Raw genomic sequence first — 71,101 nt, forward strand, 5'->3', positions numbered from 1 at the left:
AATCTTGGAATATGATTGATCGGAAAAGGTATGGTTGTCAAGACATGAGGGGAATGGACAAAAAACATGGTGTGAACATTAAGGCGGTGGAAGTTCAAATCGGGTGGCTTTGGGTGTGGTCAAGGAAGAGGTCGTTGATCCAGGAAAAGTCAAGATGGTAATGAACATGTCCAAAGAGATGTCATGGTATATGTTACATGTGTTGTTAACAATCAAATGGATTGAGAGAAGACTTTTGATGTGACCGAGGTGAAGGTTGGGTGTCCGGGAAAAGTCGAGAATTGAAATGAAAGACGAGATGAAGAAGTTGCTAGGAATGAAGATGTACGAGATTCTGAATTAAGCGGGAGAATGTTGGATAATTCAGAATCCTAGGACAAAATCTCATCTAAGGGTAAAATAGGAAAGCTCATTTTTATTAAGTTTATTCCTAGTTTTTGTGTTTAGTCAAACACCTTATCTTTTAGTATAAATATAGGACATGTGTTTTTTCTTATTTGTATGAAAAAAACCTTTCTTTGTTTTGCTTATTAAGGAAGAGCCTTTGGCACCAAGTAATTGTCCTCTGTTCTGTTTTTTTCCTTTCCTTTTCTGTTTTCTGTGTTTGAAGCAGAACCAACAAAATAATTATATGTGAAGTGAGAAATAAATCTTAACTTCAAAATAAAAAGTTAGATTAAAGGAACTAAAAGTGTCAATTAGCCCAACTAACTTTGACTTTGTATTGGAAGCACTTTGCTAGAATATTTTTAGACAGGGAGGAATTGAATGGAGAAGAGATAGAAAGAAAGAAGATTATTGGTGGATAGATGGAGAGAAAAAAAACTTAGAAGGTTTTTGGGATTCGTTTTTAATCAACTTTTTGACTTTTAACTTTTTTAAAAAGTTAAAAATTACCAAAAGTTGTTTGGTAAATTGAAAAGTTCTTTTCAAATCAACTTTTAGCTAAGAATGAAAAGTTGGTCGGACAAAAAACAGGAAGGGAAATCTCCACAAAAGTCCTAAAATTTTACCCTAATTTACGAAAAAGTCTCAAACTAAAATTTGTTTACGAAAAAGCATGAATTACCGGTAAAAATGTCGATTTGACCCCTTTTTTCCGGTTTACCGGTTTTATTACTTACATGTTTCACTAAAGTCTCATTATTTTACCCTAATTTACGAACAAGTCCCAAAATAAAATTTACTAATGATTTGGACCTTTTCTTAATGTAACATACATTTTTATCAGTTTCATTGCTGACTTAGACACCTAGTCATTAAATTAGCTGATAAGATGAATACGATGAGTTATATAATACCACATTTACTGTAAAATTTGATACCCATCTCATTGGCTCATTTATGACTATGTACCAACAAAATGTGTTTCCAATAAAAAAGGGCAGAAAACGAGTTGATGTCTGATGAGATGAATATATTGGGTTACATAAGATTAGATAGACAATTTGATATTTCTTATAAACGTAAAAAAATAACGCCGTTGTTGTTAGTTTATGTAATTATTGTAGTCTTCGTTGGATGCATTTTATGTTCCAAAAAGATATCCAATACATCAGGATATCAAGTTTTATGCTAAACATAGCATTACTCCGTATGCGAGCATAAATCTCAGCTTCGTTATCGGCCGCTATTTCGGCTCTCTCGGAGTTCCGGATATAGGGTTTTTCCTTGCTCTTTTCCCTTGCATCGAAGCTATATAACTCAACATATCCATCACGTCATCTCATTTAATGACTAGGCGTCTGGGTCAGCAAATGAAACCGGTAAAATGTATGTTACATAGACAAAATGGTCAAATCATCAGTAAATTTTATTTTGGGACTAATTCGCAAATTAGGGTAAAATAATGGAACTTTAGTAAAACAGGTAAGTAATAAAACCAGTAAACCGGAAAAAATGGATCAATTCGTCGTTTTTACCGGTAATTCATGCTTTTTCGTAAACAAAATTTAGTTTGGAACTTTTTCTTAAAATAAGGTAAAATTTTAAGACTTTTTTGGAGATTTTCCAAACAGAAATTCTTATCTTTTTGTGAATTTTAGCTTTTTGTTATTTAATCCCAAACATACCCCTATTGGCATGTAGGTGACACAACAACATGACACGAAAATACACCACCCTGCATTATCGGTACCATAGGGATGAAGGGGTGACCCCTCCCACCACCCTTGTAGATAAAAAGCATATTAAATATAATTAAAAGCCCATATTATTAATATAAGCAAATTGTTTTAATGCTAACACTAGAAAGTTCCCCCCCACGTTGCGGGGGCGGAAGGTGATGCTTTTGCGTCAAAGTAAAGTACATTGCCCAAGTTGTTAGCCACAATAAAATACGTTGCCATTGTAGGAGATTTGTCCATTTACAAACGTGTAAATGTTATAATAAGAAAATACAATCCAATAATTGGATAGAATTTCCACAGGACAATGTGTTAATAAGAAAATATATCAAAGTGTTGCAGTATGCTATAAAAATAAGAATAAAAAATAAAAATGTACATTCGCACAACAATCTCCCTATACGGAGATTTAATGACCAGATTCACACTATTAGAATTATAACAAATTTTCTTACCTTGAAAAGCTTAGGAGCATAATATTTAGATCGGTAACATTCTTCTCTTCTCGGAAGATTGCACTTATGTTAGTTCTACTTACGCTAGATAAATAAAAAAAAACGTAGCTCCTTGCCCACCCTCGAAAGGGCCAAGGCTTTATAATCGGGTATAACTCGAAAGTCGGATTGTGCTGGATTCCTGCATATAGAAGCTGACCATACCATTATAAATTAATGCCACAACTATTAGATAACGAAATGATGTGTATTAAGGCATTAAGGGCCAGAAGAAGTTGGAAAATATTACCTCATTGCGTTTAATCCGGACAACATAAACTCTGCTACCTGCCCTGCACAGTAATTACATGAAAACATTAGAAAGCAAAAACCCATGATAAAATATGAGCATACACATTCATATCATATGACACACACATACAAAGTGGATCAGACATACACACATCCAAAATTTATTATGTATCAATAAGTACTTTTCAACATCAAAATTCAAATAAATTTTGAAAAAAAAGGATCATAAATCATTTCAACTCCAACTCACCCGATAAACATGATAATCTGAGCAGTTCTCTCTTCCTCTAAAAACACCTATCCTTGTCAAAATTGAAAAACATGGATGTCTTGCCTGCAATATATAAATAAAAAGGGAAAACGAATGTTTATATAAAATTAGAATTCAATTTAATAAATATTAAAAAGTAATAAAACAAATCTATCTTGCGGTCTTGACATCATCCGAAGGATTGTCCCCAATCATGCAAGCATTGCCAATATTTATTGTGATATCACATGGGCGGATACGACTTTTCAGCATTCCTATCTAAACAACAAAGATAAAAATCATGATTTAATAGTTTACAATACAAACTTTCATAACAGGGACATACTTGTCGTTTAACCTTCAAATGCTCCCCACGACCTTAGAACAACTTAGGCGGCTCAACCTTAAAGTTTCCAACAGGGACAGAGTTGTCATTTCACATTCGCCACTCTTGGTTAAATGTTCAAATACCTTTGTGAAAACTACCACCGAATTCAACGTCTTTTCTTCCTAAAAACATTTGTGAATCAATTTTAAGTAAAAGGAAATCGAAAATTGACCATATAGTAAAATACAAAATTTTAGTGTTATTTAACATTTTCTAAAACCTATAAAAATATTTCATATCGTTAGTAATTTATTATACTTTTACCATTTTATATGACCAAAAAGGAAAAAAAAAATCAAATTTAGACTAAATCATAAGGCATAAACCGATACACATATGGTTGAAAATATTTTCTTACTATGCCTTGTATATAACTCTGATGCTGTAAAATGGTTGTCTTCTAAGTTTCTGCACGCACACGGTCCTGCAAAACTATAATAATTAGCCTAAAGTTTAAAGAATAAGACCAAGTGGAAGTAGAAAATTTTAGAAAACGTAAATACCTTGATATGTTAAAATGTGAAACATATCGGTTTCATAGTATTCTAACAAACAACATTTAATATTGAAGTGCGACATATATATAGTAATGTTGTAAAAAGAAAATACATGTATCTCCTCAAAGATATCCGGCCATGTGATATTCTTCTCCCGCATAAAAAAAAGGTTTGATGTTACTTTTTTTAATGCAAAAGACAGAATATGAAGCCGACTTCTGAGTTTTCTTCAATTGTTGCCTGCCACATTGCACTTCAGATCTGTAAAACTATGTTCCATACGATGTAAATGTATTCTACAACAAAATTGCAAAGGGTGAATTTACCTTTTTACATGATTTTCACAGCAAAATGGCCAAGATACTCTGTTCATCCTCATCCTGTTGAACTAATGCTTTGGAGGTCCCGAGAGTTTGAATTCCAGATCTTCTTGCTACCTCCTTCCTCATGATGCTCTCTTACTTCCCCTGTCTCTAATGTGTAAAATTCGAAACATTAAAATTGATTAAGAGAGAAGGCGGAAGATTGAAAGTAAATAATATCAAAAAACTTTAGGATTTCCTTCAACAACTTTTCGTCCACCCAGAACCTCACAACAGAACCTCTCTGTGAGGTTGGAAATGGATTTTTTTTCAAAAAGCCATGAAACTGCGTTAGTAATAGAGGCGAAGTTTCAGAAGAATTAAGAAATCGCTGACCACGGGGTAAACGAAACTTCGATTGACATCCCCAAATGTTTATGATACAACACAGGTAACGATTTTTTTTCCTTTAAATTCCCCAGAATTTACAGAAAACAGGAAAGAAGACATGGATAAAAGAAGAGAATAATAAAAAAAATCCAAAACTAACCTTCATGAAATTGAAGAAATTGAGGTGTACATGAACTAATAGGGATTTAGAGTAGTCTTAGGATAGCAAAACCATCGATGGAAAGCCGAGTTCATACATTCCTCCAGTCGAAACAATGGTCTCACCATCACAGTGTATAATAATAAAAAACATAAATAATATCAACCCAAAATATATTTTTATCAACTTCACTTCATCCTAAGACCCTTATAACTAAAAATATATTTTTAGAAAGTAATTCAAAAGCGTTAATCTCATATATTGTATAACTTATTAACATGTATATATATATATATATATATATATATAGCCAAATTACTTGCATACAAACATGAATGATTTACTATGATAATCAAGTTAAAGAAAAATTACCTTTTTTTTCTCATATGATGCTTTACATGGACTTGACTTTGTTTGCTTTCCTTTTCTAACTGCGTTCTTCTTAACAGATGCGTGTAACTTCTTTCAGCTGCATAATGCATTATAATCTCTTTCAACTGCATAATTAATACCTTAGGTGTTAACTCTTTCTGTTATGAAACATTAAATAACAATACAATTTTACAAAAAAATTATACATTGCAATATGTTTTTTCTTTCTCATTGTTTCACGTTTCATTATTTATAAAAGTTACCCTTCACATTCAGTTCATGCAGAGTAAAACATTAAAAGCATGAAGAACATACCATTGTCATTTTCTGCAACTTATTCTGTTCAAATTAAAGCAACAATTTAAGCTAATTTCATTATTTGATGAAATGATGATCAAAAGATAATTTAGAATTAGAACAATATGAGAATTAGTACCAAAGGAAACACCACCACACAGCTCCATGGATGCGGCCCTTTTCAGAATCTGATTCATGCCAAAATCATAGTGTTGTTTTCCAAGCATTTTAACAAACGGTTGGCGGGCATAGGATATAACCAAGTCTAGTAAGGAACCATCCGGGAAAAAAGTTGACATCTCATCAAAGTTGTCTCATTTACACATTATTAATGTCTGCAAAGAAGGTGAAAAGTATTAACCAATGACCAAAAAGATGTAATCACAACATCATAGGAAAAGGGTAAATCTGGAAACATAAACGAAATTGAAGAAGATAAAAAACCTAGCAGTCAATTTACCTAATGTTATTAGTATGGCGGCAACGGGAAGAGAAGGTGGAGATACCGGTCCTCTTTTCTCTGAAACAAAACCACAACTGTCATTAATTAAATGCAAAAACTTTAAATTGAGAAATCTAAAAACATAATAATCTTACCCTATGTGTACAATTTCCAGAACTTAAAAGAGATACAGAGAAACATGGACGAAGGCTTATAAAAACAGACTGACAGGAAATGGTTAAGGAAGTTTTTGGCTGCATAGTTTCTGCTCCAATTTAACCTACTTCCAATCTGTTCTCGTATGCAGGTAAAGATGAACATAGATAGATGTAAAAATAAATACACACACGGTTTCCTTCTCTTTGGCCCCATCGGAAACCTTTTGTTCCCACTGATCGAACCCCGTTCACGTTGAACCACTGTGGAAGCAAACCCACCGAACACCCCCTTCTTCTTCACTGTTCGCGACACCTAACTGGAGAGCAATGGCAGACCCCCTCCAGCGGCGGCCGTTGCTGCTACGGTGCGTTTTCGTTACTACCGACCGGTTACAAATCCAAGCCACCCTTTACCAAATCCTTCTTCTATTTCGTTCGGGTTGCGTCATCATGATCAGATGGAGACAGTATGAGGCGGTGGATTGAATGGCAGTGGCGATGAAGGAAAGAGGAAAAAGAACAGAAGGAATTATAGCAACAGGAGTAAAGGTATGGAGAGAGTGGAGGCGGTGGATTGGATGGCGGTGGCGATGAACGTTAGCAAAATCGATCGGTCGATCGGTGGGGTGGGGGTGGTTTTAGGGCTAGACGTTAGCAAAATCGATCGGTGGGGTGGGGTGGTTTTAGGGCTTCTAGACGATTTTGATGGGAGAAGAAAAGGTTTGATAAGAACAAAGAAACTGAACGACGGATATTTGTTATCATGGAGGAGCGCAAACAAAAATAGAGGGACCGGAAATGTAATTTAAAGGACTAAAATTGGTCAAAATGTCTCAGGTTTACTATTAAAACCTTTTACAACTTTAACATATATATATAATAACGTGACATTTAAGAAATTAGGGTTCGTTACGTTCATAGATTCCTTTGAAATCGTATCTGGATGAAAAAAAATCAATGGAACTGAATTACATTGAATTAAGTAAAATCTATATTTGAAGGAATTTATCATTCTTCTACTCCTATTGAAAATACAAATTTATCCTTCTATATGAATCAAAAAACAAATACGACTCTTTTATTTAAAAAAAAATTACTACATAGTTTGTAATTGGTTTTTTCATTGAATTCATTTTAATACGTGACCACATTTACTGTTTATTATAGTTAAAGTGAAATTTAAAATCAGTTAGATTTTATAAAGACAATTAGAAAAATATAGCTTAATAATAAATAGATTATAATGAATCATAGTTAACTTATTTTTAAACACAAGTAATAATTACAAAAGAATAACTAAGGTTGTGTTTGGTTCGCAGAATGTTTTTGAAAGGTATTTAAGTTATTTGCACAATTTACCTTTAAATTTGGTTGATGGGTAAATGTCACGGTAGTCCAACAAGCTTTTCGGTTTTGGTTTAAAAGGTCTTTAATGTTAGTTTTTGGCACTATAAAGGCATATACTTTCTTGACCTTTTCGGTTTTGGTTTTAAAGGTCTTTAATGTTAGTTTTTGGCACTATAAAGGCATATACTTTCTTGTGACCTGTTAAAAAGGGTATTAATCTCTTTTTTTCCGGTTTCACCGGTAAAAAGGATGACATGGTCATTATCCTTTGAGTTGTAAAGTCAGATTTGGGGTAGTAAAGTCAAGCCACACAGAAATCATAAATACAATGTTTTCTCCAACAAGGATCCGACGAAGGTTACATCCACGATGCTTTGATTTTTCCATTCTTCATCTTCAAACCTCAATATCTCATAATCTGTTTCTTTTCTTCAAATTTCAAGATTCACCATCATAAATATTCAATTCCCTCCCAAACCAACATCAAAATTTTCAGTTTGTTCACAATCTCATGAAGACTACTGCATCTTTCAAGGATTCAACCCTCTTTGGAGTTTCACTTTCCAATCACAGTCAAGTCGATTTCAGCTCATCAATATCTTGAACAAACATCTTTCCCCATCTTCATTGTCAACCACGATGGATGCTGATGGAGGCTTTTCTAAATCCTTATTCTTCACAACTTCAAATCCAATGGAAGAACATATCCAATCAGAAGCTCAACTAAGATAATAATGTTATAATCAAATTAAGTCATTAGGTTTGAAAGAAATTACTTCTTCATTGTGCATCATCACAAAGATGTTGTACCACATGCTCAACAAGTTGTACCTTATAACGCTCCGTCAATATCATCTTTCATCAAATAAAACACAGATCGGAGAGTTTAAGCTAGTAAAAAAACACAAGTTCTTCGTCAGGGAATAGAGTACAGACTTACCACATATTTTTCTTTACTTAATCATTGAAGGTTTTGAGGGGTTTTCAGTTCTAGGAAGCGAAGAAACTGAAAGACCGGGAAGAGAATCAAAACTATCGATTTATGAAGGGACATCGGCGTTTCCAATTAACCAGAATGGTCACATCGGCATTCCAAATCGTTGTTCGAATGTCTTCGAAACGTGACCCCGATGTATGATCGGTGTAAAATTAAAAACGGAGAACATTCCAATCCACTTTGCGTTCCAAGGTATTATGTCTCGTATGATTCTCTTGATCAGAATGGTGAGAATTAAAGAGGTGTAACCGGTGAAACCTTTGGCTTAGGGTATGTGTGAAACTGTGAGTTGGATTTATACATTAATTCCTTTTTTTCTTAATCTAGAAAAGCCACATCATCCATAGACACCGGGTATTATAAGTCATAGGTACCTTTTTAACCGGTAAATATGAAGTTTATACACTTATAAAACGAAAAAATAACATTAATGACCTTTTAAACCAAAAAAGAAAACTTTGTGGGCTACACTAACATTTACCCTTTGTTTGATATGTTGAAACTGAATTCCATGACAACCAAACGTATGATAGATTATAATTTGATCGGATTTTAATTCTTTCAAATTCGAATTTACTCGACCGATTTATTCCTTAAAAATGCATTATATTATGCTTACGAGACTCTCCTTTTGTTTCTTTGTCATCCAAAATTTCGATAATTATCAACTCAACAAATTTAAATATTTTATTTGAAAAACGTGAAATACATATAACAATGCTAAATCACAACAAAAAAAAATAACATATATTGTATAATAAGAAAATAATTCCCAACGTATAAAGTCCTTCAAATCCTCAAACCTTATGCCACAGCAGGCATATCCTTCAACCATGAATCCAATGGCTTCCCAATTGAGTACACAATGAACCCAATCTCCCTAAGTTTCTGTGGATTCACAACATTCCTTCCATCAAACACAAATGCTGGTTTCTGCATACTATCATAGATCTTCTTATAATCCAAGTTCTTAAACTCATCCCATTCGGTCAAGATGCAGAGTCCATGTGCACCCTTAGCCGCCTCATACGCATCCCACACCACACTCACTTGCTTCACCGAGCTCGGGCTCATGGGCTGCAGGTGCACCGGGTGGTCCCAGTCAAACTTGTTCATCGAAAGATCCCTCTGGATTTGTTCTTCAGTCACTTGTGGATCATATATGTTCAAATGAGCCTTATCTCCTAGCAACCCTTTGCACACATCAATGGCAGGAGTCTCCCTCGTGTCACCCGTGTCTTTCTTGAATGCAAACCCCAAAACCGCAATCTTTTTGCCCGAAACTGTGTTAAACATTGATGAAACAATCCGGTTCACAAAACGATTCTTTTGGTAATCGTTAACTTTAATCACTTGTTTCCAATAGTTTGCCACTTCGGGTAACCCGTTGCATTCACAAATGTAGACCAAGTTGAGAATATCTTTTTGGAAACAAGATCCACCGAACCCAACACTGGCGTTCAGGAACTTGTGTCCGATCCTGGTGTCCTTCCCCACTGCGTGGGACACCTCCGCCACGTCAGCCCCAGTTGCTTCACACAGCGCTGACATGGCGTTCACGGACGAGATCCTTTGCGCCAAAAACGCATTGGCGGCCAGCTTGGACAACTCGGCCGACCAAAGATTGGTACAAAGGATCCGTTCCTCGGGCACCCAATGAGCATAAACAGCTTTCAATGCCTTAATTGCCCTTTGACCATCCGGGGTTTCTCTCCCTCCGATCAACACACGGTCAGGGGCAAAAAGGTCTTCTATCGCCGTCCCCTCAGCGAGAAACTCGGGGTTTGACAAGATCTGGTAGTTCACCCCTTTGCTGTTGTGTGTGAGGATCTTTTCGATAGCTTCAGCGGTTTTCACGGGAACCGTTGATTTCTCAACCACGATCTTGTCAGATTTTGACACGTCAGCAATCATACGAGCAGCACTTTCCCAGTAGGTGAGATCAGCAGCTTTTCCAGCACCGAGGCCTCGAGTTTTTGTGGGTGTGTTGACTGACACAAAGATGATGTCAGCCTCAGCAACATGCTTTTCAACATCAGTGCTAAAGAACAGATTCTTGCCACGACACGACTTCACCACGTCATCAAGCCCTGGCTCATAGATCGGGAGCTGATCACTGTTCCAGGCATTGATACGGGAGACTGATATGTCAACCACGGCTACCTCGATGGCTGGACATTTGAGGGCAATAACTGCCATTGTTGGACCTCCAACATAACCAGCTCCAATACAACAAATCTTCACCATTATCCTTCCACGAATCTGTATAGCCTATAAACATAAGAAAAGATTAGATTTTTGTTAAATCCCACATATATTTCACCTTGGGAATGCAACAAAATTCAGAATCTTGATCGAAAGTTTGACCCTTTTTGTTGAAAAGATAAGAACATGATGTAAGATGCCATTTGCTGAAAAATTCAATGTGTGTACATACAGAATAAGACCCAAAACCAGTATTTCTTGAGAATTAAAGCATTTATCATACAGAATTATTAGATGAAGGTGAGATGAAGCTACAATACTACGTCACAACACATTTTTCTATATGAAATCAAGGGAAAAAAATGTTGAAGAAAGTGCATAAATTGGGAAAATCTAATGAATGAGGAAGAGCATTTGGGAATTGGGATCAAAGTTTGTACCTTTCCTGTGAAAGAAGTTGCAGAGAAAGAAAATGGAAGAGAAGTCGTTTTCTGCTGAAGTTGAGTGAGGGAGGAGATCTCTTTAAATACCCATAAAATAAATAACTTAAGATCTGAATTCCTAGGACACTCAAAAACCAAGCAAAGTGCCAAAAGTGAGATTTAGAACATTCAATACGTTTTTAATACCATATATACCTTTCAGTAGTTAACAAGGGAATTTCAAGTGCTATCTACTTAAGTTTTTTTTATTTTCTTTTCAATTTTTCAGTCCCATTGATGTTATTATAATAATATTAAAGTCGGAATTTTGGCAATTTGTTCACTTTTTACCTTTTAATGGTGGGGTAGAACAGAAAACCGAGGTTACTAGTTAGATTATTGAGTTGAATTGACCTGAATTTATTTATAAACAAAAGCTTCATTTTAAGCAACATTTCCATTCTTCCTTTAACGTTAAAATCTGACCCAAAAACATGAGCTTTTGGTGAAAATTTCAGGTCAAAAAGGAAACTTGAGTAATCAGAAAAGAAAAGATGAACATGAATGATGATGCAAGAAAAACAATTAATATAAAGGGGGTCGATGGTGAATGTTGAGTGAGATTGAAGATATGATTTAAAAACAATAAAAAATGTCATGATTAAAGAGAGCTTGATTTGAAAGGAACGCATAGTTAAGAGGGTTTTGATGGAGATTAAACATGCTAAATGCTAAATTCCTGATAAAATGGGCTTCAACCAGCTACTTGAAGAGGTGGGCACCGGCAATGAACCTTCAAATCTACTCCTTTTTGACAGAGGGGGTGAAAACTGAAATTGTTTTTCGATCACAAAAATAATAATAAATAAATAACTAAAATCAAATAAAAGTTATGTATTTCCTCATGAATAGTTTTCGCAGGAGATTAATAGCAATTTCACAATAGAGTTTTTTAACAGATTTTGGGCCCATTCAAAAATTGATTTTGCTAACTAAAGTTAATTAGGCATTCGTATTATTGCAAATATGTGATCATTTGGCAAAAATAATACTAATAATAATAATAATAATTTTGTTAAAAAAGTCTCTTTAAACTTCGATTATATTTGTTATTTTCTCTAAATTTAGTGACTAAAATGGATGAATCATATTACCAAAAAAAAAACACATTTTTACTGATATTATTATAAAAAAAAAAAATTACTACATATTGATAAATAATTTTACTATTATTTGGTAAATAGTTTTGAAACTAGTACATATTGGTAAAATATTTTTCCATTCACCAGGTTTTAAAAAAAAAAAAAAAAAAAAAAAAAAAAAAAAAAAAAAAAAAAACCCACTTTTACAAAGCTTTTTACAAAGTGCCCTATTTTTAGCCCAAAAAAAAATTATGGTTGTATATGGTAGGTATTTTTAATTTTTTGTACTCACATGGTAGCATCTGTTGCACCCATGGAATAAAGGAATATACGTAGGAATGTATCATCGTGTATCCAATAAACTAAACGGACAAAAGTATTTTATGACGCAGACGTACGTATCACGTATATGTATAAAATCATTAATGTATTTGCTTTGGTTTCGGACTTGGGTCACCGATCCTGCCCATCAATAATAGTTCGGCCCATTCCTATAAGGCCCACAGGCCACACAGTTATCCTTCCATTTCCGTATAGGCATATACTTCCATTTCATAATCATTCCTTGTGTATGTAATATTTATAGTTTGACTTTGACATTTAGAGTTAAAAAATACATAATAAAATAACTAATAAACAATTAATTAATTATTCAACACGCCACAAAGAGGAAATGTAGAAAACTATGTAGCCTTCTTGGAAACAAGAAAACCCGACGTTACTTGCAAAGCACAATTTAAATTCATTCACATTCACATGTGCACATTTGACATTTGAAACTAAGCTCGATCTTCATCCTCCAAATATGGAAAAACCACCACCACCACCACCATCAACCACCAGCATGAGCCCCATGGCCACTCCGGTTAGCAACCTCTATGACTCGTATGAGTTCAGAGCCATTTCAAAACAGCTAAACCGGGCAATCAAAGGCTCCAACAACAACAGCCCCTTGTCTCCTTACTCATTTTATTTGAAATCTGCAACCCCTTTTTACTCGAAACAGGTGAAAAGAATATGTGGAACAACTAAAAACAAGAGGGTTCTATGCTTAAAGACTCAAGACTCATCACAACCACGTGCCAAGGGATTTGTCTCACGCCTCTGGGCAAAGGTTAAAGGAAGATTTATACAGACCCATTGATCCTATTCTAAATTCTAAATTCTAAATTTCAATTTGTGCATCTTTTGTGTAGTATATCATATGTATGAATTAATGATCGAAAAGGGCCAGATATATCATTCAGTTGGCTTGTATAAATTGAAGTTTGTGGTGTAACACAGCCGGATAAGGTCATGAAATGGCAACCAACTATTCCAATTGTACTTGAACCATTATTGATTACTGTGTGTTCTACCTAACTTCTAAGTCGCTAAAGTAAATTTCCTAATTTTGTTCCAATCAAGTTCAAGTCAACTCTGAGCCAAAATTTGACCCAAATCACAAAGATCACCTATTTTAGTACTGCGGAGTGCAGATGTTATGTACTATGGACTTGCCCTATATATTACACGACCTGCTATTCCTAGATCCTAAAAATGGTGAAAGATTAGGCAATGGTGTTCCCAGCAATTCACTAGATGTACGTACAACATTTTGGAAGCAGATTTCAAGTTTTCTAACAATATATGTTATGAAACACAAATAATGATGATTATAAGTTATAACACTAGCTATTCTGTCATGATTCCACGTAGAAGCAAACCAAAACGCGTATAGACAAAAAGATACGCAAAATCATAAACAGAGAAATACACGAGCAAACAAAATCAATGTCATGTTAAGTGTTCATTACAGTAGAGTGTTCAAAACCGGATATCTGAATATTTGGATACCGTATATTGATATCCGAATCCGTATACGAAGTTTCGGATATCCGAAATTTCGGATACAGATCCGGATATTAAATCGGATATCTAAAACTACTAAATTTAAAGAAAAAAACATTTTCATTATTCTCTTTATTTAGACATAATATATCATAAATCAATAATGTTTTTCTTTTCATTTGACTAATTAACCAATTAGGTAAGTTACCGTTAAAAATGTTATTAAATAACAAATATATAAAACAGAAAAATAAAAAAACTAAATGATAAGACATAAGTAAGTCAATAAAGTATATACAGGCACCCTAACTCTTACGAACTATTATATTTTGAAAAAAAATATTATAAAAATAATTAAAAAAATAAAACTTTCGGATATCGGATATACGAAAATTTAGAAAAGTATTATCCATATGTGAATCTGAAAAATCAGTAATCCAAAATTTCGAATAATTTCACATCGGATTTTTGGATGCATATATTTTTTAACACTCATATATAAGAGACTTACAAACTCAGTGTTAGCAATAAATTATTCAAAACTACAAGAATATGAAGTGAGTAGAATAAAAGCATTGACAAGAGGCAAAGGTCAGCACCGTAATTCTAAAACTCTTTAAAATATAATTTGTAAATCCTTATTTCATTTCATATTATTGTAATAACAAATGTTTTCACACAAAATAAAATCATATTTCAACTTGATTGTTGATTGTTGAAGGCAAGGTATTTTTGGTTCGTGTTAGGGAAGTTATTGGATGAAATCCTAAATATATTGAAAATGATGATGAATCATATTCGGATGAGGATGACACATCAATCCATGTTTCAAAGGTTCAAGATGATCGTAACACTTGAATCTTGGTATGTTTCATTATTGCCCTTTGTTATTTTAAAAGTTGCATTTTTGGTCCTTGTGTAGTACGCGGGGCGTACCACATGGTACGCTTAGCGTACAAGCTGTGAAGCGAGTACGCGGGGCGTACCACATGGTACACTTAACGTACTGATGCGAGGTGGGATCGGGACTCTGGACAGGTACGTGGGGCATACGCATATGTACGTGGGGCGTACGTGTCATTTAGTGAAACCCTAATTTATGGGGTTGGACACTGAATAACCACACATATGGCTCATGTTACCCTCATTTCTCTGCCTCCACTGACCTTATAACCTCATTTTGAAACCCTAGACATTTCCTTTGTGTTTTTGAGCTCATTGTGTGCTTCTTGGTGTGTTTAGGTTCATTATCAAGAAGGAGTTTGGTGCAAGGTTGTTGATCAAGGAAGAGCTTGTGGATCCTGATTCTCTACTCCAATTCCAGCTTGTTTAAGGTAAAAAGCTATGATCTTGTTCATTAGAAGCTTACATCTAGTTTATATGAGTTTTGGCCCCTTTTGGCCCCATGAATGGGATCTAGTGGTTTGACACCACTCCAGGAGCTATGAGTTGCCACTCTTGGTTCTGAGGTTCAAAGTCTATAAAGTTGGCACCTTTAGGGTTTAGAATCACCCATGCATGAGATTATGTCCATTCAGTGAAAGTAAAGTGCTATATCTTTAAGTTGGGTCATTTTGGGGCATGCAAAGTCACCAAGAGTGACTTTATGGTTCTAGACGCTTATTAGGGATTAGATATGTGGTTTGGACTTTTGGTCTTAAGCATTAAGTGCTTAAAGTGGTTTTTGGCTTAATGGGTGAGTATGTTGGGCGTACAAGTCTGTACGCGTGGCGTACAAGCCATTTAGCATGTACGCTTAGCCTACAGCTGAGTACGCCCCGCGTACTCAGTCTGTTGGGTTTTGTGTTTTGGGCTGCGAGGTTGGGCCCTTCTTTTGGGCTTAAGTGTGTGGGTTCTTGTTGGGCCATATGAGTGCAAGTGTTTTGTATTAGAAGAATGGGTGGGCTTTAGGGTAAGGCCCATGTAAGGGTTTAGGCCCAATTTAGAAAATTGGGCCAAGTATGGGCCTTGAATGGTTAGTTGGATTTTGGGCCTTTTGGATTAAAGGTTTGGGCCTAAGTCTTGGTCCAAACTAGGTCTCAACATTCTTAGTTGCCCAGATGGCGGCTTTCAAAGTAGTTGCTTGTTTGACCATTGGACCATAGTCCGCTGGCAATCCATTATCAAACTTGTTGACTTTGGAGAGTTTTGTTTGAACCAAATAAGGAACAAGCTTCGTTTTCTCCGTAAAACTTGTAGCATACTCGGTGACGCTTATTTTTCCCTTCTTCAGATTATGGAACTCGTTGTTGATTTCCAGAAGATACTGCTCAGAACAGTATTGCATTTTCAGCTGCACTAGAAAGTCTTCCCATGACATCTTACTAGCTTATCCTTTGGACATGGCATCAACCAGTAACTTCCACCAGCTCAATACCCCATTCTTCAATTATCTGACTGCGAGGACAGTCTTATGCTTGTTGCTACAGTTGCAACTAGCAAACACCATCTCCATTTCGGAGATCCAATCCATGACTTCCACCCTTGAACTTGCAACCATGTCCATCATTTCCTTCATTTCCTACCTCATTGTTATTTCTTCTAACCATTTGGGGTTCTACTCGACTAACAGTCCTACTTTAATTTCCTTCCTCTGACTGTTCTATATTCAACTCAAGTAGCTCAACAGGTGTCGTAGGCTCTCTACCGTTCTCATGGATTAGCTGCCTCATCTATTCCATTTGTTCAGCCATCATAGCCCGAATCGTTGCTTGGACTCCTGTCATCGTGAGTTGCTCTTGCGCAGATATCGCTCCTGGTGCATGCTCGACTACACGAGGCTCAAGCGGCTGCTTTCCATTAGGGTTTCCTAATCCGCTACGCGTTCTTACCATGACGTTCTATACACCAAAGCAGGCATTCAATGTATAGTGACGAGAATTAAGATAGAAAAGTTTAGACATATAATTCCCCTTATTACCCCGAAAAGTTATATGTCAATTCTAATATCGTAATTAAACGTTTAGAATCCTGAACACACCAATAGACCATACATTTGATCAATTAATAGCATCCTAAGTCATATAATGTAACATATAGCTATAACATAAATCATTAAGCACATAAAAGCAACTTAGGTATCTTCCCTAAAATAAGTTGGTGCTCGTGTCTATTTAGACATACTTCTTAAATATAGCAGACACTCATCTCACAATCATCGCTTGGCATTCTAAGTTTAAGTCTAGAAATCCTACAAATTCCTAATTCGCTTAAACTAATGCTCTGATACCAACTGTAACATCCTCAATTTCACATCCAGAAAAGACTTATTTGTTTATGTTTATTTAAAATTAGAGTATCATTTTTAAAGAGTAATATCGTGGAATTTGTTCCCAAAAACATGATAATAATATTATCAAAGCATTTCTAAAGAAATGTATTTTATTTATATTAAAAACATTGGGATGTCATCGTTAATACAGTACATAAGCATAAACGAAAATAATACAGACCTTAAACTAGTTAATCTAAACTATTGGCCTATAAGCATCCATAAATCGTTCATCATAACATCACACTTGTGCTCTCGTGTCACTACCTGTAATACAAGAAACTGAGTGGGTCAGACTTGGGGTCTGGTGAGCACATATAAGATAGAGTGTAATTTAACTTACAGAGATTCCCTAGACAAAAGTCCGGAAATGTCACTGGCGGAACTTCGGGCTGATAGCTACTAGATATCGAGCTCCTAAGGACTTCTAAACTTGCTAAAATATCCTATCTACTAAGGAGAAATTCGGACCAAATCAAGAGTAATCGAGAGAGAGAGAGAGAGAGAGAGAGAGAGAGAATGTTGTGGGAAAGGAATGAGCTTATAGCGTCTATTTATAGGCTGAGATTTAGGCATGCGCGCCGTATAAAGATCTTGTGCGCCGCACACATGGTCGATGTGCTTGCCCGGGTGTGGTGTCATGTGTTGGAATCTCGTTGGTGCTACGCGGCGGCTTCGAGAAGACTATGTGCGAGGTGCACATGCGTGCAACGAAATTTAAACTTCAAAATTACGTAACTTCTACATATGAGCTCCGTTTTTGACGTTGTTTATATCCACGCGTAGCTATCAACGGGATCTACAACTTTCATTTAAACTTTGTCGACTAATTTTGACTTTATGTATTTTTCACAGGCTTAGACTGTTAAAGCCCCTATAAAATGCATAACTTTGTCATCCGACGTCTGTTTTCGACTGTTTTTTTATCGTTGGAATCTTATTAACGAGATCTTCAACTCTCGTTTAGATTGTTTTGGCTAAAAATCAACCGATCTAAAATTCGATATTTGGGTTGTCTACTACTACGTTGAATCTTATAAAAATCATAACTTCCTCTAATGAAGTCAGATTTGGACGTTCTCTATATGTACGATCTCGATTTAACGACTACTATGACTTTTGTTTAGATTACTAAGGCTAAAAAGTAATCTAACGAAAATTTATTTTTGACGACGCGCGTTGTCGAATCGCGAAATTTCGACATACCATAACTTCTTCGTTATAAGTCCGATTTAAGAAATCTTTATATCCCTGGAATCCTTGTTACGACTACTTCAACTTTCGTCAAAGGTATTCAGCCTAATTGTTATTCTATTTTGGACGCGTATTTTATTCTTATTTTATTATATCGTCGTAAGCACGTATACTACAAATAAGCACACATAATACTCAAATAATTTTCATTTATTATATCAAATAAGTTACAAATGTTGACCCTAATCATTTAATTAATGCCTAGCGAGAAACGCGGGCGTTACAGCAAGGAATGAAGTTCATCATATTAGCTCTTTTAAGGATGCCGGTGGTATACTTTTCTTGGAATCACGAGTGGCAGAAATTCCAAGAAAGTAGTTTAGAGCTCCGAGATCATTCATAGCAAACTCTTTGCTTAGAAGAGATATAATATGTTGTAGAAGAGCCATGGATGAACCCGTTAGGATGATATCATCGACATATAGAATAAGATATGCGGTGTGTTCAACATAGCGGTTTATAAAGAGAGATGGATCTATGCGGCTGTGAATGAAATCCAGTCTGGAAGCATGTGCTGCAAACATGCGGTACCAGACTCTAGGGGCCTGTTTGATCCTATATAAAGAGCGTTGAAGGAGTCACACGTGATCCGGGTGGTGAGGGTCATGAAACCCCGGAGGCTGGTAGATGTAAACAGTTTCCTGAAGAGTGTCTTGAAGAAAGGAATTCTTCGCATCAAGTTGATGTATAGGCCAATGGTGAGAGATACCGGGACTGAGTACGGTACGAATGGTGGTCGGTTTCACAACCGGACTAAAAGTTTCATCACAGTCGATACCTTGTAGTTGACTACGACCATTGGCGAAAAGTCTAGCCTTGTAACAAGAGAGAGTCTCATCAGCATTAAATTTTTGTTTGAATAACCACATAGATCGCACATTGTTCATCCCTATCGGTCTTGGAACTAATGTCCAAGTGTCATTCGACATAAGCGCATGGTATTCCTCATGCATGTCTTTTTTCCAGTTAGGGTCCTGCAATGCATGTAAGTATGACCGAGGGATAGGTGAGATGGATGAGGTTCAAAGATTTAGGCGATGAATTGGTTTATGTATGCCGTTATAGGAGCGATGGTCATGGGGTGTGAGGTGGGAGGTGGATTGTTTTGAGTGGGAAAAGGAGATGGGTTGGTGGTATTAGTGGGAGGGTGAGTGGGATAATTGTGAGATGAGGGAGAGTCGGGGTCGGTGGTTTCGGTAGAGGTGTGTAAGGGAGAGTATAAGTGTTGGAATAGGAGAAGGGGGAGTCAATATTATCATCAAGGAACTGATAGGATGGGGTTTCATTAAGGGTCATGGAGCCATAAGAAAGAATGGTTTCATCAAAAACAACATGACGGGAGATGATTATTTTCCGAGACTAGTGATCGTAGCAAAAAAAACCGCTATGAAGGGTAGGATAGCCAAGAAAAATGCATAGGGTGGTGCGAGGCTGCAATTTATGTGATGTAGTAAGATGAGGGTAGTAAAGACAACCGAACACTCTAAGTTTGGAGTAAGTACGGTGGCGTTTGTGGAGACGAAAAAAGGTTGTCGTTTTAAATGGTGGTGGTGTTGGATTAGATGTCTAAGCCCATAACTATAATTTGTATATACTTGAATTGATAGTAGCACAGTCTTTTTGGGTTGCCCTCATAGGCTCATACTAACAACTGGACATGATGACTTTTGGAGAAAGAGGTTGAATTTATTATTTGAATAATAAATTGAGATAATTGATTTATTAATGTATATGGAAATAATATATTAATTAGAAATCATATTATTTAATTAATATTAATCAGAAATTAATTTGGAATTAATTTTGGGATTAAAGGAATTAATTAAAAGTAAGGGGCTATTTAGCAATTTATTGATGGTTGTGGAATTGGGCTCTAGAACCCTCCTAGATGGGTTGGACGAAATCTTTTAGGAGGCCCTAGAAATTTCGTCCAATGGCCTCTTGGATGGAGTTCTTGGGCTGCTTAGGCCTTAAGCTAAGGAATTAGGGTTTCCTCCCTCAAACCCTAGCTTTGGGTCTAAGCAACCACAACTATATAAAGGGCTATACCCCTTCATAATTTTGGCCACTCTAACCGTAAGAAGGATAGCCGAAAATCTCAAGCCTCCTCTCCTCTCTCATCCTCTTGCTTAGTTTGGGTGTGAACCATTAGAGGCGTGACACTTGTGACGCTTGCTCTCAAGGTTGAAGAAGACTTGGATTTTCATTGTTATTACAACATAACAATCAAAGGTATGTTTACTAACCCTAGTTATGATTTTCGAAATTATACTAGTGCAATTAGGGTTTTTTATTTGATGTTCATTGTTGTATGTTCATTTAGAGAAAACATGGATCCAAGATTTTAGGGTTGCATGCACACATAGGTATTGTTTGTTATGCTCAAAACCCATCAGTGGTATCAGAACCTTGGCTTTTTTTCTATTGAATTTGATTGTAATTGGTTGAACTTGATCAGTTAACGTTTATGGCAATTAAACCCTTTGGACTTAGGGTTTCCTAACCCTAGATTTCAAAAAAATTGGAAAATGGTTTTAACCCTTTCCCTTGTCCTTCAAGTTTCGAAAATTAGGGTTTCCTAACCCTATTGATTTTCGAAAATGTGGCTAGGATTGAAATCCTTGCCTTCCTCCCCAAGATTTGCTATTTTTTGAAAATTATGGTTTTTTTGGTAATTATCTCCTTATTTCATTAACTAGATAATTATAAGATTTGAAGAACCCCTCCCATGATTTTCGAAATTTAGGGGGAGTGGATTAAGTCAAATTATTTGATTAATTTAATTGGATAATCCTTAATTGGTTTAAAAAATTAATTATTTGAGTGTGAGGTTGTTGGTCCGGTTTGCGACGATCGTTCCGGCGAGATTGGTTTCGGTTGTTCCCTCAGCTGGAGATGGAGTTTCTGAAGAACAGTTGGTGATGATGCATGGTCGAGATGTGAAGCTTCTGGAACAACTAGTTGTTGCATGAGACTTTGTTCTTCGAGGGTAATGATGTCACGAGTGTCTGAAAAAAAGATAAAAACGGGGAACGGTGTGGCACAATACTAGCAACGTTTTGGTACTTGGAGGAGAGACCATTTATAGCATACATTACGAGGTTTTTATCCGAAACTTTGGAACCAAGATTTTTCAAGTTGGTCCGACATCGCTTTGATCTTGGTGAAATACACAACAGCCGAGAGATCACCGATGGTGATATTACGAAGTTCATTTTCAAGATGCATGGCCTGGGAGTCTTTGTTGGAGCGAAAGAGATTCTAGGTCGAAACCCAAATATCTCTTGTTGATTGACCATCTTTCAACACCATATTGAGAACATTTTGAGACATCGATCCATAGAGCCAAAGTTGAATGATCGAGTCGACTTTTTCCCATTCATCTTCTGTGGATTTTGGAGTCGGGTCATCGATATGATCAATCACATTGAAAGCTTTGCAATGAGTGTTAAATAAAGCTCTCCAAGCATCATAGTTGAAGCGGTCAAGATCAAGAATCAAGGGGATGTCGGTTTTGATGTTGGTTACACCAAACACCTTGTTTGGAGGAGGAGGAATGGTTTTATTTGTTCCAGACATGAAGATTACCGATGATAAACTGATGCATGGGAAGAGAACGACGACAGTAGGGTTAGGATAGAAAGGATCGACAACCACAGAAGGCAAGTAGGAAATTATGGAGAGAGAAAAAGAAAACAGATGATATTTAGGAGCTAGAATAAGGAAAAGAGGGAATTCAAATTATGGAGTTCTGATACCATGAAATTGAGTATCATTCTCCTTGATTCTCCATTATGAAAATATACAACTGTATATACAAATACACCAAAAGCCAAGTGGGCCGAGACTAGCAAACATACAACACTAAAATACATGGGCTAAGCTATCCGCTAACAGATGAGGGTTCTTGTGATATGTCATCAAAAAAGGATTTAGTCAACACTGATGTGTAGAGTGTTACCTGGAAACCGATGGGTGACCCACATTTAACAAAAACACCATAAATATTAAGCATAAACACACATAAAATCTTTATAGAGACAAAACCGTCATATTTTGACAAACTTATGGACTTTTATTGCGACATATAATGTTTACAAAGTTTTTTATGTTATGGAAAGGAAATTATTAATTTTTAATTTATTTTTTAATTATTTATGGGCTTTAAAGCCTTAAGCTCTTATATAGCCTCGATGGCTAGTGATTGAATAGAGTGGGTCAGTGGGTGACTGGGTGTAGCTGTCCTGTTCAGCCTTGGCCTCTCCTCGTTCATATCGCCATCGGTTTTCACACTAGACACTACCTTCCCCCCTCCCCTTTCCTCTGTTTTCACCGCCCTCAAATCCCTACAAATCTCCTCCGCCATTCCCAATTCCCAATTTCCATCCAAAATGGCGTCTTTCTCTGTTCCTTGCCCCAAGACTTCGGCTTTACTTGCACCTCACTCCAACCCTAAGCAAATCCCCAACCACCGCAACACCTCCATTGTTCTCTTCCAATCCGATTTCAAAATCAAACCCAACCGCGCTTTGGTTTCACGATCACCGTCTCTAGGATTTCAGGTATCTTCAGATTTCATGCTCAATTTTTTATTCACTTCACTTAACAAGTTGTTGAAACGTTTTTGTTTTTAGTTAATTTTTGGCATGAATTCGGTAATTTTGATGCCGTGTTATTGTTAGATTCTATTTCTCCATCTCTGTTGTTGCTTCTAATTCAAATTCTGGTTGATCCACATCCACTAGTGTAATTCAGTTTTCCTAGTTGCTTGAACAAATTTTAAAACCCTTGGTTTATCAAAATGTGACTGACTGACTATGACTTGACAAGTGGTACTGTTCAAAGATTTAAGTGCACAGCTTCTACCATCTATAATTCAATAACGATTGAACCACCATATGATTATGAATTGGCAAGCATGTATCTGTTAACTTGTTAAAACATCATCATCATGTAGGCAACTAAGAGGAACCAGAATGGTGTTATGAAAGTGTCTGCTCGGCTTAATGAGGTAACCTACGAATTAATAATATCAAAAATATCATTCACATTTCGTGGTTTCCAACCAAAATCAGATGATAATCTTTCCTCTTCAGATTTCTGTTGGGGGATCATCAAATTCTGCACCACCACCATCAGAAGAAAAGTCAAGCAAAATATCTTCTTCTGAAACTGAAACCGAAACTGCAGTTCCTGATGTTGCATCCATCACCGCATTCATGAACCAAGTTGCAGGACTTGTTGAGTATGCTAATCTCTTTCTTTCTTATACATATATTTTCTTAAATTAATTTGGGATTTGGGGTGTAAATTGTAATTATTATCTTTTTATTTTCAGGCTAGTGGATTCGAGAGATATAATGGAGTTGCAGCTAAAACAAGATGATCGTGAGGTGATTATAAGAAAAAAAGAAGCTTTAGCCCCACCTCCTGCACCTCCTATGATGATGATGCAATCATCACAACAACCACAGCCTATGTATCATTCACAACCACCGCCACCACCACAGGCCACCACTCCGGCTCCTTCCGCATCACCGCCAGCATTACCTCCCCCTGCAAAGCCAAAATCCTCACGTCCTCCTCTTAAATCCCCCATGGCTGGAACATTCTATCGTGCCCCTGCACCAGGAGCTCCTGCTTTTGTTAAGGTAGTAACCAACAAAAGACGTTAATGCCCTCCTCATCCTCATTCATTGAAAAATAGTCGTATTCTTTCTTGATTTGGAAGTGGAAGTGATGTGAAGATATTTTATGTATTTTTTTTTATTACTAGGTGGGAGACAAGGTTCAGAAAGGTCAAGTAATATGCATTATTGAAGCAATGAAGTTGATGAATGAGATCGAGGTAATTCAGTCTCTTTCATAATTTTGATGATTTCTGAAAACCTAAATAATCTTAATTATGACCTGTCAAAAAGCTATTGGCTACAACAAGATAAAAATTGTCATATATGAATGAATCTGTTTTATTTTAACTAAGATAGCCAAGCCAGATGTCGCATAGGTTATATCAAGTGTATTTGATGTGTCTGTGTGAATTATTATGTTATTCTATTAGGCTGATCAATCGGGAACAGTAGTTGATATTATTGCTGAGGATGGGAAACCAGTTAGCCTGGATACGGTATCTCTCTCTCTCTCTCTCTCACACACACACACACACACACACATATGCACACATCAATTTACGTTCTAAATTGAACCAAAAACATGGTATGGTTTGTTGTGTTGTGTTGCAGCCTTTACTTGTTATTGAACCTTGAGGTGGAAGTGGAACATTATGATTATGAAGCTGTGTGATGTGGCAAAATGGAAATTAGAGTTTGTGTTTGTTTTTTGAGGAGAGGGCGATGGTAGTTGTTGTTACAAATTGGTTTGGTTTTGTAAGCCCAAATTTTAAAATAACACATATCACTTACTTGTAAGAAAAAGATGCTTGCTTTTAAGTAATTGTGTTGTGTCTATCACTTCAGTTCTTGTAGCTTTAGCAAAAGAATTATGAATCGGTTTCGGTTTGTAATTTGGGAGAAATGGGATTGTTTTCTGCTTTGTGATTAGAACCTTTGATTTGGTTGGTTAGTTAGCAAAGCTATCTGATTATAACTAAAGCAAATAAGACAGGATCAAAAGTGGTAATTTTGTAATGGGAAATCTACCGAAAAGTCTTTATATTTGGGCCTCATTAACGATTTGGTCTTTATCTTTTTTTAGTCAATTAAGTCCTAATTACCGGTTAAATTATTCAATTTTGGGACAATATCCTGTTACCCGGTAAATACCGGTTAGGATACCCGGTAAATAACCGGTTAAATCCTTATGTGGCATAAGACATGGCATCAACATGTAGGTGAATGTGGCTTAGGCTTAGGCGGGAAATTAGAAGCAATAAGTAGCACATGGTGTCGACTTCTCCATTTATGAAGTCGGCCTACACCCAAATAGCTATTGTCAATTGTCTTCATCAACATCAACTCCATTATCTTCAACATCAGACAAAATGTTCAAGAATGCATCATTGCACATATCTGTTCCTTTTGGTTTGAAATCTTCTTCCAATGTAACATCGATGAGTTTAGTGTCCAGTAATTCCTCCCCCTAATCATCCGAATCGTAATTTGTTTCCTCCATGTACGGCCTACAACAAAAAAATATATTCAAAATTACTTCATTTTACCTCCATTACAAGAATCGATGAGCTTGAACGGGGTAGAAATTACCTTCCGAAGCAACATTACAACCTTGGTAAAAAAACCCTAATTTATTTAGCTTCTCTCGTTTTAACAAACTGCACGACGATAAGCTTGCATAAAAAAACCCTTATTTACTTACATGGTGCCATTTATTTACCTTGATTTTCCATGTCATATTCCACGTAAGCACACATACATTCGAGGTTTACCTACTAATAGCCCCATTTTATTAAGTTAACCGGTAATTAGAACTTAATTGACTTAAAAAAGATAAACGACTAAATTGTTAATAAGGCTCAAATATAGAGTTTTCAATAGATTTCTCTTTTGTAATCCATCAAAGTTGTATTGCTTTCTATTTCAAAATTTTAGGTAATTAATAATGTGATAACACAATTTATGATTTGCCTGTTTCAGTTTTAACTAACGTTTTAAAATTGTATGGTATCTACTCGACCTTGCTTTTTAGATACAACCAAAAGGATATCAGATCATCTAAAGTAAATATATTGATAAAATGGCATTGAGGGAAGGATTCATTGAACACCCCTATATAAAACACCATTTATTCTTCTAGACTAGTGTGTGTGTGTGTGTGTGTGTGTGTGTGTGTGTGTGTGTGTAAGGAAAGAAAGAAAGCATAATAAATTTCAGTTTTAATACAAACCAAAACATGGGATAATAGTTCACTAACTAAGTTCAGAACAGTGACTATGGAATTACATCACAGAAAAGAGCATTCCAAATAAAACTTTGAATTACTGGGTGTAAAGTAAAGTGAGTCAAGATCTCAAGTCGTCTTCACTCCTGGTCGAGCAGGGCTTAAGTAATTTGTCACCATTCCCATAACAGCAAACCTATTAAACAACACCAACAATATCAAACTTATTAAGTATATGCCATGCTACAACAGAGCAGATTGCAACTCAGTGATGAAGATAGCATATAATGGACTTACATAAATCCTGTGGAGATCTGCTTTAAATCAGTCTCTATATTCTTCATGTTAGCAAGAGACTGAGCACAGAATATGAGAGCAAGCCATGAACCAAGCTTGTACTGCAAACATACATATACATACATGCAAATTAACATCATCCATCAGCCTATGAATCAGCTTCTATAAAACCCACAAGTAAATGAGTAATAGATAATAATTCATCAGGTTGCACAAACTCTGTCACCATATTTTGAAGACATTGACTCCAGGTAACAGTAACCTGTCAACTGATTCTACTCTAATTCTGATTCATATCCCTAAAACATAAACATGGTCTAGTAATTTGCACAGCCTTCACAAAATCCTATACTTTCTTATTGTGCCCTAATATTTTGCTTTGGTGCGCCATTCTTAATAACCTAATATGTATAGAATTAATCATATACTATCAGGTTACAGCAGCCCGATTCTCTAACAACCAATCAAACGATCGTATAAATGTTCCAGATGGTAAATTAGATTCTTAAATTTACTAAATTACTTATCCAGATCTCAACTCACCTGTATTTGGAACTCATACAATACGTACAACAACAATTCAACACGTATACATACAAGCTTGCAACATGTTTTCATCTAAAGTGCATTAAAAAACTAACCCGGAACATAACGCCAGCGACGCCGAAGATGATGGCGATGAAACCAGAGTAATCAATGGGCAAATTATCAGGGTGAACCGCTTGAGGCTTGTAAGGCTTCGCCGATGACGGCTGCCGGGGATCATTGCCGGACGACATCGTTGTAGAATTAGATCTGTTTTCTTCTCACGATCTCTGATTGTCTTCGGTCTTCCCTGAATTTTGTCGCCTCACACTTCACAATATAAAGGGTGTTTAGGATTTATTTTTGGACAATTTTTGGGCTTTTAGCAAAAGGATTTATGGTTACTAGAAAAATGGATTCTTTTAGAGGTTGTTTGAGATTTTATTTTGGTGTTAAAAATTATTTTTTTTAAATAGATTTATTGTAAAAATTATTTTTTTTAAATAGATTTATTGTCTTATGAAGGTGAAAAAATAAGTTTTTAAAAAAATATTTTGATTAGTTTTTATAGTTGCAAAAATCAATAAATAATAAGTTAAAAAGTGTTTGGTTTAGGGGTGTTTGGCAAAACAGTTTATTAGATTATTAACGGTTTCACACCATCAAAAGCTAAAAATGTGTTTGGATAAAAATAACTTATAACGGTGACAAACCGCTAATAAGTCATTTTTATCATAAATTAATTCTCTCTAACAATAAACTAATAAGTAATAAGTTTTTTTTTTTTGCCAAATAAGTCATTTTTACTTCAACTCGGTTGGTGATGGAAATTCCAGACGATGGGACAACTTCAAGAATTACATCAACCGTTCCATCATCCTGCCAATCGAAAGTGTACTTTAGACGTACCGTACTCCTTTAAACGTACTTTATTTTATCAGACATAATCTAAAGGCAAGATACCACTCTTACGATATCTTCCGATAGGTGTTATTTACTATCATAAGCCTTTCATTTCCTCCATTTACTCAATTCTCTACGAGTCTTCACCATAACGTTTTGTACATCCAAGCAGACGTTCGGTGTACCGGGCGAGAATTTAAGTTAAGAAAACTTTATTTACGATAGACGTATAAATCTCATTATCACTCCGAAACGTTTACATGCTAGTTCTAATATCGTAGTCATACGTTTAGAATCCTAAACACATAAGGTTTCCAGATCCGGTCAGCAACAGACCATAGATCCGAACAAACAATATCATATATGGCAAACATATAGCATTTAGCACATAAAAACATTTTTAGGCCTCATTCCTAAAATATACTAGTGCTCGTGTCTAAAATATGGTAGACACTCATCTCACAATCATCGCTTAGCATTCTAAGTTTAAGTCTAGAAATCCTACAAATTCCTAGTTCGCTTAAACTAATGCTCTGATACCAACTGTGACATCCCCAATTTCACGGCCAGAAAAGACCGATTTGTTTATGTTTTGTTTTAAAATCAGAGTAATCTTTTAAAGAAAACAGTTGCGGAATTTGTTCCCAAACAAAATATGATAAAACTTTATCAAAACATTTCTCAAAGAGAATGTACTTTTCATTAAATAATAAAACATCGGGATGTCATGTTCCGATACAGACCAAAAAGCATAAACAGTATAATTTAACCTTACAGCAGTTATTTACAACTACTGGTCTATAATCCGGAATCTCTCGTCAAGTCAACCAACTTATACTCTTGTGTCATTACCTGTAATGCAAAGAAAACTGAGTGGGTCAGGCTTGGGAGTCTGGTGAGCATATAGGGTTTTCAACCCACAATAAGTAAATTTATTATGTTTAAACATCAAACATCTAACCAAGTTTTCCCATCCCCGTTATCTTCTTTATTCTTAAAGATCTTAATAATCATTTGTCCTCCATTCATTCATTCCTAAGGATTCTCCTAAGGTGATTACCCGTTCCCTTATTCCTCACTTTACGTCCCTAAAGTATCTACTTATAAGGGACCTAGTCTAAGGATTTTTCAATGGGGCGACAACTCTGCTTCGGGGTTTTCCTTAACAATATAAGTCAAATAGGACAACCATCAGAATGACAACATTGCTTTCACCAGCAATTTATGTCGAATAGACAACCAAAGGGGTGACAACATTGCTTTTCTCTGCAATTTATGTCAAATAGGCACGAAGTATATCGTCGCCAGGGTTTATACAACAGGCACTAAGTCCATAGCTACCAAGGTTTATCTACACGGTACTAAATCCATAGCTACCAACGTACATCTATACAGTACTAAATCCATAGCTACCAATATTCATCTACATAATACTAAATCCATACTCTCAGCGTTCATCTATAAGGCACTAAATCTATAGCTGCCAATATAATCCTTTAGGCGCAGCTGCCAGGATATTCAGATTACAACTAGTGAACACTTAAATCGAAATACTTGGTAAACACTCCGTTTGAGAATACTTAATGAACACCTAGTTCAAAAACACCTAGTGAACACTTAGTTCAAAATACTTAATGAACACATAGTTCAAAAACAATGTGATAATAATGTATATCTAAATCCGGCAAGACCACTATTATTAATTAACACATATATATCATATTTCTAAAACAATCTATCACATCCTGTCGATCCCCACATACTGACCCTACACAATGATCTTACGAGATCTAGTCTAAGGAATCGATATGAACAACGAACTGACGAAGCTGCTTCAGAAATTCCCTGGCAGCAAACGACGATCAATAAAGACATCAAATGAGGGGAATGGAATAAGTTTCACCACGAACCTCCGTTCGTAAAAAGAACCACAAGACAATTAAGTCAGGGGTAGTTATCTAGATAACAATGCCTAGCCGTGGTCCGAATATCGTGAGGTATTTTACCCCCAGACTCACCCTATCCAGCATCAAACTTTGCCTAGCAGCGGTCTGAATATCGTGAGGTAATTTACCCCCAGACTCACCCTATCCAGCAATATAACACCAGACATACCTATTAGTGGTCTATTACCGACACACTTTATTAGGCAGTTTACGAAGTTCCCTCAATTACTTCGTGAAAAGAAACGCTGACATATGAAGCTCGTCCGATCACTTCATAAAAGAAACTATGACTTCAAAGCTCTTTCAAATAAAAAGTATGGGGAAATACTAATAGAGTACTCCCATACGCTCCCGTAACCGACACACAATAGTGTCCAAAAAGACTTTGTACATGATAGTACTTCTGGCACATTATAGTACTCTGGTATGCGTAGGACTCGTACCCGAGAACATAATAATCCCCCGGCGCAAGCAGCACCAAAGACACAGGGCTTTGAAAAGGAATTCGTACATAAAATGTACTTCTGTACGTAAGACGTACTCCACCGATCATCGATCTCACCACACACGTACTCTTAATAATAGGCTACCCAATGTCCAAACTTAATTGAACTAAACATCCATTTTTAAGTCTTAACCCATCACTAGGCAAACCTACGAAGTTTATAATCAATTTTCGATACTATCTCCGTTTAGGCAACGCTAACTAGTGTATACTTAACACAGAGTTTTAAGTATAATATCATATATACACATCTTAACACATATTGAACCATAACTAGTTCGCACGTTGTATATCATCAAATATATATCTAACACATATTTCGGGCAATAACAAATATTTCACATACATATATATTTAATACTTTGATCAATACTTGTATTAGAATCATGTTCATGAAAGGGACTATGCACATGATACCTTATCAGATGAACACATAGTTCAAAAATATTTGATGAACACATAGTTCAAAATCACCTAATGAACACATAGTTCAAAAATACGTAATCCGTACTCCCGGATCTAAAATTTACCTCCTTACCTAATCCATATTCCCGGATCGGGTATGTCTAATCCATCTTAATAAACAAACAATATATATACACATAGTACGTATTTTATAAGATACTTCATATCTATGTGTAAGATGAAAGTGACTATACACTCACCTGATAAGATGATTATCGCACAGCACTACGGCTCTTTCGGCAGTATTCTTCGGTGAAACTGTGATCTCTTCACACACCGGGCTTATCGCAGGCAGAGCTTTGGCTCGAAACTCTTTTCTTCTCAGGATCTTCGGTGCTTTGGGACTCGCTTTGGGTATCGGGATGATACCGGGGCTTCGGGGGTACTTTAAGAGGGATAGAGAGGGTATAGGGAGAGAGGGAGTAAGAAAATAGCAACCAAAATCGACTGCCCTTCGATTTCTATTTATAGGGGTGAAATACTGAATTCACGTCGTGAAACTCAAAATTCACGTCGTGAGTTCAGTAGTCATCAGGTGCGTCATCGCAACTTGCGTCTGTCAGGCTCCAGAATTCATTAATACTGAGTTCACGTCGTGAACACTGTATTCACGTCGTGAATCCTGACACAGTGTTGGGGTTCGCACCCCGAACTTCAGAAATTCATATCTTTCGCATACGAGCTCCGTTTTCGACGTTCTTTATATCCACGCGTAGGTGAGATTATACTCTACAACTCTCGTTTAGCCTCCGTCGGCTAATTTTGAATTTATTTTTTATTATATTATTTTTAGTAGGCCGGGACAGGAAAACTCCGTTAAGAATTCACAACTCCTTCATCTGACGTCCGTTTTCGTCTGTCTTTTTACCGTTGGACTACTATCGACGAGATCTTCGATTCTCGTTTAGATTGTTTTGGCTAGAAACCACTCGATCTTATATTCGAACTTTGGGCTGCATACCGCTAAGTCAAAACTTCGAAAAATCATAACTTCCTTATACGAAGTTAGATTTAGACGTTCTTTTTATGCACGCTCTCGGTCTTACGTATTCTACGACTTTCGTTTAGATCGCTAAGGCCAAATATCGCTCTATCGTAAATTCACTATTTACGTCGCGCTGTGTCGTGCCGGTTCTGTCGTGAAACTTCGACAGGCCATAACTTCTTCGCTATAACTCGGATTTTGGCATTCTTTATATATCCGGAATCCTTGTCACGACCACTACAACTTAGTTAGGATTATTCATTCTAAATAATCTTTTATCAAAAAGTCATTTTTGATGTTTATCGTCCCAAACCCACTCCATTCTCAGCCTCCACATCTCCAACACCCTCTCTTGAAACCCTAACCCTAGATTGAGCATTGTGAGAAAAAATAAGGTGTTTTTAAGTGCTTTGGAGGGTTCTTGGTGCATATTCGAGAAGAAGGAACTCATGGAAGAAGTGTTGGTTGCATTGGAGCCATTAGATCCAAACTTTGTTCACCTTGATCTTTATTCTAGAGGTATAAAGTTTGAATTTTGATGATGATATTGTTAGATCTAGCTAGTTTTGAGTGTTATGAGCTTTTGGTCACTTTAAGTGCATAAAGTTTAGATTTTGAAAGTTTGTGACCGTGTTATGGATAAAGTTGGAAACTTGATCCATCTAAACATCATTTTGATTCAGATCTGAAGTTTAGAGACTTTGATTTAATGGATTAAGTTGAAAAGATGCACTTTTTGGGGTCCCTTTGAGACTTAAAGACTATATATTGTTTGTTGGGACCATTCTAATGGATAAACTTGGAAACTTTATCCATTATGGAGTTATTTTGAACCATAAAAATATGATCTTGAGTGTTGTATGTAACCCATGCATGTGTTAGATGGTTTTAATTGGTTAAGAACATAGGGTTTTGGACATTAAGCACTTAATGGTCATGCAAGACCATAAAGTTGGAAACTTTATGGTCAAGGACATCATTTCGGACTTGGATCTGGAAAATTGGCTTAAGAGCTTAAGGATTAAGCTCTTAATGAATTGGGTTGACAGCCAGCCGCATACGTTGGGCGTACTCAGCTGGGTTGACTCGGATAACTTTTTGGAATTTTGACTTTTACCTGATTTTGACCAAGTTTGACCTAGGGGTATTTTGGGTATTTTTGGATTGTGTTTGAGAATTGGTCATTTGGATGGATAGGTGACGGTTAGAGCTGAGATTCAGAGTCAGGACCTCATCGGCTATTGATCAGATCGAGAGGTGAGTTTCCTCACTATACTTATGGGTCAAAGGCACCGAGGCCAACCCATTAGATTTGATATCCTGCTCTGTGATAGAATGCCGTTATGATGTAGTGATTTGTTAGATATGTCTGATAGTTTATTGGTCGGTTATATGTTTATATGTTTTATGTGCACATATTTTGGTTAATGGTTGAGGCTTTACCGCTATGTGTGTGAGCCAACAGACCGGGGGATTCCAAACCGATGGTTGATTAGGCCCGAGGGTATTCCATCCCGAGGATGACTGGACCCGTTGTATATTGGCATTCCAACCTGGGGTATTCCATCTCAAGGATGACTGGACCCGTAGGTTGACTGGGCCTAAGGTATTCCAACCCGATGGTTGACTGGACCCGTTGTATATTGGCATTCCAACCTGGGGTATTCCATCCCGAGGATGACTGGACCCGGAGGTTGACTAGGCCTGGGGTATTCCAACCCAATGGTTGACTGGACCTGTTGTATATTGGCATTCCAACCTGGGGTATTCCATCCTGAGGATGACTGGACCCAACGGTTGACTGGGCCTGGGGTATTCCAACCTGATGGTTGATTGGACCCGACATGCTTGATTGTATATGTTATATGTTTGTGTGGTGGTACTTTGGGGGAACTCACTAAGCTTCGTGCTTACAGTTTCAGTTTATTGTTTCAGGTACTTTAGATGATTGTGGCAAGGCGAATGCGTGATCGTACACATCCTTGGTTTTACGACTGATTGGATATTGGGAGACTCTAGTTTTAAATAATGTTTTGGAAACAATGGTTTTGTAAACACTTCTTTTAGTAAATGGGTTGTTTTGAAAAGTTTAAATTTGTTGTCATTTTTGAGTCGTTACAATATGTCATGCTGTCACATCAACTTTTTTGCATCCATATCACTGTCACGTCATTTATGTTACTTTAAATGCATAACATGTCATTTAGGTGGGACGAGTCAAGATTACACTAAGGCTGGAGGGAGCGGTGCCACTGAAACCGCACTCCCTCCTATGCCACGTAGATGCCAGCTCATTTTTCTCATTTTATCAATTTGAAACCACAAAGGTAGGAGTGGGAAAACGGTTAGGAGAGAGAAAAAAAAGAAAAAGAAAGAAAGATGATTGGTTGGGAGAGGAGAGAGAGAGCAAGTAAAAGAGGAGAGAAAGAAAGGGGAGTGCACCCCTGGAAGGCCGCACTGCGGCCTAGACCGCACCCACTCCCTCTGGTCTAAATGGTTTCATATTGAAAAAAAAAAGATAATAATAAACCAATGAAAAGCTTTCAACCATTGCCTTCTCTCTCATCTCTCATCAGCAATAAAATACCGTTTTGGGTCATATTGTTTGGCAAGACACCATCAGGAATGGTGTATGTCATGGATGTCAAATACAAACGGTGTATTTCATGGATGCCAAATAGATGTCACCTATATGTAAGGTGTTGTTTCTTTAAAAAAAAAAGCTTTAAACCACTTTTTGTTGTGTGGCGCAGCACGTGTAATACTTGCTCTCTGGCAACAGTTTGTTTTTTGGAAGACTTCATACTACAAAACTTCTATGTCTGTTCTGTGCGGCGCAACACTTAACTTGTCTCTTCAAACCTCTTCAGGTTTCATTTTTTTCCAAGTGTTTTTTTTTTCTTTTTTAGAATTTTAGTATAACTTATTTTTTTAAACTTTGATTTACGGATTCGATACAATTTTTTTTATAGTTTCCACAATTTTTCATAACTTGATTTTTTTTAAAAAAAACTATAATTTTTTTAATTTTTTTTACCGTTTCTGTTAATACTATTTTTTGTTTCGGTTGCATCTTTCTTAACATGTGTAATTCTTTTACGAACTTTGTAGACATGGTTTGTGATATTTTTTTGATTGTTTTTATGTTTTTTAAAATTAGTTTTTTTGTAGAATAAAACTGATAGCTTCTTTTACATTTTTTAGAAACTTTATATTTTTGTTTTTTTACATGTTCTTTTTATTATTTTTTTTCAATATTTTAAGACTAGAATTATTAAAATTTTGGTACTGAAGATTATTTTCAGTTTATAAAATTTAATTTATTTAAATTTCAATTTACTGCAGCAGTCTGGAGATGTTAAAAAATAAATATGTTTTTTATTACAGGATGCAGACGCTTGATACACTTTTTCTACTGCAGAAGATTGCAGAAATAGTCCGGTTATAAAACTTCGCTTCGAAAAAATAAACATATCTTAGACTCCCAAGCATAATGAAAACAAGAACAAAATTTTATCATAAACTAAAGTAGATTCTTTTATTTATTATTTTTTAATACGAATCCCAATGGATTTCAAAAGCTTTTTAAATCTATTTGAAAATAAAACCAAAAACTTGTGATCGATATCTCGTAACGTGCGTCTCACGTGACATCCTAAACGGTTGCTAGTTGCTAGTTGCTACATTAGATTTTGGGTTAAAAAATGCGTGGTGCTGCGTGTCATGTCTCTTCAGCTGTAAAATTATACGTATACAGAATACAGATACCTCGGCGATTCGCGAACGGAGAAAAATGGTTGCCGACGACAAAAGGCATCTGATGCAAAATTTGTTCGGTGATCAATCGGAGGAAGAGGAAGAAGAAGAAGAAGAAGAAGTTGAATCAGAGCACGAATCTAATCGTCAGCCCGATTACGCATCCGTACGACCTATCTCTCCTAGTTTTCTTGTTGAATAATTGGTTAATTTTGATGGAAACAAGCTTAAATTTGTTCGGCATTGTATCTTCATAATGATCACATTGAATGTGTTTAGATCCTAATTGATATAAGGAAGTTGAATTTGTTCGCCGGGTGCCTTGTCTACAATATGTACATGTATGTCCTGAGATTAGGGAATTGAAGGAGTGTGGCGGTAGAATGAGGTTACTGTTGATTGTTTAAGGGAATACTGTAACTAGGAAATTTTGACTTCTGAGAATCAGAGATATGCTTTTCGTAGTTGCACATTGATTTTTATCAAATTTGAGAGAATTCTTAAACCACATCAAACTTTATTAGAAGTATTACGAGTACAATCAAGTTGTAAACCTTATCTTACATCATTGATGTTTACATGTGGTTGAATTCTTTGTTCAGGATGAAGGGGACATTGGGCTGAAACCTGAAGCTGAAGATGTGGTAGAAGGCCAAGGGGAAGCAGATTTAGGCAATGATGGTGAACTGCATGAGATAAATGATGATCAGATTGAGAGTGAGGGTGAAAGAGATCATAACTCACAAGAAGTAGATTTGGGAGACCAGAGGGATGAAAGTGAAGGAAATGACTCAAGGAGTGACCAAAGAGAAGATTACAATCAAAGAGTCGTAACAAGTAGGATAAGGGATGTAGTGGAGAGTGATTCAGAAAGATCTGAGGAGAATCATTATGTTGGCAATGCAGATGAAGAAGTTGATCATGCTACAAGTCCGAGGTAATGTGCTCAACTCTGAAGAAGGGTTGAAGAAGTTGATCATGCTACAAAGTCCAAAAATTTTTTTTTTTTACCTCACATTCAACCTCTCTGCTTTGCTTCATGTTATAGGTCACCTGATGAAGCCCACATATCAAATACAGCACCTGAACTGCGTGATGTATTTGGGGAATCTGATGATGAAGAAGCAGAAGAATATAATGCTGTTCAGAATCATCCCAAGGACAATTCAAATGTTTGTAACAATTCTTAAAAACAATAATGCCTATATTCCTTATTACTATAAATCTATCTGTATGATGGTGCATGTGTTATTTTATGGCTTTAAGAAGTTTAATGGATTTTCTTTTCATAGAGATCTCCAATGGAAGAGGAAGGTTATGAAAACGATCTGAGGCCAGAAGACATGTTAGCTGATGAAGAGGGACGCTATTATTCTGAAGAGGATAACATTGAGATTAAAACCAAAGAGAAACCAGTTGGACCTCCATTGGAACTAGGGATTCCTTTGCGACCTCCTCCTTCACATCCCGAAAAGGTTATAATAAAACTTAAAAGTCATTTTTGTAGATGATGAAAAGGGTTGCTATTAGCTGATGTGGCATTGACATGATGTCCATGTGGACTCCTTAATTGAATTTCTTTGTTTCCTGATTACAGATGAATATGATCAAAGTTTCTAACATTATGGGGATTGATCCTAAACCATTTGATCCAAAGACATTTGTTGAAGAGGATGCATTCGTTGCTGATGAATCTGGACACACCAAAAGGATTCGTTTGGAGAACAATATTGTTCGCTACAGGGCTGTGAGAAATCCTGATGGAACAAAATCTGTAAGTTTATATTGGAGTTCCAAGCAATCTGTTTTCAACTTTTAATGAAAAATCTGTATCATGTTTATGGTCTTCTTCTTTTTTTCTTATGAATATCTGTTTTTTGCAGTATGAAAGCAATGCACGGTTTATTAGATGGTCAGATGGCAGCTTACAGTTACAGATTGGGAATGAAGTTCTTGACATTTCTGTGCAAGATGCTCAGCATGATCAAGCTCATCTTTTTCTTCGACATGAAAAGGTATGCATATATTCTTCATGAAGTTGTTGACTATAGATCTCCCATTGTGAAAAAGACATGAATGCCCCCATCCTCATCATTGAAAATACCTTACAGAGCTTGTTCAGTCTTGTCAGCTCCTGTCCAATGTAACAATCGCAGCATAAGCCCAATATTGCAACTTTTGAAGAATCACTTAGACCATGATGACTTGAATTTAAGTTGGTTAACCATGAGATATTTTTGTATATGAATTGATGCCAGCTACTCACAAGAACTTCAAGTCTCATTTCATAAAGGGCTAAATGCAAGAAATAGCAACGTACTTTCATTCATTTGTTTATTGCTGCATTTCTTCCTATTACAGCATTGTACTTTGAGAAATCTAGCTAATTTAGCAATGTTATCCAATTACAAATCAATTTTCATTGCTATAGTTGGGTGGATTTTTAAAAGTATAGTGTCCTAATAGAAGTAAAATGTTATAATGGGTAGATTTTCCAGAGTGCAATCAATGCCTTGCTAAAAAAAAAGTTTGTAAACTCAATGTTATTATACACAAGAATAAATAAAATATGTTCCTATTTCTCACATTTAGGTCTTTCACATATCCCCATATGATCCTTCATTTGCCTATGTCTATAGTGTGTAGTAGTTATGATTTCAAAAGATTTTGAGGTAGTTTTTTGTGTATTGTATTATTTGGTATGAATATGGAAAAATGAAATGCAGGGAATCCTCCAATCTCAGGGGAGAGTTTTGAGAAAGATGAGATTTATGCCTTCATCCTTGAGTTCTAATTCTCACAGATTATTGACTGCACTCGTTGATTCACGCCATAAAAAAGTGTTCAGAGTTAAAAACTGTGTCACTGCCATTGACCCTGAGAGGGAGAAGGAACAAAAAGAGAAGGTACGTTACAATTATGTATACTTTTTTTTTTGGCATCCAAATTAAGGGGTTTTAACTTTTAATTAGGGTTAAAATTGGAAGTAGAATGGTATTATTGTGTAAATTGTTTGAACCACAGTGGCTTAATGAGCAAAAAAATAAAACAGGAAGTAGAATGCTGTAAATAAAAAAAACCAAGGATGCTATAAGACTGAAATAAATGAAAAATTATGTTGTTATTTTTTATAAGGTATAATATGGGTTATGGGTTTATTTGATTCCAGGCTGAAAGTCAAACAATCAGGGCGAATGAAGTTCTTAGCCGGAAGAAGGAAAAGGTGAACCGGAAATACACACACAGTGTGCGCAGGGAGCGTCAACTTTCACCTGGTTTCTTGGAGGATGCACTTGATGAGGTTTAAATAATTATAAATCTATTATTACATTCTTGTTCATGAATCATGAATATGTCTTTTAATTCTAATAATAAATAGTAGTATTATTTTTCCAACTTACTGAAATTGTATACATATATCTTTGTGACTTAAAAATAAAATTAGGAGGAGGAACCGGATTATTATGAATCTCGACCATCCGCTCGTCGCCGCTTTGAGGAAGACCTGGAAATGGAAGCTCGAGCTGAGAAACGGATCATCAATGCAAAAAGGGTATGTATTATGTATGTATAAGCTACTACACAGGACAATCCCCTTCTCATAATCATAAAAACTACTGTGTATTACATGCGTGTCTTCTGTGTGACAAATAATTTGTATGATTTTTGTATTTGATAAGTTTTATCTGTGACCAGTCTCAAGGGCATAAAGATATTGGTCGCAAGTCATCTGCATCTTCTATCAAGTCATCAAGGCGTCCGGTTGATGACTATGAGGAGGAATCCGAGTATGAAACCGAAGAAGAGGAGGAGGAGAGGTCCCCTCAACATATAAGAGGTGAAGAGCCACAGCAGTATGATGATGATGATGAAGAACCTCAGGTATATGCATGTCATTAATCTTTCTTACAAAAGGAATTGGAATTTGTGATTCCATTCCGATGTCAGGTTTGGTTTGGTTTGGTTTGGTTTCCAAAATGGACGGAATTCTCTAAGTTATTTGTTGAAAAGACCAAAATCTGAGTTTGTTGTGAATTCTGTCTCATGTGATAAATGTTGTTGTTGAGCAGTTTAATAAGCACAAGGGTTCAGGAGGAGGACATCAGAAGCGTAAGGAGATGGATTCGGATGAGGAGGAGGAGGAGTTGGAGTCTCCGTCTCCTCCACGAAAGGCTACATCATCAACATCACATCGCCGAAAGGCACTTGTTTATGATAGTGATGAAGATTAATCATAATAATCAATGCTTCATTCAAATCTTATCTCTTGTATTTATTTTATTTTAGATACATAGGAGTCCCTTTTTCATTTGAAATCACTAAATTAGTGGGATACGTATAGTGTAACCGGACTTATCTTTTCTTGTATATATTCCATGTCCGTTCTTCATTTCAATACATAGAAAAACAAAGATTGCTTTTCATCTCATCTCAAAACTCACTCTCACTTTCTACTTTACATCTTTTTCTAGATAAATGGTAGGTTATCACAATAATTTTACATGATGAAGAACAAGTTTTGGCCTTATTACACATGCAAACTACAGTGTTTCTTTACTTATTTTAACAAGAAAGATGGTTACCTCACAATGTTTTATTTATTATTATTATTATTATTATTATTATTATTATTATTATTATTATTATTTTAAATAATGGTTTATTTATGCGTATTTGTCAACCATTGTCACAATGGTTTCTATTTATGTGCATTTGTCATCCACAATTGTCACGAAAACCATTTGAACTAAAGAAAACGAAGAACCCCAATATAGACATGATAATGTTGTGAGTAAAACAGAATGCAATGCATACAAGTAATTAAATTCAAACAAGTAATTGAAATTGAAAGTATTTTTTGGTGATTATGGAGTGTATCAGGCAGCAGTGGTTTCAGCACCATCATGAAGAGCACAGCAGACGGTGGCTTTATGATGTCCCTGATAAACTCTAATATCTTCACCAGTTGACATTGACCAAAGCCTTGCTGTTGTATCAGACGAAGCTGAAACAAACCATCAACAAGACTTAATTAAGATGGGTTACAACTAATAATTACTCTTAATTATTATTATATCAAAAAGCCTGAAATTTTATCAAATATACACACCTGTAATGAGATAAGCACCATCTACAGAAAACACGCAATCCCATACCCATCGTTGGTGCCCTGAAACACACATCATATATTTATATTCATGCAATGTTTGTTTAAGACATGTATAATAGTAATGTAAAATGTAATATAAACATACCAACTAGTGTTTTCTCCAAAGTAAAACCATCTACATTCCATATCTTGACTGTACTATCAGAAGATGCAGTTGCCAGATACCTATTTCAACAATCAATCAATCAGCCCAAAGCCAAGCCAACAAAAAAGCCAAAAGGAATGAAAAATGTAACCTCTGAGGTTCACAAAACTCGGGTGATAGGAGACATTTGAGGATATAACCATCATGAGCCTGTAGCTTGTGAAGTGGCTCAAAATTGGTCATTGTCTGCAGTAAATAACACAGATCATGAGATTAAGTCAAAAAAGAAACAATACTGGTTGAAAAAGAGAATAAATAGTGAATTTACCTGTGTCCCACGTAAGAGCCTCCAGACATAACATGTTCCTTTGTTGTTTGCAGCAACTACCAAGCTTCCATCCCACATCACTGTCAATGATCTCACTGCTGTATCAACCTCTGGCACCTGGGTTCAGTTCAAACTTCAAACTTCAAACCCATACAGCTTAATCAATATATGCTGAAAATTAAAAGCAAAATCATACCAGCTCACAGCTACAAGAGTTTGCAGTCAAGTCCCATACACGAATATTGCCATTTTGATCACCAGATATCAGCTCAGTCTGCACACCCAACAACAAACCAAATTATATATAAATATAAATCTAATTTTCACAAGGAATAGAATCAATCATAGACACCTGATTTGGATGCAAAACCACCGTGTTAACAGCAGCTCGACTTTCATATTCTCGTTGACACCCTGGTGCCCTATATTCATCCCATTTCAATCAATCATCAACCTTAAGGATAACAAGGGTATTTACGTCTTTTGCAGACTAACCTCAAATCCCAGATCTTTACAGTTCCATCTTCAGAACCCGAGTACATCCATTTTCCATCACACTGAAATCCCACAGCCATAACATTGTTTGTGTGTGAATCATAGCTCATCACCTGTCAATCATTATCACAAATAAACCCTAACACATATTAGCCCCAACCTATACATAATATATATGTATCTGTGAGTCAACAAGAGAGAGAGACAGAGAGATACAGGCTGAGGGCTGGTGGAGTTGACATCAAAAAGTCGAATGTGTGGGTTCCCTGCAGCAGCTAGGTACCTCTTATCTGGAGTTATCTCCAGCCGATTAACTTGCTGTACAAAACAACAAGGTTCATGAGAATAAATAATGACAAGTTCCCATTGCATGGTAAAACATAGGATTTTGGGATCTTACAGATTCTGGGTACTGAATCGTTCGATAGCAGCGCCCACTTTTGGCTTCCCAGAACCTAATGGTGTGATCATAGCTAGCAGTTGCTAAAATTACCGATGGTTGAGTCATACCTTATTTCCTCCTGCTCAACACCAAACAACCAACAATAGGTAACCTAAACATTAAGCATACAGATAGCATCTATATGAGATGACGAAGACCATTGGTTTTGTCCACTTTACTTCTAATAAACTATAGGAACTGTATAAGTAATTGTGGAAGATGAAAGTACTGTTGTTATCACTCATGAACCAACGATTCCTGGATACATCAATTATAATTATGTTCCTCCGATCTTCAAGATCAAAAACTTGTATGATGAAACACCTCTGAACATATATAACTTCTTCGCATGGGTTATTGATCTAATTCAACAAACCCTGATACATTTGGGAAAGTCAAAAGAAGTAAGGGTTTAAGTACTTAAGTGATTGATTGTTCAAGGATATTACTAAAGTGAATGAGGAAATGAGGATTATAAACGTTACCTTGCGATGAATTTGCATCAAAAAAATCTTCAAGACCTAGAACATAGGCTCTTCCGCGGACACGGATTTGTTGGGAAACTTAAATAGAATAAATAAAAAAAAGGTTAAGTGCCCAATTGAATAATTTTCGAGATTCTGCAAAACCACCGGGAATAGTTTGTGTGAATTACGGGAGCGGCGACGAGAGTGACGACTGCCGATCAGTAGTGGGCTTTTCTGGCGGCTTGTTCATGGGCTGATTGTTTGTCGGAAACAGACTTCAGTACAAGAACCCTATGAACAAAATTATTAAACTAACCATTTTACAAAATGTAGTATTTAAGAAAATAATCGAAAATAATATTATTCTTATATGTACAAGTGAGATAGAAACATGGAGCATGAAAGAATTAATCGCAAAGTGATCAAGAATTTGTCTAGGGCGTGATGTGTCTGCCGCTTAGTAAGGAACACAGGTCGTCCCCGCAAAATGGCCTTAGGCCTTAAACATTGGGAATTTGGCCTATTTAAGAACACTCATCGCAGGGTTTTGTTATTTTCAGCATCCATCTATTTTAGAACACATCTAATGAAACTTTAGCCTCTTTTGAAGTGATCGGAGATCATCATCTCTCCTATGTCCATTTTGGTGCCCATTTATGCTCTTTTGGTGTTCTTGGGTAAGGAAAACATGAAAGCTTGGGCAAAGAAGCGTTGTTCTTGAGGAAATCAATCTTATATTCACATCTGCACCTAGATTCAAGGTTTATTAGGTTTCTTGCACAGATCTAAAAGTTTGATGTGTTTTTAATCAATTCTGTTGAGTTTGGTCCCTTTGAGGTTTGTTTCTTGGAGTTTGATGAACTCCAAAGCTTGTGATTGATGCTTAGAATCATCTCTGACATTAGGATGGAGTAAAGAGTGTATGCAATATCTCTATTTGCTCCATGCATAAAGATAAGTGTATTTTTGGACACCTCTTGTCACACCCCCAAACCAGAACGGCGAAAACGTCTGGGGTGGATGATTTTCATGTACAGTATCATCACAATTGAATAGTAGCGATCAAAACATTTGTAACATCCCATTTTTTCAAGTAGCTTCATATTCATCCCTCGGATTTGAATTATGTCATTTTTGGCCCTTGGCTTGGAAGGAAGTGGCAAAAGGAGGCCCTAGTGGCAAAATGGAAGTTTTGGGGTTGAAGTAGTATGTCGGGCGTACATGTGGTACGCTAAGCGTACTAGGGCGTGCCCTAGTACGATGGGCGTACACATGAGTACGTTGGGCGTACGTGTGCCAGGAAGGAACCCTAACTTTTAGGGTTTGTGGAGTATTTAAACACTTTATGGACCATTCCCTCTCATCTCATTCAGCCTCCACACCTCCCTTAGCCGTCTTGAGAGAACCCGAGCCTTCTAGTGATCATTCTTGAGCTTTTAAGAGTGTTCTTGTGCCTTTAAGAAGAAGCTTGTGCATCAAGGAGCCAATGAGGGAAGAGTTAGCTTGTAGATCTTGGTTCATCATCTGTTTTGGGAACTCCATAAGGTATAAAGTTGTTATCTTTGTGCCAATTTCTTCTAGATCTATTCTTGGTAGTTTATTTGCACTCTTTTGTCCCATAAAGTCCCATTATAATGCATGGTTCGTTTTGGACGATTTGAGTTGTCCTTTCAGGCTTTAGAATGGGTCCTAAGGCATAAAAATGAAGTCCCTTGGGCTAGTTGGGTCCCTAGTTCTTGGTAGGAGGTCTTAATGGATTAAGACCATGTATTGAGCCCTTTTCAGTCGACCAAAGTCTTAAAGTTTGAGACTTTATGGTCCTAGAGCACATTTGAGCAGTAGATCTGAAGGTTAAGCTTAAGTGCTTAACCCATTAAGCATGTATGAAAGTTTTAAGATCTGCGAGGTTACGCCCCGCGTAAATCCAGTACGCCCAATGTACTGGGTTAACCGCCCCGATGGTGGTCAACATCATGAGAGTACGCCCAGCGTACCAGAGGAGTACGCCCCGCGGTACTTCCTCTGTTGGGCTTATGTTATTTGGGTTTCGGGTTTGGGCTGTTTAGGGGTTAGTTGGACTTGGGCCTTTGCTGGACTTTATGGATGTGGTGTTTTGGGCCAAGTCTTGATAAAGGATCTTGGAATTAGGACCAATTAGGGAGTCGGGGCCAATTTGGTAAGTTGGGCCAATAATGGGCCTTACATATGTAGACTTGTGGATCATGGATTTAGTATTGGGCCTTGACCCAAATTAGAGAAAAGACAAATTGGACTATATGGACCCCCCCCCCTTAGTCAGGTTTGATAGCCCATATGTTGACTCATCATTCGTTATTTTGGATAGTTTGGGATTTTCGGTGAGACAACACTTCGGGAGTCGATACTTCGGTTTAGACCGACATTGCGAGGTGAGTTATCCTCACTATATCAACAGGGTCTAAGGCACCAAGGCCGACCCTTTATCTGATTTGTATCTGGGTATTTGCTCGATATGTTTATTTGATCTGCTAGATCTGCATCCTGGTAGTTAGGATGGTATTATGTTTAGTGACATGGTTTAGGTCGGTATCCTGGTATATAGGATGATGTTATGTTAGTGACAGGTTAGGTCGGTATCCTGGTTATAGGATGGTTGTTGTGTTAGTGATCTGTTATATTGGTATGATTATCTGTTATATACATGATAGCATATGATATTTATGTGCACATGATTGTTTGATTGGTATGGGGGTTGGATTGAGGCAGAACCTGCTTCGTGCTGTAGGCCAACATACCCAGGGCGGACCGGATAGACTGCAGGCCCAGGAGGTCACATAGTCAAGCCGAAGGCCCAACGAGCGGTCCGGATAGGCTGAAGGCCCTGAGAGGGCGGTCCAGACATGCCGAGGCTCGGAGAGTGGGCCAGATAGACTGAAGGCCCGGTGTGGGCGGTCCAGTCATACTGTAGACTCAGAGAGTGGACCAAGTGGGCTGAAGGCCCGGTGCGGGCGGACTATTCACACTGTGGACTCGAGATGCATGGTTGTTCTGTATTTGGTTATATGATATGTTCATGGTTGTATGAGGTTGGTATTTTTGGGGTAATTCACTAAGCCTTCGAGCTTACATTTATCGATTATTATTTCAGGTACAACGGATGACCGCGAGAAGGCGAAGGCATGACCGTACACTTCCTCATATTTTGATTTGGATTTATGGGATACTCTGATATGAAACTATTTTGGAAACCTTTTTGTAATAACTATTGGTATTTGGAATGTTTTTAAAAGTTTAAATTTGGCATAATTTTTATGGATGTTACAACATTACAACCATTGTATTGAATATTTAATAAGTTTACATTGTACTCAAAAAAATTTTCTACTTGACATCAAATGTATATGACAAAAATAAATAACGTGATGCGACGATGCCTCATCCTCCAAAAACACTTTGATTACGTGTTTATTGATTTCCTGAGAATAAAAGTGATTTTGAAAAGTGTCAACAATTAAGTTGGTGAGTTCATAAGCGTTTAGTGTGAGAAGGATTTGTAACTGTTTCGTGTAAAATGATAGTGTATACTTCCATAAAATCCTATATTTTCTTTAAAAACGAATTGTAAGTCTTATACTTAAGGCTAAAAATGTAAGTAATGCTGTACTGGAAAAATGGTGTTATGAAGTTTTATCTTTATATAGAACTACTTGAATATATGTTAACCCGTAAACCAAATGTTTTGTTAATACTCCATTTGAGTTATTATAACCATACTAATGCGTCTAGTGGCCTGAACGACATGCTTCGGGCGTCGGAACTGTTACGACATTTGTCACCCCAGACCTGTCGGTCTAACTGTAGCTAATAGTTTAGGTGCGGGGTTGTCAATCCCGTATAGATCTATACACAAGTGTTACGCTCTCCCTACAAGAGACTCTGGTTATAATTCAGGACCCTCACCCTATCAGAAACAGACATGCGAAACTCACTTGGACATTCTGGTTCAGATTCTTCATTATGAAGTAATGGAATCCAGTGACAAAACCCGAAGCATGACATAGCATGGATTCGACACACATACGGAGAACAAGAACACCATAGGAAGGTCCAGAGACAACAAACCCCCATAGCTGAAACTAAGGCAATCATAGCAAGGACATGGAACAGAGGAAACCACTCACGAGGCTTGCTAGGTGGTAGAGCACCTTATGCGTCACACTAATAAATAACCAAATAACATAACCCAATGAGTTAGTGGTTATGCTAATCACATTATGTGTTAGGCATATCGCCATTTCGATAACAACTAGTAACAGTAAACCAAGTCACAAAAATTCATTTAAGAGGTGATTACTAATAAAAATTCATAAGTCTATTATACATAGAACCCTGTTATGAATCATTTTCAAAACCCTTTAAAAATCAGAACATGATACACTCAGAACTAAGATAACTTAGAGTCAGAATGTACACGACCTATAGCCATTACTAAAGACTTACCACCGTTTCACCTTTTAAACCGTATAGTAGAACGATACCCCTACGTAGACTTATGGGGTGCGATCATACCAGCACTAATGCACCGGATCCCATCAGAACTCCGATGTTAAGCGTGCTTGAGAGAGATTACTACTAGCACGGGCGAACTTAACACTTGTAATATACATATTTCTACCCGCTGCCATAAATACATCATAGAGATGCGGGACGAAACACTGAGAATCGTACAAAAAAATGTAAAATTTATATGTGTATATAAATAGTAAGAATGCGACTAGCAACGACCATGGTTACTCATGAGCTCGTTTCTCACCATGAAACAGAATCATGCCTCCAAAAGGAAGTATACAACCAACCGGCAAAACACCAATCCTGCAGATAGATTCTGCTACTTTTCAAGCTGCGGTCACAGCCGCCGTGTCAGCCGTCAAGGTACATCTCAATGCGAACAACACAAACGAAAATAGAAACAGTGTCGTCAATTCCAACCGCGGTGATAAACAAGGAACCCAAAGAGTGCCTACCTACAAGGACACCCCAAACCCCAAACCTAAAAACATGAAACGAAAGATCAAGATCGAAAAAGGGAGCAGTACAACTCAAGGGCCTACCAAAAGGCAACAAGCGGTAGCAGTCCCTACCCTCACTGACTCTACTACCTCAACACCGACAAAACCATACTATGAAAATCTCCCACGATGTAGCAAGTGCTACTACCATCACCATGGAGTCTGCAGAGAGTTGCATTGTAATAGGTGCAACAAGAAGGGGCACACTGCTCGCGTTTGTAGGACTACAGCCCAACACATCACTTCCACTACCAATGTTGGTACGAGCCAAGTATGTCATGCATGTGGTGAGACTGGGCATTTCAAGAGAGATTGCTCAACAGAGAGGAACAATGGAGGAGCGGGAGGAGTTTAACGTTAAGACATGTCGAAGCAACAAGGAACACTCCTGGGATTTTTGGTACGTCTCTAAACAATAATACTTACAACTTAAAATTTTACTAAGACTAGTATCAATTAGAAAGTAATTAAATTACCCCCTCATCTGAATAAAACACACCAGTCATATAAAAACTAAGGATCTTTACAGGTGAGCGATGATGGCTTAGTGAATACTTTAAGGTCATACATAGTTAAGATTCTACATGCTTAGAGTGAGTGATTATGCCTTCTTTCCTGTTTCTTGTTTGATTGTGGATTTAGGGCAGAGTTACTCAGTCGACAGTCTTCTCAATCTTCATTATATATGACTTGTATACACCAAGCGATTATAGAAGGACCTTGTAGGGGTTGTATTATGATGTTCGCAGTAGAAATAAAATGGATAAAACTGAAAGCACTAGAAAGTACACATAAAATGCACTATCACTCTAACAAACACTTCTTCCTAATCGATTTAACACCCGTTACGATAAGAAGTTTTGACGTCGTCATTAAAAATGAATTGGCTTAGTCCTCACCATACCAATTTCCTTGCTACGAAAAGACCCTTCGTCTTAACCGACCGAATAACATAACCCTCGTCACTCATAACGAAAAACCAGATACGAACCTCGTAATCGTCTTTCGCTTCAAACCTCCGCAATACCCATGCGAGGAGTACCACACCTTCCCTAACCTTCACAAAGTATCCCCAACAGACCTTTCGGGAACACCACTCGTACAACAGGTCAAGTTCAAGCACAGAGGCTAGGGACAAATACGGACACCTATCACTACTAAGTGTATACGCGAGGGTGGTATATAATTAAGATTCTACGGACATAAGATGTGTGTTTCCGCCCTATCTCCTGTTCCTTGTCTGGTTGTGGACTCAGGGCAGAGTCACACATTCGACCGTCTTATCAATTTTAATTATATACGACTTGTATACACAAGGTGATGATAGATGACCAGGTATGAGTCCTACCATGAACTTCAGGACAAAAGCTGCCCATGACTACGAGTGGACATCCCACCAGTTGGATGAACATAGACAAGTAAGCCAAACCCACACACTCTCCATCAATCCGAACATCAGACCCAACAGTGAAGATCCGCTGGAACGTCAAACGAGGATCTGAATTCACTGGAGAACGAGAGGATCAGCTAGAACCGAAGTACCTACCTCTTTCCTAATTCCTAGTAGCCACTCAGAATTCGAATTTCGAGACGAAATTCCCTCTAATAGGGGGATAATGTCACAACTGGGAAATTTTAGACCCAGTAAAGCCTAAACCCTAACCTAGCACAAATGAAATTACATTGCAATCCTTGTTGCATTGTATCCACTAAAGCCTTAAGGGCCTGTTTATAGAGCTAACAAAGAAGTATAGAAAGAAACCTAAACTAAATTAGGAAGGTATAATCCAACTTTTGGCAAAAGGTTAAGGTTTAAAACATAAATAACACTCCATATAGGTGTTTACGGCCAAGAGTTATAGAAGTAAAGGAGGTTCACGGTTGGAATTAGAAATCAAAGGGAGTTCACGGTCCAAGAATTAAACTCAAGAAGGGTTCACGGTTTGAGGATAAATCAAATAGGGTGTTCACGGTTGGAAACCAATTCACTAAGGATGTTCACGGTTTGAATTTTTATTCACAATGGTGTTCACGGTTTGCCTAAATCCGAAAACACCCTCAATGGGCTGAAAACACTAGGCTATACCATTTTAGAACCGTAAACCCAAAAGCCCAAGCCCATTCATGAGCCGTAAACACTACCCTATATATGTATTCAGTCGTGAACCAAGTCATTTCTCACTTTTCCATTCGAAAAAACTTCTCATTTTGCTCTCAACTATCATCCGTGAACACCATATCTTCATGAGTTTCCTACCCAGATCTTCATAATTCACCAAGAACACCAAGAACATTCAACCATATCTTCAAATCTTCATAATTTCCCAAGAACACACCGTAAACTCATCAAGTCAACCGAAAACTCCATTTCTCCAACCGTGAACCCATTTCAACATTCCAATTAATTCCAAATAATTATTGTAAGTCTTTCTTACATAATTAAAGTGTTGCCTAATACTTTAATTATTAATTACAACATTATTTAATTTATTATTTGAATTAATATCTTATTAATTTAAATATGACGTCGGGGATAATTATTTTTAGGATACGACTGCTGTCACGTATTCTAATCCAAGGATTACTGTTAGCACTTCGCAACTCGACCGAGCACACACATTCGAGGTGATTTCATACCCCCATATTTTTCCAAACTTTTTCAATGTTTTAGGGGGGGGGGGATACAAGTAAAACACAAGTAACCTTGTGTTTAAAAATATAATTTTGTTTATTATATTTTTCTTGCCGTTAACATGCATTTGAATGTAAAACTTACTAAATACGCCAAACACCATTACGGTTAAATTACAAAATATTTTAAATCACAACGATTTTTACGTCAAAAGAAACTATTTCACATGTTCAGATTTTAACACGGAAAACAAACTTATAAACTATATTAGGTATAGTTTATGAAACAAACGGACTATTTTGCAAAGTTACATGTTATTTACAAAAAGGATTTTCTTTGTTCTACACTTAATCGTCGATATAGCTTTGTGAGATAACATCTTCAAGTACTTATTTAAGTGCCAACAAAAGTCCTGACCTTAATAACCAGAGTCTCTTGGAGGGAGAGTGTGAGTTTGTGTATAGATCTATACGGGACTGACAATCCCGCACCTTAACTGTTAGCTACAGTTAGGCCGGCAGGCCTGGGGTGACAAATGTCATTAACGATTCCGACGCCTGAAGAACGTCGTGTCAGGCCATCAATCGTATTAGTATGGTTATGAGGACTCACAATTTGGTATCAGTAGTACGATTAGTGTATGAATGTATAAACAAACTTCGCTTAGTTTTATGTAATCATAAAACTACAACAAAGGACTTTACAAACCAGTAGGATCAAAAAGGCTTTTATTATTAATTCTAGGATTCCTTGGTTTATACGTCAAAGTCATATATAGAAAATATATGATAGACAGTGGGATGAGTGCTTTCCGCCTTACTTCCTGTTTCTTGTTTGGTTGTGGGCTTAGGGCAGAATCACTCAATCAACTGTCCATTCAACCTTGATTATATATAATTCGTATGCACCAAGTAATCATAGGAGGAACATATATGGGTCATACCAACACGTACCAGTATAGCACACCATTTTTCTAGGACCGAATTTACAACTCTATAGGAAACATATATCAATGCAATTTTATCAAGTAACAAAACAACAAGTATTCAAACTTAACGCACATCAATATCCAAATACTTTGGTCTTAGGGTTTAAGACTACTTCGCAAATAAATTAAGTATAGTATTTATACTTGAACCTTTCAGTATTAGGACGTTTAACCTTTCAACTTGGTTTCTATTGAAAATATAGGATTTTCCAGGATCAACATCATTCTTTTACAAGTAAACAATTTGCAATCTAACTTTCTAAAAACTCAAGGCGATTACTTATCAAAAAAAATGATTTACTAAAGAGCGGGTGCAACTAGGAACCTATTTACAAAAGATTCAACATTTATTTACAAGTCATTTTACTTATCATTCATCACATCAGAAAATATAGGATTTTTTGGAGGAAAAACATTAACATTTTCAAAGAACAAAGAACATACTTTCCAAAACAAAATGTTTATGAACTCACCAACTTTAATGTTGACACTTTTTCAAACCACTTGTATTCTCAGGAAAAATTAGTAGACAGGTACCCTCTCGGGCGTTCCGAAAACGAAGCATAGTAGCTTTACGTATTATCTTTTACGATAGTTCAATGTTCAACAAGTAATGTTTTGAACACAATGTAAAAACTATGTTTTTAATACAATGGTTGTTGTTGCTTTGATTACTGTTATTCAATTGTTGTGATACTATACATGACGTCCTCCGCCTCCGGACGTTTCCGTCGTTCCAGTTTGGGGGTGTGACACATCGTACGCCTTAGATACGTGTTGTTTTCTATATGTTTTATGGAATTTATGAGTACTATCATTGGACTGTTAGCGCTTTCCATAAGGATTGTATATAGTTAGGATCTGATAGCCTTATAATTTTTTATTCGGCCTTATTACATGCTCCTTGTTTGGTTGTGGTTTTAGTATGGATACACTTATTCGAATAACTATCTCATTCTCAATTATATATGGTTGCGTATTCGTGAGGAAATCCGATAATATTATAAGACTATAAGAGTCATCATATGACTTATGAGCCAGTGGGGAAAGGGAGGATCCTAGATAAAGTCTATAAAGAGTAATGTTATGCATAAGGCTAGACATATACATGTTCGATAGAAGTTTAGTGAAGTGTTGATAAGCAACTTGGGAGCCTTGGAACAATCCTTGGAGCAAGTATGGATAGATGTAAAAGGTAGTATGGAACCGTACTACTGGAAGCACAAGATACATACTTAGGTCAAGGGAGCATCACAAGGATATTGAGGGGATTGTAGGTGGTTATGCTTAGTGTGGGTTAACATTATGTATTGGTTATATCATGTTTTCATTTATATATGTGGTATGGTTACGACTAGGTAGAGAGGGGCGGTCCATGTTTGGGTTTGAGCGAAACGATTATTCTAGAGTTGGTGATCATTGAAGATGTGAGGGTTGTGCTTGAGGGGTTTTCAGGCATGTTTGGGAAGGTTAATAATGAGTTAGTCACTTTGATAGATGAGCGAATGGTGACACTTTAGCGGCCAATGGGATTGATCAAACGAGGACTATGGATGTCACCTATCGTGACTTTACAACTTGCAATCCTCCATTGTTCCAGGGAGAGAAGGACACGATAATGAGCATGTATTTGATAGCATATACGGATAGTCCCTTCCACATGAGATTTTGCCCATATGGGGAAAATGGAAGGTTCGTTGAGAGCCTTCTACGTGATGGAGTGAGGGACTAGTGGTGCCTGATTATTCATATCATTTCTTCGACTGAGTTAGAGAATATGTCTTGGGCGGATTTCACGAGGTGATTTCAAGAGGAATATGTATCCCCAATTGAGGTACAACAGATAGCTTGAGAGTATCTGACCCTTGAGTAAACTACAGAGTCAATGACGGAGATCAGCGATAAGTTCATGAAGAGGGCATTTTTATGCCCCAATTATGCATCAATAGATGAAATGATAATATATCATTATTGTAATATGTTGAGGACAGAGATATATGATTTCATGAGCATTGCCATATGTGAGACCCTTTACGAGTTAGTAGTTGCGACTAGGAGAGTAGGAGTAGATAGCTGGAGTTGGAGACCTAGTAACAGAAACAAAAAGCAGGATCAGGTTCACGTGACCGAAAATTTAAGGCAATCAATGCTCGTTCAAGATATCAGGGGAGCTATGGATGTTATGGTAAGTATGGGTTGGTGCATGTGGGTGTTTATTGTGTGCATGTTTTTGGGTGTTTCAGATGTAGTCAAGAGGGTCATTACAGTCAGTACCGTAAGCAAAAAGAGTTGAGGGTATGTTTTATTTGCATTCAACCTGGTCATGTCAAGGTTGATTGTCTCATATGAGCAGTATTGTTAGAAAATATAATCAAGCTGGGAGGTTGACCACGTACGTGCGACATATGCTAGGGTACGCACGATATATGCATAGAATTTCCTTTCCTCAATAAGAGCTTAATGCATTAAGCTCTCACGTCTAAATTCCAGATCCAAGGCCAAAATACCATTAAGAGTCATAAAGTTTCCAACTTTATGACTTTGCATGTCCATTAAGTGCTTAATACACCAAATCCCAACTTCTTAACACCTTAAGACCTTCTAGAGCATGCATGGGGAAAAACTAAGCATCAAGACCACATTTTTATGACTTAAGACCCCTCATTAGGTATGAAAGGACGACTTATTCGATTAAAAGCATGCCATGCTCAAGAATCACCATTTTTGGGACCAAAAATGCCCTAAATGAAGAAATGGCTAGATCTACAAGATATGATGATCAAGTTATGAGATTTTTACCTCCTGGAGGTTGCTAGCAAGGAGAAAATCTTAGATCCAAGTTGCTTCCAAGCTCCAAAGTCCTTGTACCCACTTCTTCTTCTTCTTCAAGAACACCACCAAAGCACACAAATGAGCTCAAAATGCACTCCTTTTACATAGGGTTTGCTAGAGGGACGTTTTCTTAGATGGAGGCTGATGAGGGAATGAGAAATGAGGTGATAATGATGCTTATATATGGAACAAACCCTAAGATTTAGGGTTTGAGGTTTCTTTACATACGTCATGCGTACCCGGTGTATGCTTAGCGTACTAAGGTCCGCCCTAGTACGCTCAACGTACACCCAACGTACTAGGCCTTTGGCCAAAATCACCAAAATGCCACTATGGGCCATTTTTGCAACTTTCTCAAACCCGAGGTGTAACATCCCATTTAAATATAATAGATAAATAATAAACCCGGAAACCCGAGAATTGATTTTTATTGTTATTTCGTATTATTATAGCCCAAAATCGAATAATAATTAGTGGGATGTTGGCTTCGGAGTGCCAAATGAGATACTTTTGATTTCCGAGGGTTAAAGAGTAAATATCAGACTTATTCTGGGAAGAATTCGTGAAGCCAGGTGGAAATAGTAATTTATGGATCTTAATTGAGAATAATTTGTAGAGGAGGGATTGTTTTGTAACTATTGGACTTATATTGAAAAGAATTATGAGGACAAGGATTGAAAGGGTAAATTAAGGATTTGTTTTGAAAGAAAATAGAATTGGAGGGACCATTCTTGTTATTATGGGAAAAAGGCCAAGGTATCGGGTATATAACTTCATTACCCTCTCAAACCCTAACCCTAAATCGGTTGTGATACAACTGTCACCCCCTACCTCTCTCCAGCCGCCACCGTTCACGTTCCATGCTGCTCCGATCACCCAAAGGTCGTCGGGACCACTGTTGCGGACGAGGACGCTGTGAACGAGCCCCGCTCGTTTGCGCCGCGGCCACCCTCCGCCGTTCTTCTCTCTCCTTTCCATCTCATATCCTTCCAGCCGCCACCATTGTTGAAGATGCTCCCATCGCTATTGAAGCACCGCCGACGTCGAGTCGAGAACCACCGTCGCAAATATTAACTATTCCAAGGTTTCATCCTAACTAGCATATTATGAAGCACCTATACTACAAAGTTATAGTTAGATGACATACATTTTGATGTAGCTTGATGTCTTCAAGCTTTAAGAGCTTAGCCCCAATAGTGTGGAAGCCTCAAATGGAATCACAAATCACCAAAACACCTTGGAAGAACTTGAGAGAATATGTATGCACACTAAAATCGGTCCACTCTTATTTTCACACACTTCTGCCAATTTTGTGAGCCAAGGACCCCTTTATATATTATGGAGGATTAGGGTTACATCCATGTAAACCCTAATACCCATGACCTTTCATTTACATAGGATCCATGGGTTAAAAGTTCCATGGACCATCCATGAAAGCTTAGCCCAACATAAATGAACCTGGCTCATTCCATATATATAAGAGTCCATATTTAATTAGTTCTTTTTGATCACTTAATTAATTCTAAATTAATTCTTGATCAATACTAATTAAATAATATGATTCCATATTAATATATTAGAACTTATAATATATTAATATAAATCATAAATATACTATTCTCAAAAGACTATCCATATAAATTGTGCCGGTGAAGTGCAACCCAAATGGACCATGCCGGGTCGGGTCAAGTACATACCAAATATAGTTATCGACTTAGACATTAATCCAACAGTCTCCCACTTGGATAAGTCTAAAACTATTATTGAGTATGACTTCAAAACCTAACTGGCAATTGTAGCTCTTAAAGCCGCTGTCAAACTCTGACCTTGTCAATGACTTGTCCATTAGATAAGGGATCATATATTCCTCCATTCTAGATATCATATGGACTGAGACATGGATTATAATCATTATCTCTGTCCATTTGTTGTTTCCCGATTTTCGATTTATGATGACTGACTGATTGAACAAATCAAATCAGTCCTGGCTTGGCCAAGCACTCACATGTGTCATCGCTAAATCATCGAGGGGCCCATAGATATCGCTTTTATCCCGAAGGTAAAAGGAATGGAAAAACTTCGACTCATATGGCTTGTTCTACTACTTGTTGAATCATACACAAAGGCACGTTTTATAACATCGAGTTACTAAATGCGTTTTCGTGCAATCAATGTATAACCAACTCATAGTAACAACTCATATCTCTAGGTTTGAAGAATATAAGATATTATCGTCTCATGATCACTCGTGATAAAATCCATGAAGTGATTCAAATGAGCGCGGGTTGAATCTAATACTCAGAACTTATGAGCACTCATGAGTGTTGTAGCACCACTTTGTCCACCAACTTAGACCTCTACAAACCAACCCATGACAGTCTTGATTCATATCTACTTCCAACATATGACCGACTGTGGATGGTTTGAATAACTTAATCATTCAGGAAGAGCGACTTAGTTATTCTGGAAGTCAAAACATGCAAAGTGAAACACAAGAATAAATGAATCAAATATGGTATCAAACCCTATGAATATAAATAAACACTTTTATTTATCACCATACTGATTACTCATTATTCATTGTTTCGGTTTTATCAACTTTATACTTGAATTAAAAACACTAGTTGTCCCATGCTCCAAGCATGTACACTATGTTTTTCTTAAACAATAGCTTTGCCATACACCAAGTATGCACTCTATGTTTGTCTATGATCCTTACTTTGTGAAATAAACCAATTGAACATAATTTCAATGATTCTAATTTCACACTCCCAAATCCTTATCGAAAAATGTGAGAATTTCAAATTCCTATCATTTATCGAAATCTGTTTAGATTTTAAACTTATATGCACTGACCCTCCTGTAATGAATATGTACAAAGTCACAAAGACTTGTCAACAATCATTATAAGTTATTCCAATGGAGATCAACTCCATGGAAAGTAAGTCTCATATTCAAAGTACATTGCTTTGGACATGCTTCTTGCATTAAGTTTTCTAATCTTACACAGATAACTTCCACCTATGGAGACAACTCCATATTCTCATTTTGACTATCACTTCTGAATAAGAGATGCCTCTTTTCAGAATATGTCAATATGGTCCTTCCAAAATTAGCACTATACTTCCAACTGTCCCTGAGCAACCAATCTTTGGTAAACCTCAGATTGTCCTCGACAATTGCTTAATCATTTTAGTCATATCTAATTCTAGACCTTTTCCCTTCTTAATGCCTCTGGGCATTAGGAAAAATTTAAAAATGACAAATATTATAACACATGCAATCGATCTTGTACCCAAAGCAAATGGTATACGATTCATGATGTCTCACATAAAGACATGATTCTAGACCAGTCTTTTGCTACAATATTTTTATTTGCCATGTTTTCAAAATTTGACTATGAAGAGGAATGTCGTAATCATAATCGAATTTTGAGAACGCAATATATAGAATTTCCTTAAGTTGAACCAATCCAACATGAAATTCATATATATATTCTTGACTAAAGATGATTAAGGTCTCAATCTAAGCCTTTAGAACTGAAATGAAGTATATCCTCTCCCTTAATTATAGCAAAACAACTTTTTCAATCCGTGCAGCCTCACGAATTGAAACTTTTGTTTTCTATAATTAACATTGCTAACTTGCAACACTAACAATAATTATCATGCTCCCACTAACATGATGATTATTAGCATAACACTTATGCTCCCACTAGCTTTGACATGTACTCAGAAATCAGCTGGACTTCTAGAAATCAATACTTTATTGACTTTCTTACCAAAGTTCAGATTTCTGATACGAGATGCTTTGATAAAACTTTATCAAAATCATACACCTTTCCTTAGATAACATGCATGTGTGTCTAAACAATTTCAGAACTATGAAAAGGGATGTCGTAATCATAGTCTCAATTGTTTAGACCTTTTGCCATCTGCTTCAAATCTACTTGGTGGAAGTGTTTCCTCACCATCATTTTCATGAATCGGAGAGAAACCTTATGACCCTTAGATTTTATGGTGTATGTGTTCTTATCCATGTGAATTGTCAAAACCATAGTCACAAGACAAGGATAATGACAAATCCAAACTCATATGGACTGAACTTATGCAATCTTAACTTCTTGCCATCTGGCAGTACAGGGCCTGCCATTGCTTCCAAGTTGTTATGCAACCAATTGAGAACTTTCAGAACTCCTATGCAAAGCCAACTTTAACTGGAATGGGCACAGAATATGTCAACACGATAGGTTATAAACCTCAAGTCGTGTGCTAGTGAAGAACCTCAGGTTTTATTCTTGATTAGTTCTTGAAATTCTTTTTAGGATCTTTAAGACTCCCACTATCCTCTTGACATATAAGACTATCTTGCCAAATATTCAAGAGATAGTGCAGATTCTTTATCAAGACAAACACTTCACACAATTGGCCTTAGTTGGTCTTTGTTTTATCCAAAACATCACAACTTACCAATTTCAAATGTACAAGAGTAGGACACCCTAATACCCATGACCTTTCATTTACATAGGATCCATGGGTTAAAAGTTCCATGGACCATCCATGAAAGCTTAGCCCAACATAAATGAACCCGGCCCATTCCATATATATAAGAGTCCATATTTAATTAGTTCTTTTTGATCACTTAATTAATTCTAAATTAATTCTTGATCAATACTAATTAAATAATATGATTCCATATTAATATATTAGAACTTATAATATATTAATATAAATCATAAATATACTATTCTCAAAAGACTATCCATATAAATTATGCCGGTGAAGTGCAACCCAAATGGACCATGCCGGGTCGGGTCAAGTACATACCAAATATAGTTATGGACTTAGACATTAATCCAACAATTCCGGCCCTAATGGTCATATCGGATTGAGTCCGACTACAATGACTTTGTTACGTGGTTCGGAGAACCAAATTCGAGGTAGCATCTGACTTAAGTCAGAAGATTGAAATCAATGCGACCAATAGCATCGCGCTCGTTAGTAGCTAGAGATGCTACATGTTAAAATGTGACTATATCACATTAGAATATGAAGGAAGGTATATTCCATTCTGAAATTTGACTCTAAGAGACTTGAGTCTAAGTGTTGCATCATACGATGAGAGGTCATTAGAACATGACCCATCAATCTGTTACAATAGATAAACAAAAGTACTTATCCTAAGAAGAAGAAGGAGTCATCAATAAAGAATTATTTTGTAACTCGAAGGTTACGATTGAAAGTCCAACATAGTACGAAGAGCAGATGCAGGATTGAGCACTACCTGCTATAGAAAAGTCCAAGAGTTAGTTACTCTTTCGAGGAAACATAGACCTTACAGTTATTACCTAGGATGAAGAGATAACGTATGGAATCATTATACAAGTCCTATTTCGTTGATGATTCCGGGACGTAATCATCCTAAGGGGGAGATAATTGTAACACCCGTAGATCCGGGCTAGTCAATTTAGAGACGATAAGCGGCAAAAATGACTTTTTGATGGAAGATTATTTAGAAGGAGTAATAATAACTAAGTTTTAGTATATGTTACAAGGATTCCGTACATATAAAGAACGCCGAAATCCGAGTTATAACGAAGAAGTTATGACCTGTCGAAGTTTCGCGACAGAACCGGCACGACACAGCGCGATATAAATAGTGAATTTACGTTAGACCAATATTTAGACTTAGTGATCTAAACGAAAGTCATAGAGTTCGTTAAACCATGAGCGTGCATAAAAAGAACGTCCAAATCTGACTTCGTATGAGGAAGTTATGATTTTCCGAAGTTTCAGCTCAGCAGTATGCAACCCGAAACTCGAATTTGAGATCGAGTGATTTTTGGTCGAAGCAATCTAAACGAGAATCGAAGTTCTCGTTATTAGTAGTGCAACGGTAAAAAGACAGACGGAAACGGACGTTAGATGAAGAAGTTATGAAATTCTAACGGAGTTTTCCTGTCCCGGCCTACTAAAAATAATATAATAAAAATAAATTCGAAATCAGCCGACGGAGTCTAAATGAAAGTTGTAGAGCATAGTCTCACCTACGCGTGGATATAAAGAACGTCGAAAACGGAGTTCGTATGAGGAAGATATGAATTTCTGAAGTTTTTAAATAATTAAAATATATTTATTTAATTATAAAATCGGATAATACCAAATCCGTGACTCATCCGACCCTATCCACTCGGTACGCCCAGCGTACATGTCGACGGAGGATTACGTACAGCGTAATTTGGAGTTACGCCCAGCGTAACTCGGGGTTTCAGCCCCTATAAATAGAAGTCGAGGGCTGCCGATATTTTTGCCAAATTTCTTCCTTTCTCTCTCATTTTTGCATCGTTTTGCGTGCAAGAAATACTCCGAAGCCCCGGCATCATTCCCGAGACTCGAAGCAAGTCCCGAAGCCCCGAGGATCCCGAGAAGTAAAGTTTCCGAGCCGAAACTCTGCCCGCATGAAGCCCGGTTTTGGAGAAAACGTCCCGGTTTCATTGGAAAAGATTATTTTAAGAGACGAGGTGCTGTCCGAACATCGTCTTATCAAGTGAGTGTATAGTTACTTTCTTCTAACACATAAATATGAAGTATTTGCTATGAAATACGTACTATGTGTTAATAAATTGTTTGTTTATCTGAGAAGGGTGTTTAATATGAAGTTTTGGCTATAAAATACGTGATATGTGTTAAATAAGTTGTTTGTTTATTTGAGATGGGTGTTGAATTCAATGTTTGGTATAGGTTTTAAATAAGTTAAACTGTATATGCATTTTATATCTACGAATATGTTGGGTAAAACATGGGTAGATAAATGATGAGGTATGAAAGATAATTAAGAATAATATTGGCAGATGCACCAAACAGTGAATGTCGTAATCCTGGCAGATGCGCTTAAAGGATAATGTTGGCAGATGCGCCTAATAGTGTATGTCGTAATCCAGGCAGTGGCGCCTAATAGTGAATGTCGTAATCCTGGCAGGGGCGCTTAAAGGATAAAGTTGGCAGATGTGCCTTATGTAACAATGGATTTTGTAACAATTCCTTAGGTCAATCCTTAGGAATGAATGAATGAAGGATAGTTGATTCTTAGGGTAAAACCTTAAGAAATAAAGAAGATAATGAGGATGGGTAATTGGATTGATTATTTGATGATTAAATATAATAATTATATTATTGTGGGTTGAAAACCCTATATGCTCACCACGCTCCCAAGCCTGACCCACTCAGTTTTCTTTGCATTACAGGTAATGGCACAAGAGCATAAGTTGGTTGACATGACGAGAGATTTTGGATTATAGACCATTAGTTATAAATAACTGTTGTAAGGTCTATTTTATATTGTTTATGCTTTTGGTCTGTATCGGAACATGACATCCCGAGATTTTATTGTTTAATGAAAAGTACATTCTCTTTGAGAAATGTTTTGATAAAGTTTTATTGACATCCCGAGATTTTATTATTTAATGAAAAGTACATTCTCTTTGAGAAATGTATTGATAAAGTTTTATCATATCTTATTTGGGAACAAATTTTGCAACCGTTTTCTTTAAAAGATTACTCTGATTTTTTTTAAAACAAAGCATAAACAAATCGGTCTTTTCTGGCCGTGAAATTGGGGATGTCACAAAAACCACCACCACCGCCACCACCACAGGGTGGTGGCTGCCACAACGTGCCGCCGTCAGCCACCCCTAGGTTGTTGTGTATATGTGTTTGTATTAGTATGTGTGTGTGATTATTTGGGGTTTAGCATTGTAAATGTAACTAGAAAGAAGAATAATGAAAAGAAACTCAAACCACCACCGTGAGGTGGTGGCTGCCGCCACCGGCTGCCGCCACCGGCTGCCGTGTTGAGTGGCGGTGTGCCTCGTTTGCATTCTTGGACTCGTTTGGGATGTTTGAAACCCTAATGGGCTTAATGAAACTCTAATGGGCCCAATAAAAGCCCTAATTGACCTAATAAAACCCTAATGGGCCTAATGAGGCCCAAAGTGACCTTAAAGCCCAACCAATTGACTAATGGGCTAGTATTGGGTAGGAAACCCTAATTAGGGTTTGGAAAACCCTAATGGCTTAAAACCCTAATTTTGGGGTTTATCGGGACACGCACGGGAGTTATTTAGTACAGTTAAAATATTAATTAATAATCATTGAAAAATTAACCTAATGCAATATTGGACTTAATGGATTAAGTCCCTAAGGGGTTAAGTAAGAAATACTTAACCCTAATCATCATTTCATGTGAAAACCCTAATCTCACTTGGGCCTTGAATTGGACCTTTCCACTGGGCTTGGAGATTGGGCTACTGATGGACTATCCAAGAACAAGTAAATGAACTAAAATAATTAGATGGGCTTTAGGGTAAGGCCCGTGTGAGGGACTTGGGCCCAATTTGGAAAATTGGGCCACAGGTGGGCCATAATTGGGCACTTACGATTATGTGATATTAGGCCATGGGAATATCAAGAGTTTGGACTAGAATAAATAGATGTGCCTTAAGGAAAGACCATGTAGAGGTCTGGGACCAATATAGAAAATTGGGCCATCTGCGAGCTTTGGCCCATTACTTGGCTTTTGGGCTTTTGAAGTGTGAGTTGGACCTTAGGCTTGGAACCAATTATTAATTGGGTATTGTTTGATGTTGACAGTTTGGGAAGCTGTCAACCAGCAACTGGAGTTTTATTTGCGGGACTTCAGCAGTGCCAGGTGAGTTCTCCTCACTATATCAACAGGGTCTACGACACCAAGGCCGGCCCTTTATGATTTACATCATGGTTTAGGATGGTTGCTATGTTATTGCTATGCTAGATTTCATCCTGGTTTAGGATGGTTGTTATGTTAGATTACATCCTGGTTTAGGATGGTTGCTATGTTATTGCTATGCTAGATTTCATCCTGGTTTAGGATGGTTGCTATGTTAGATTACATCCTGGTTTAGGATGGTTGCTATGTTATTGCTATGCTAGATTTCATCCTGGTTTAGGATGGTTGCTATGTTAGATTTCATCCTGGTTTAGGATGGTTACTATGCTAGAGATCGGTTAGATCGGTATCCTGGTTATAGTATGGTTTCCATGTTAGTGATATGTTAGATCTGCATGTTTACTTGTTTATATGTATGTGCACATGTTTGTTGGTTTGGGGAAAGGGTTGAGGTAGGTCTTGCTGTGTGCAGTAGGCCAAGATACCCTGGGTGGACCGGGTAGACTGCAGGCTCGGGCCGGGCAAATCTATTCAGGCCGAAGGCCCAGCGAGCGGTCCGGATAGGCTGAAGGCCCCGAGGAGGGCGGTCCAGACGTGCTGAGGGCTCGGAGAGCGGTCCAGATAGACTGACGACCGGGAGTCGGTCCAGTCAGACTGATGGCTCATTGTGCATGCTGTTTGCTTGTATGTTATATGATATGATTATGATTGTATGGCGTTGGTATTTTGGGGGTAACTCACTAAGCCTTCGAGCTTACATTTATCAATTATTGTTTCAGATATTCTGATGATCGCGGGAAGGCGAAGGCGTGATCGTGCACCTCCTTACATTTTCATGATTGATTATGGGGATACTCTGATGTTTAAATCATTTTGAAAGTAAACTGTAATAACTTAATTTTTTTAAATGTTTTAAAACGTTTTTAATTTACTTGAATTTTATGGGTGTTACAAGTTGGTATCAGAGCCTTGGTTTGAGTGAATTGGAGGAAACACTCATGTGTCTCCAGTCTCAAACTGAGGACAAGGTTATAAAAACGGTTTTCTTAAAATGTTTTCAAAATAACAAAAGGAGGATGCAAGTGTACGATCAGCCGGAGCTCGCGGATAGACCCCAAAATACCTTACTGATTATTTGAGTTATGAGATATGATTAGAACAGCATGCTAGTACTAGGCTAGGGATCTTCAGGAATTGCATGATAGAATTGCCTGATTACATGATGCCTGCTAGCCTAGGGATTCCTTTATATGAGATTGACATCATTACTGTAGTTGCTTAGTGTATGCATCCCGACTATACATAATTAAGATCTTATAGCCCGAGAATGTTTGGTTTGGCCTTATGTTCTGTTCTTGTTTGATTGGGAGCTTAGGGTAGGATTGAATATTCGAAATTCTATAGGGTCCAACATTATGTATGGCTAGCATACACTAGTGCTACAGGGTTGGTGGAAGTTCATGGATGGGTGAGTTGTGTGGGACTGGTATGTCAGTTGTGAGACAGCTAGCTTTCCTCTAGGAGCAAGGATTGAGTGCTCGCTATGCTTATGTATATTGTTAGGGTGTTGTGGTGATACTTGAGACAAATATGGGTAGGTGTGGAAGGTAGTATGGGCCCATACAGTGAAAGCACAGGACCCATACACGTATCAAGGAAGTCACAACCCCTAGGGTTTAGTTGGGAGTTGGTTCCCTGTTATTATATGGATTATCCGAGGTCTCTCTGATGTATCATCAGAGTGGTGGTTACAAGACGTCTTGAGACCGGATCCGGGTTAGGATTGGGAGCTGGCAGCCAAGATGGGCCAGTATTATCAGAGGATCGTGTCAGGGAGATTGTAAGGGGTCAGATTCCGGAGATGTATAGGTCTAACAAGACCGCGATGGCTGAGTAGTTCAACGAGCGCTATGCAGCCAGTGCTGAGACGGCTGCCGCAACAGCTTCAATAGCTGCAACGTCGGCAGGGGGAGGAGCTGGTTGAGATTACCAGTACTGGGACTTGTTATTGGGACATATTATGATGAGCAGAGGGCTGCAGTTACTTGGGATCATGGAGATGTTCCGTACTCGTTACATTCCGCGGGTTGAGCGGGAGAGGCTAGCACATGAGTTTCTAGATTTGAGGCTTCGGGGGTTTTGCTCGAGGCCGGAATGTGAGTCGCGGGGACTCCGGAAAGGAGTGATGATTATGTTCAGCTGGGGTTCTGCAGCTGGAAGTAGAATGGTTAATTGATGGATTGGAATGTCGTTTTGTAGGGCAAGGATTGTGCCCTTTCAGTTTTCAAGCTCGAAGGAGTAAGCAGACTTGGGACCCCAGGATCAGGTGGTGTTCCAGCTCGGGTCAGTTAGTCGCAGGGGTTGGCGACATCATTTCAGCGCTGGTGAGCGCAGGTGGGCTGATATGGCATGAGTATCTTGTGAGGCGTACGCGATTACCGTCCCGACCCATAGGAGCTAAGATCCGATTCGCCTTGGATCTCTTGTATCGGGCGGTAAGGATTGATTGTGCGACCTATTTCACTTTTACGATTGTAGACTATGTATTGGGAGTAGTTGTGGCCCGGTTTAGGGCAAAGGTTGTTTCAGCTACTGCAATTCAGCTGTGGATGATTGAACTAGTGAGTGAGTCAGGGTGCGAGACCCTGAATGATATGATTTCTAGAGCCGAGAGTGGGAGGATTGTTGGAACACTTTGGGAAGAAGGGTATTATATGGGAGGTCTGCGGACAGGGTCCCACACGATGGTTATTCAGCATTGTCAGGATTCAGTAGTTCAGCAACCGTTATTGGTTGGCGGAGGAAAGCGCTAAGGGAAGTAGCTCGTTGCTGAGGTGTTAGTTGGAGCATCTATCTTTTGGACTTCAAGATTTGAGTGTGGGATCATTCAAGTATTAGGGATTGTCGGTTTCACTGGGCTTCATGAAGTGTTCATCTATTTATTAGAAGCATGTGATCATTTGGGGTTGGCTAGTAAAGGAGTACTAGTTGGAAAGGTCTGGTTGTCATCTGATCGATCGTTGGAAGTAAGAAGGATTGGGAATTCTCAAATTTCCATGTACTGCGAAGACTTAGTTGAATCTAAGTGGGGGAGAATTGACCCGGAATATAGAAGCAGGATCGGTTTTGAAAATGGAATAAGTTTCGCATCGTTGTCAGGAAGAAAGGCGGCCCAAGTGGCTGTTTGGTTTGAGGGTTTTGTGAGTTGGGAGTTCGCTAAACTCCCTAGCATGTGTATCGCGTCTTCTCGGTGCTTGATAGCAGAATTTGGGGAACCAGTTTGGGGTACGAGTCATGAATTGAGTTCAATTCGGGGGTTCGGTCGAGTGTGTGCTCGACTCTGAGGGTTTTTGAATTGATAGATTGAGGGTTTTGTTAGTTGTCAGGGCTCGACAGTACATTCAACACGGGTGTGCATGTTATTTAGCGTAGGTGGTAGATACGCGGATCAGGGATCAGATCATGGTTTCCCGAGAGAATGGGCGATCAACATGAGGTCTAGAGTTAGGCCGAGATTATAGTCCACGGATTGGATCAGGAGTTCGGAACCCCAAGTGGGGGAGAACTGGCTATATGTGAAAGGGCACCAGGGTGGGTCCAGGTTTATGCACAACAGACTTAGAGCGGTCCGGATAGACTGAAGGCCAGCGGGGCGTACCAGTCAGTCCGAAGGCTCGGGGAACAGTCCAGACAGGCTAAAGGCCCGGAGAGGCGGTCCATACATGCTGAAGGTTTTGAGAGTGGTCCAGATAGGCTGAAGGCCCGGTGAGGCGGTCCAGTCATGAAAGGACTCGGTATGTAGTCCAATAGGTCTAGCGGTCAGATAGTGAAGGAAGTGTTGTGAGACTATGAAAGGACCCGTAGCATTCACGAATTGTTTTAGACGATTAGGTCAAGCCGAGCCAGTTCGCAAGATTATGGGTAGACCACAACATAATCGGAAACAGGAAACGGTAGGTCGTTGGAGACCGGACATGATGTAAGACTACTTGGGGTTTAGCATTGTAAATGTAACTAGAAAGAAGAATAATGAAAAGAAACTCAAACCACCACCGTGAGGTGGTGGCTGCCGCCACCGGCCGCCGTGTTGAGTGGCGGTGTGCCTCGTTTGCATTCTTGGACTCGTTTGGGATGTTTGAAACCCTAATGGGCTTAATGAAACTCTAATGGGCCTAATGGGCCCAATAAAAGCCCTAATTGACCTAATAAAACCCTAATGGGCCCAATGAGGACCAAAGTGACCTTAAAGCCCAACCAATTGACTAATGAGCTAGTATTGGGTAAGAAACCCTAATTAGGGTTTGGAAAACCCTAATGGCTTAAAACCCTAATTTTGGGGATTTATCGGGACACGCACGAGATTTTTTAGTAGAGTTAAAATATTAATTAATAATCATTGAAAAATTAACCTAAGACAATATTGGACTTAATGGATTAAGTCCCTAAGGGGTTAAGTAAGAAATACTTATCCCTAATCATCATTTCATGTGAAAACCCTAATCTCACTTGCGCCTTGAATTGGACCTTTCCACTGGGCTTGGAGATTGGGCTACTGATAGACTATCCAAGAACAAGTAAATGAACTAAAATAATAAGATGGGCTTTAGGGTAAGGCCCATGTGAGGGACTTGGGCCCAATTTGGAAAATTGGGCCATAGGTGGGCCATAATTGGGCCCTTACGATTATGTGAAATTGGGCCATGGGAATATCAAGAGTTTGGACTAGAATAAATAGATGGGACTTAAGGAAAGACCATATAGAGGTCTGGGCCCAATTTTCCATCAATTGAGCTTTGGCCCATTACTTGGCTTTTGGGCTTTTGAAGTGTGAGTTGGACCTTAGGCTTGGAACCAATTATTAATTGGGTATTGTTTGATGTTGACAGTTCGGGAAGCTGTCAACCAGCAGCTGGAGTTTTATCTGCTGGACTTCAGCAGTACCAGGTAAGTTCTCCTCACTATATCAACAGGGTCTATGGCACCAAGGCCGGCCCTTTATGATTTACATCATGGTTTAGGATGGTTTCTATGTTATTGTTATGCTAGATTTCATCCTGATTTAGGATGGTTGCTATATTAGATTACATCCTGGTTTAGGATGGTTGCTATGTTATTGCTATGCTAGATTTCATCCTGGTTTAGGATGGTTGCTATGTTAGATTTGTTGGATTAGTGTCTAAGTCCATAACTATAATTGGTATATACTTGACCCGACCAAGCATGGTCCATTTGGGTTGCATGACATCAGGACATTTGGATAGACCTGTTGTGAGAAGAGGATAATTGTGACATATTAATATATTATAAGTTCTAATATATTAATATGAAATCATATTATTTAATTAGTATTGATCAAGAATTAATTTGGAATTAATTTAGTGATCAAAAGAGACTAATTAAAAATATATGGGGATTGATTGTGTAAATCATTCATTCTTATATATGTGGGCTTATGATCCATGATTCCTTATGTTGGGTTTAACCCATGTGGTGACACATGGATACTCCATGGAGGTTAAAACCCATGGAGCATAAGGAATGGGTAAAGTCATGAGTTACATGGTGTAACCCTAATAGCCACACTATATAAAGACTTCATTGGTTGGTGAAATTGGCACTAGTGCATACACAAGAGGGCAAGCCAATTTCTAAGAGTCACGTATCCTCTCTCATGGTTATTACAAGATGTTCATGATGTTGTGTGAACCATTTGAGGTGTCACACTTGGGGCACTAGGCTCTTAAGCTTCATGGAATCAAGCTACAACAAAGAGGTATGTAATTCTACTAGATTTTATATTACATGTACTTTATATTATGCTAGTTAGAACAATACCTTGGAAAATTGATATTTGCATGTATAATAGAGAAAACATAGATCCAAGGTATTTAGGGTTGCATGTACACCATAGGAGTGTTAGAATTCTCAAAACCCAACAGTGGTATCAGAGCCTAGGCTTGTTTTCAATTATACTTGCTTATATTTGCTGAAAATCGAAGTTTTTGCTGTTATGGGCTGGGGACTCGCCGAGTCCACTGATGGACTCGACGATTCCATGTGTAAAATCATCCAACTCGACGAGTTGGTTCATGCACTCGACGAGTTGGACCCCCTGACAGCATATCCTCGTGTTTTAAGGCTGGATTTGGACTTATAAAACCTGTTTTTGATGTGGTAATGATTATGGTAAACCAATTTCAAAGTTATTATCAAAGTTTCAAGTTTTATATATGTTTATATGATTTTTGAAAAATTGTTGATATGGGTTGTTCATGCTTATGAGTTTTGGTAGATCATAGGAATTATGTGCAAATTGTTTGTTAGTGTAATTCCTGATCTTAATGAAATTGTATGGACTCCATAACTTGTCCTCAATTTATGGATTACCAAAAGTTTTTTTGTGTTACCTTTTTTATGAGTTAATTTAGATTATGGAAAAAAAAATTATGTGTTAGTTGTTTTCAATCCATATTGATCTAAAAGTAGTTCATAAAATGTGTTTTTGTAACTTGTCCTCAAGTTATATGAAAAGTCACATTTATGAATCTTAAAACTCATAAAAGTGTCATAGGTTACACAAATGAAGAGTCATATTTGTCATAAATAGTTTTATGAACTTCATAACTTGTCCTCAAGTTATGGATGTTTAAGAGTCTCTTCATTAAAGTTTTTTTTAAAACTTTAATTAAACTCATAAGTTATGAAAATCCAAGAGTTTTGAAAAGTTTCAATACTTGCCCTCAAGTTTTGGAATTTGTAAAGTTATGCTTATGAATGCTTTAATTCCAAATCAAACCCTAGAATTTTAAAAGTTTAAAATTCAACCCTTATACTATTATTATAATTTTAATTATATAGATACGTATAAGATAAAGTCAATCTTACCGTTAGTAGGCCTCATTCACGAAGTCGGTCTATAAGGGGGGTATAAGGTTACTGCCTATAAAATGGCAGTTTAATGGGTGTCCACTCTTACCCACCGCTTCCTTGACTGGTGGAGGTTCGTTAGCCAAACGGGTAGGATAAGGACTATAATTCTCTCTTCATCAAAAGTATAATGATAAATACTAAGTAACTAAACACTTATAAATTCCCAATCTTAGTTACTTAGGAAAATGTGAAATGGTGCTAACCCATGAAATTACACTTTGCACCTTTGTTAAGTCGTTAGTGGAGCGTGTGTGGTTAACCGGCACACTAACATGGGACTGACAATGTGTGGCGAAGGGTAACTTAAGTTTATCATAGATTGGTGGAGCGTGTGTGGCTAACCGGCACATCAATTAGGTGATAAAGTTGAGGATACCAAGTCAATTTGCATGGTTATTCACACCTTGTTTGTGATCCTCGGCATCCCAGTCACAAACTTGAGAGGGCACAATCGAGATTTAAACATGCCATTAAAAGTTCAATGTATCTCAAAAGATCTAGGAGTTTCAAATCCAATTAAAACTTAATTATATTTCGTTTTCATGGAGGAAATTGGTAAATCGTCATTTACCTACCTTCAACTATTTTATAGCTTGGATTACGGCATCCCTCTTCCGGTTATAAATAGGTTGTTGGATCCTAGCCTTAATATTTCATATTGGGTGTTATATTAAGGATTTTAAATCAACTAAACTTGAATTTCTCCCATTATAGATGTCTAGTTAATACAACTATGGTCTTCCCAAATCTTTAGGAACAAGCTTTCCTATTGAAGATGATATCCTACATGGCAATCAAGGTGAAAGATTAATCCCTTTGTTGTGTATTAATGGGACTGGAAATCATGCTTCACTTCCTCCACCTCCTCCAATTAGTCTCCCTATCCCACAAGTTCAAATACTTGAAAAGTTCAAGGTCACTCAATCCCTATTGGCAAGCCGGGAGAGTCGGGTGTCGAAGTCTCGAGGTAGCTGGCTGTTGACTTGGTTCTTCAGTCACACCCTGATGACAGATCAAGACATGACCCTTAATTATCTTACATATTTGCTTGGTGTTGCTAAATCAGCAATGATTTGGGGCACTGGTAAAGCAAAATTTGATTGGAAGATCAACTTCCATGGACGTTGACAATGGTAACATTAGAAGTCC

The 71,101-nt window shown here is 37.4% G+C and overlaps 5 protein-coding genes and 2 long non-coding RNA genes across 18 annotated transcripts; 2 read left to right on the forward strand and 5 right to left on the reverse strand.

Moving 5' to 3' along the window:
• Positions 1-2,452: 2,452 nt before the first annotated feature.
• On the reverse strand, positions 2,453-6,888 carry LOC145158026 (uncharacterized). Of its 11 annotated transcripts, none has more exons than XR_013737240.1 (12): positions 6,126-6,888; positions 5,989-6,048; positions 5,668-5,863; positions 5,232-5,356; positions 4,860-4,960; positions 4,334-4,480; positions 4,120-4,247; positions 3,869-3,934; positions 3,469-3,632; positions 3,123-3,401; positions 2,871-2,913; positions 2,453-2,775 (listed from the first exon to the last, which is right to left on the reverse strand). It is a non-coding gene; the product is annotated as an uncharacterized LOC145158026 (long non-coding RNA). The 11 variants fall into 11 exon arrangements; XR_013737256.1 differs by lacking the exon at positions 4,860-4,960 and having other exon boundaries at positions 3,123-3,206; positions 3,312-3,401; positions 3,481-3,632; positions 6,126-6,887; XR_013737258.1 differs by lacking the exon at positions 4,860-4,960 and having other exon boundaries at positions 3,123-3,206; positions 3,312-3,397; positions 6,126-6,887.
• Positions 6,889-7,387: 499 nt separating this feature from the next.
• LOC145104139 (uncharacterized) lies at positions 7,388-8,743 on the reverse strand. Its single transcript, XR_013707008.1, has 2 exons — positions 8,252-8,743; positions 7,388-8,157 (listed from the first exon to the last, which is right to left on the reverse strand). It is a non-coding gene; the product is annotated as an uncharacterized LOC145104139 (long non-coding RNA).
• A 390-nt stretch (positions 8,744-9,133) lies between these two features.
• LOC145158258 (UDP-glucose 6-dehydrogenase 5-like) lies at positions 9,134-11,250 on the reverse strand. The gene is made up of 2 exons (XM_079077196.1): positions 11,118-11,250; positions 9,134-10,743 (listed from the first exon to the last, which is right to left on the reverse strand). The coding sequence occupies exon 2, from the start codon at positions 10,717-10,719 to the stop codon at positions 9,277-9,279; it is 1,443 nt and encodes a 480-aa protein (XP_078933322.1). The 5' UTR covers positions 10,720-10,743; positions 11,118-11,250; the 3' UTR covers positions 9,134-9,276.
• An 11,554-nt stretch (positions 11,251-22,804) lies between these two features.
• CAC1 (chloroplastic acetylcoenzyme A carboxylase 1) lies at positions 22,805-25,066 on the forward strand. Its single transcript, XM_079077252.1, has 7 exons — positions 22,805-23,158; positions 23,554-23,607; positions 23,693-23,841; positions 23,935-24,247; positions 24,373-24,444; positions 24,658-24,723; positions 24,839-25,066. The coding sequence occupies exons 1-7, from the start codon at positions 22,988-22,990 to the stop codon at positions 24,860-24,862; spliced, it is 849 nt and encodes a 282-aa protein (XP_078933378.1). The 5' UTR covers positions 22,805-22,987; the 3' UTR covers positions 24,863-25,066.
• Positions 25,067-26,430: 1,364 nt separating this feature from the next.
• Positions 26,431-27,618, reverse strand: LOC145158380 (asterix-like protein). The gene is made up of 3 exons (XM_079077304.1): positions 27,389-27,618; positions 26,748-26,848; positions 26,431-26,646 (listed from the first exon to the last, which is right to left on the reverse strand). The coding sequence occupies exons 1-3, from the start codon at positions 27,524-27,526 to the stop codon at positions 26,580-26,582; spliced, it is 306 nt and encodes a 101-aa protein (XP_078933430.1). The 5' UTR covers positions 27,527-27,618; the 3' UTR covers positions 26,431-26,579.
• An 8,162-nt stretch (positions 27,619-35,780) lies between these two features.
• LOC145158436 (protein LEO1 homolog) lies at positions 35,781-40,256 on the forward strand. The gene is made up of 11 exons (XM_079077347.1): positions 35,781-35,998; positions 36,435-36,769; positions 36,881-37,004; positions 37,125-37,307; positions 37,430-37,606; positions 37,716-37,847; positions 38,559-38,738; positions 39,002-39,133; positions 39,278-39,385; positions 39,529-39,714; positions 39,903-40,256. The coding sequence occupies exons 1-11, from the start codon at positions 35,870-35,872 to the stop codon at positions 40,062-40,064; spliced, it is 1,848 nt and encodes a 615-aa protein (XP_078933473.1). The 5' UTR covers positions 35,781-35,869; the 3' UTR covers positions 40,065-40,256.
• Positions 40,257-40,580: 324 nt separating this feature from the next.
• LST8-1 (Transducin/WD40 repeat-like superfamily protein) lies at positions 40,581-43,099 on the reverse strand. Of its 2 annotated transcripts, none has more exons than XM_079077399.1 (12): positions 42,838-43,099; positions 42,582-42,729; positions 42,311-42,431; positions 42,127-42,228; positions 41,911-42,023; positions 41,768-41,837; positions 41,612-41,689; positions 41,416-41,532; positions 41,239-41,333; positions 41,088-41,167; positions 40,943-41,002; positions 40,581-40,837 (listed from the first exon to the last, which is right to left on the reverse strand). In XM_079077399.1, exons 3-12 carry the CDS (start codon positions 42,416-42,418, stop codon positions 40,710-40,712), a joined length of 951 nt encoding a protein of 316 aa, XP_078933525.1. In that variant the 5' UTR covers positions 42,419-42,431; positions 42,582-42,729; positions 42,838-43,099; the 3' UTR covers positions 40,581-40,709. The 2 variants fall into 2 exon arrangements, with proteins under 2 accessions (XP_078933525.1, XP_078933556.1); XM_079077430.1 differs by having other exon boundaries at positions 42,532-42,729.
• Between the last annotated feature and the right edge of the window lie 28,002 nt (positions 43,100-71,101).

The sequence above is a fragment of the Lactuca virosa genome, chromosome 1, assembly GCF_052849685.1.
Source record: "Lactuca virosa cultivar CGN04683 chromosome 1, Lactuca_virosa_CGN04683_v6, whole genome shotgun sequence".
Lineage (NCBI taxonomy): Eukaryota > Viridiplantae > Streptophyta > Magnoliopsida > Asterales > Asteraceae > Lactuca > Lactuca virosa.

What these genes read in the sequence shown, in the direction of transcription:
- LOC145158258 (XM_079077196.1), bottom strand. Translation starts at nt 10,719, where the DNA reads ATGGTGAAGATTTGTTGTATTGGAGCTGGTTATGTTGGAGGTCCAACA.
- CAC1 (XM_079077252.1), top strand. Translation starts at nt 22,988, where the DNA reads ATGGCGTCTTTCTCTGTTCCTTGCCCCAAGACTTCGGCTTTACTTGCA. An exon ending in CAAGTTGCAGGACTTGTTGA is followed by an intron (nt 23,842 to 23,934) that starts GTATGCTAATCT and finishes TTTTATTTTCAG; the next exon opens with GCTAGTGGATTCGAGAGATA. An exon ending in GAGCTCCTGCTTTTGTTAAG is followed by an intron (nt 24,248 to 24,372) that starts GTAGTAACCAAC and finishes TTTTATTACTAG; the next exon opens with GTGGGAGACAAGGTTCAGAA.
- LOC145158380 (XM_079077304.1), bottom strand. Translation starts at nt 27,526, where the DNA reads ATGTCGTCCGGCAATGATCCCCGGCAGCCGTCATCGGCGAAGCCTTAC. An exon ending in TCGCTGGCGTTATGTTCCGG is followed by an intron (nt 26,849 to 27,388) that starts GTTAGTTTTTTA and finishes GTATGTTTGCAG; the next exon opens with TACAAGCTTGGTTCATGGCT. An exon ending in CAGATCTCCACAGGATTTAT is followed by an intron (nt 26,647 to 26,747) that starts GTAAGTCCATTA and finishes GTTGTTTAATAG; the next exon opens with GTTTGCTGTTATGGGAATGG.
- LOC145158436 (XM_079077347.1), top strand. Translation starts at nt 35,870, where the DNA reads ATGGTTGCCGACGACAAAAGGCATCTGATGCAAAATTTGTTCGGTGAT. An exon ending in GTCAGCCCGATTACGCATCC is followed by an intron (nt 35,999 to 36,434) that starts GTACGACCTATC and finishes TTCTTTGTTCAG; the next exon opens with GATGAAGGGGACATTGGGCT. An exon ending in TTTTTCTTCGACATGAAAAG is followed by an intron (nt 37,848 to 38,558) that starts GTATGCATATAT and finishes AATGAAATGCAG; the next exon opens with GGAATCCTCCAATCTCAGGG.
- LST8-1 (XM_079077399.1), bottom strand. Translation starts at nt 42,418, where the DNA reads ATGACTCAACCATCGGTAATTTTAGCAACTGCTAGCTATGATCACACC. An exon ending in CGATTCAGTACCCAGAATCT is followed by an intron (nt 42,229 to 42,310) that starts GTAAGATCCCAA and finishes TGTTTTGTACAG; the next exon opens with CAAGTTAATCGGCTGGAGAT. An exon ending in GGCTCTTACGTGGGACACAG is followed by an intron (nt 41,334 to 41,415) that starts GTAAATTCACTA and finishes TATTTACTGCAG; the next exon opens with ACAATGACCAATTTTGAGCC.